This window comes from Trifolium pratense, linkage group LG2 (genome assembly GCF_020283565.1).
Source record: "Trifolium pratense cultivar HEN17-A07 linkage group LG2, ARS_RC_1.1, whole genome shotgun sequence".
NCBI lineage: Eukaryota > Viridiplantae > Streptophyta > Magnoliopsida > Fabales > Fabaceae > Trifolium > Trifolium pratense.
Window position 1 is genome coordinate 26,994,010 of NC_060060.1, and position 72,089 is coordinate 27,066,098.

Sequence of the window (72,089 nt, forward strand, 5' to 3'; positions counted from 1 at the left end):
TTTATTTAAATATGTTCATATGAAATAGGCTTTTAAACAGGCTAACAGGCCACATCAGACTTTCAAAAGGCCAGGCTCAGGCCTAGAATTTAAGCCTATGATAGGCCACAGGCCAGACTCAGACCTTCGATTTTTTGACAGGCCAGGCTCAGGCTTGGCAAAGCCTAGCTCGGCCTAGCCTATTCCCACCTCTACCCCCAGCGCTGGGCCAAGGCCCTTGATGGCATTAATGGCCATCAAGTGGCTGCCGGAAAACGGCTAAGGAGCCATGATGTGCAGTTAATGCTCATCATTCCAGTGTCTAGACGTTACAGAAGCCATGGAGAAGTAGCCGTTGGTATCCCGAGCATTTATGGTGTGCCCGGTGGGTAAGGGTCAGCTCGACTACACAAGCTCGTTGGCTTGTGTACCGAGCTTCTAAGCTCGGCCCAGAACAATAGGTTCTCTTAAATCCTCTTAAATCCTAATTCTCTATCCATATAAACCTATCTTATGAATCAAGTTATGTGTGTTATATTTCTAAATATACTTTTAGGCTATGTTTGGATTGATGGAATAGAATGGAACGGAGCGGAGTGGAACATAATGGAATGGAGTGGAATGGAGCGGAGTGGAATTAATATTCCATCCCATTGTTTGGATATTTTTATTCCATTATTTCGAAAGTGGACGGAACGGAACAAGATAAGAAATATTTTATTATATTTATACCCTTACTTAAAAAAACACAATTACATTGAAATAAAATACACTATCTTATATTGACCAAAAAACAAAATAAAAAATTCACTATCTTATTGGTAAAAAAAACATATTATCTTATAAAAAAAATTATTTAATATTATATCTTATATTAAAATAATACTATTATATAATGTCAGACCAAATAAAAAATATAATGCATTTAAAGAATTTACTTTATCTAATCAGTAATACACTATAATAAATAGTATATAATAGTATACTAGCTAGTAGTTGAATATATATATTTGTTTACCTCAGTCATCCCTTTATTTCATTGTGACGAACACACGGCAGAAAATAATGGAAAAAAGAATAACTAGCTGAACACAATGGAAAAAAGAATTTTATTGTTATCTGACAATTTCGGAGAATAAAATTGAAATTACATTTTATTTAGGAGACCGGTTGCAGAAGAAGAATAAGAGTCAATAGAAGAAGAGGAGAGGAAAGAAATAAAGTTTAACGAGAAGAAAATAAAAAGGGACAAAATTGTATTTTTGTTATTAGTTTATTCCATTTCATTGCGTACACCCCAAATTGGGAGGAATGAAAAATTGGATGAATGAGTGGTAATAGGTTCCATCATACTCCATTCCATTCCATCCATTATTTACAAAACCAAACAATGGAATAAGATTATATCTCACTCCATTCCATTCCATTCCATTCCATTCCACCACTTTCCATCAATCCAAACATAGGCCCAGTGATTAATGATTTTAAACAAAAACGACCTATAGATTACAGCTTAGCATCTATCTATTATATAAATATAAATAAAAAATGCAAGTAGTCTTATTGGATTTTGTCGGTATAGTTCCGTCGACATGGCACATAGTTAATGATGCCACATGGGAACTAAACTATTTGCAGGGGTACAAATTTAATTCAATTATTGTGTTGTCATTTACTACTAGCAACTAGTAATAGTATTACTCATCCTCCTTTGACTGTCCGTTTTTCACTTTCTGTGAACTTTTGGAATAGTATTTACAAATTTAATTTAATTACTATGTCATCACTTATATTATCCATCCACCCAACTTTGACCGTGGATTTTTTTTTTTTTTTTTTTTTTATAAAGAAAATATAGAGTGAGGGATAGGTGATCTGATCGTGCCCCAATCTTAACCGTGCATTTTGTTTATCACTTCATGTAAACTTTGATAATTTAGCTGTTTAACTTTCATCAAACTTTTTTCTATTGTTTTTAATACATTGGATTATAAGAGCCACACTAATACAAAGACCGAAAAGAACTACTGTACTAAATTAATTTTAGTTATTATTTTTAATGAATGCTACATTTCATTCTTTCTTTATATTTAATTTTTAATTTTATTAATTGAAACAAATATAATTTAATTAGAGTTTTTTGGCTTTTATAATAATTTAAAATAAAAATGACACTATAAATGTAGGGACTAAAAATATATTTAATTTTTTTTATTATATAGTCCAGGTTAGCATCTTGCATGCTCATCACATAAGATGAGTTCCTTTGTCGTTTTTACAAAATGGATTACATATTATACTTAGCCACCTATATGAAAGAGATGCTTTATAGTAGCATATAGTTAGAAACTGTCAGATTCTCGTACCATGAATGAATTTGGAACCTATACATTAATTAGTACCACGTTTCAGTTCACATTGAGACTCCAAAAGAGTATATTATACTTACGTACGTAATTCTTAATACGTGATTTGGTTAACTTTGTTCTAATTAATACTACTATACTATAAGACAAAAAACAAGTGAACTTGTGTATATAGTAAACTATTCCTTGAGTTTCTGGCCATATTGTCCGTTGGGAAATTCCAAGTAAGCTTAAGAAGTGGCCAAACTAATTAATAAACTATTAAACCAATTTAAGATTCAGAACAAGTCAATAGGACAAGCTTGTTTAGATATAACCTGACAAATCTAAATAATTTATACTACATCTGAAAAGGTTTTGCAATTTATGGTTGTACTTATTTGTGTTAACATTCATTAATGCGTGCGCATGCTAGTTTATTTAAAGGAAAATATAATTAAGTTGAACTGAATAATACGTACTACGTAAGTAGGTTGGAAATTGTAGGAAAGAAAATTAGTAATTATTTGTTATAATGTGTTTCACTGCCATAATCTATCACGTTAGTTATAAGTAATTTGTTGGATTAATTGTTAGTCATAAGATTCAATGTTTCCTCATTAATTAATGTTAATGGGTGCAGTGTAGCTTCATAATAATGAAGTAGGTTGAGTATATCTTTGAATTGACAAAATATAAGATTGATTGAATCACGGTGTACCAGTGTGATTTTAGTAAAAACTTTATTTTTGAGGTTCAACAAAATTATAGTGTTATCATGAATTTTATAAATCCAGTCTTTTCAAACATGTAATTAAGTATGTAACAAAGCTTATCATAGACAATTGTGTTGCAGCAGGACCAAATGGAGAATTAAGCATAGACTAATCCCTTTTGTTAGACTCAAATGAACATGTTGTAGATGGTATATTATACTAAGTTCCAACTTCAATCACTCACCCTTCCTCAACGTAGTTCTTATCTCTCCCAACAAATTGCATATTAGTATAGTGTATTTTCTATTTTCTAATTAATTCATTGCATCATAAACCTTGGGAGTGCTCTAGATGTAAATAAATAATAGCATGATAGATATCAATTCTTAATGAGAAATTCTTCATATTTATTACCTTTTGATATTTCCTTGACCAGTTAATTTAGTATGACCTGGTTTGGCCTTAATTTTTGTTCAATTTCCACTACGCCATAGCCACTATATTACAACACTGTTTAAAAATTTGATTATTAAATATAAGTATTTTCTTATTGTGTATTGTTTACTAATGATTTTTTTTTTTTTCCGATTTGGTTTGGTTTTACATTCGCGTCTGACCCACACACCCCCCCCCCCCCCCCCGCTTCATGATCATGTGTTCCTTGAGACGGTGGTTGTCCGTATCTATGACAACCTCTTTTTATAGCCTCTCGTCGAGCAGAAGAATGTGTCTGACTCGGTTTACTGAGCCTAGTTCTTCCAACAAAAAAAAACAAAATTACCATCATAAAAAATAATTCAACAATGGTTATTTCCAACTCAAGCATATACATTATGCATTCCATTCCAATTCAGTCGTTTTCATGAATTATATTGCACACAATTTCAAGCATATGCATTATCAAACTTCATTGAGACATTTTTTCAAACACATAGAGTACAAATTTAGAAATGCAAATCTACAACATATGCTAGGTAATATGCTACAACCCAAAAAATCAATGATCAACAATTTAAACACTTAATAACAATGAATTTTCGGATGAACAATGGATAACAATGAATTTTCGGATGCAAATGAAAATTGGATAAAGGACAATTAATAACAATGAATAATAACAATAAATTACTCATTGAATCAAAGGTTGATGATATTTGTTGATGTAGATGCAAGTCTAGCGTTTCCTTATCATTTTTCTCCCTTTGCAACCCTAATCCTTTGTGTTCTTCGCATCAAATTGAAACTAGCATGAAGAGTTACGTTCTGGTATAAGTCGCAGTAATTCGGAAAGTTCGGTTCGTAGTTTCCGAAGTCAACATAGCAGGGGCAAATTAGGAAGTTTGGGGGGTAGGCGAGAATATGGGTGGGTGGGATGAGAAAATTTCCTATTCTCATGTATAGCCTGGGAAGCCTAACCGGAAGATAACATAATAGTTTTTAGAAAAGGAAATCCACAACTCCGAATTAATACTCAATCTTACAACGCACACCAAAACCTATTGATGTGTATGCATTTTCTTGATCGTGGTGTTTTTCTATCCAAGGGCTAACTCCCCCTAGATATGAGAACCTACTCACCTTTCTCTAATCACTAGTCCCAAGTGATCGAAATTTTTCTGTCGCTATTAACAAGAAAGTTGAACTCTCATTCAACGATCAACCTAGCTTCTAAACCTTAGCACCTAAGCTTCAGAGGCTTGGTATGACCTTGCACAATGGACATAAGATCTTTGACAATCTTCAGTTATTGCTCGTACTTTGAAATGTATGCTTGAGTCTCTTTATATAGGCATGTAACTCCTCTTGATTTGAGAGTATTTGAGATGCATAATGATAGGATTCAGTTTTAAAACAAACTTTGTTTTAAAAATAACTCCATAAGATAAAAGATTTAATTTAAACCTTTATCCAAGTTAGTTATGATTCCCAATCATATTTAACACATAGGTTTGATAACAAACTTTGTTATCTTACTTTTAAACAGTTGACAATTGTAAATTCGTGCATTGTAACAAACTTGGAGAGATTTGCGCGCCTTGGTTAAGATTAAATTTTCAGCTTGCTGTTCTGGGGCAAGATGTCCTACACAATGTTTGGGACATCTTGTTTTAACATGTTGCCTTCACATGTTCTTTTCTAAGTATCAAGATATTTGACACATCTTATTCAACATGTTGCACATGCACATCTTATTCTTTGCACGAGTTGTTTTAGTTTTATATTGCAGTCATACTCATAGGAACTATAAGTATGACAGGAGTGGTCTGTGTTGTGCCTATAGCCATATTCAAAGTTATCTTATCTTAACCTCATCTTGTTGTAATTAGTGACCAACAATGGGTACACTGAAACATTTTTTAAGTTAGAGAGGGTGCACCAACAGAGACAGAGCAACTCATGTGCCTTGGATATGTGAACAATAATCATTTAATGCAAATATATTTGAAGCCAAACAATCCAATACCTCTTACTAGTCTAATGTGGAAAAAATATTGTCTTGAAAATGCATTTAGTTAACTGAATAAATATATTCGTAGAATGACTTTGTATAATGTATTCAATCTTGCTTATAGTTGAAAATTCTGTCACACTTCAACAAGAGAAGAAAGTTATAGACCTTGAGAAAAATGACACACAATATTATGGCTGGCACAATAGATCTAATACATGATTAATTAAATTGGTAGGGAGGACCACAGTTCGATCCCCCGCAATTGCATTTGGGAAGGGACTGAAACCACTTGATGCCAGAATTCGTCCCGAACTCTGGACTACTAGGACCTCGTTCCCCTAAGAATCAGAGGCTGAAAACAAAAAAAAAAATTGTATATATCATTAGACTAACCAATTTGCACATACACATTGTAGAATGCAGACACAATTTGCACGTTACAATGGAAATCATATTTTTCCAAATTTTGTATTTTTTTTAGAGAAAATAGTATATACACATACTACCCGTATAAACTAATTTTATACCGTCATTCAATATCAATCATCAAATTACTCCACATCAATTGTATGACATGAACAAACTCTTTTTTTTTTTACCGTTGCTGTCTAGGGGGCGCACAAAAAAAGATAGGAGGCCCAAAAAGAAGTTGGCTCCCAATGTTTCTCCGTCCATGTCAAAACCCACTTCTTCCATGAAATTGAAAACTCACTTCTCTTCCTTCAATTGTGACGTTCCCAATTCCAATTTCTTCTTCTTCTCAAAAATTATCAGTGATCGATCAATCTCTCCGTATCTTCTTCTCGATTTCAACTCTTATCATCCATGGTGAATGCAACAAAGGGCGTGTTTATTTCCTGGTTCGTAACACTTTCTCTTTTATTCATTCTTATTCTCTCGTTTCAAGCTTCACAATTTCTTCGTCAAAACCCTAGTGTCTCTTTTGTCAGTAATTTTATGAAAACCCTAAATTGACCTATGAAAACTGCATTTTAAGATCAAATTGACTAATAAATTAGACACTTGTGAATGTGTTTACACATTCATGAACGAATGTGAAAGAAAATTACACTTTCAGGTTTTTTATAATTGTTGTTTGAGTTTTGTATTCGTTTTGTTGTGCAGTGACATACCTATGGCTCAATATATCATTAATATGAATGCTTCAATGCCTGCATGTGACAAGTTCATAATTCATATCTTGGATAGTACTCACATGTTTGTTCAACCCCATGTCGAGCTTATGATTCGAAGTCAAATTTCAAAGTTTAGAGAGGACAACACATATGTCAAGCCTTCTTGATTCAATCTGCCGACATTATATTTCTCGTATTTCAGTTTCATCTTAGGAATATATGTCATTTTAGCTATTAATTATTTGTGAGAATTTTCCATTTGATAAGTTGCTTAGACATATAATCCAGCTATCTTGATTATATTGATGAAGAACTGGTGTATAACAAACATGGCCAAGTTGCTAAATAAGCATTATATTTTGTGAATTTTTCCGGCTGTTAAATTTGGTTGACTCTGTTAAATTTTGTGAATTTTTCCAGCTATCTTATTTATTTGCATAAGTTATTTTTCATAAGCTAAAAAATAAGTCAATCCAAACGGGCCCTTGCCCCTTGCTATTATTAGACTGTGTGGTCATAAAATGTTTAGAATAGTTTAGTAAACTGTATGTACACACATTGTATGTACAGTTGAAGTGGAAGAAAAGGATACAGGTTAATTTTGGTGGAACTTAACACTTATTTAGAGCAGTTAAATTTGTTTACTCTCTTTCCCGATAGCACCAATGTGTTTACAGATTGTTAAAAATAAGGCCTTTCCTCTATTTGATTTTAGAGAAGTAGGCAACTGACAACTTCATAACATCTATGTTCAGCATGAGTGGATACAAGATGCTGTGTCCATTTTATATTACTTCCTTTTTGTGCTAAATTTGCCATTGTGAAGTTGTGTTCCTTGTCAAGACTGTCTCAACTCTCAGGCATTTCTTTGCAGAGAGAGCTGAAATAGTAAAGGAATGTAAATAGAGAAGTATTGGTAGTTAAAACTATTGGAAACTACTGTAAACTACTGTTTAACATGGTTTTATGTTCATGAAGATACTTTACAAAAAGAATCATGTCCCAACAATTGATCGCACCCTTAACAGCTTTTCAGTAAGACTAAGTCCCTATCTTATTTTTTAATTTATTTTTATATTTTTTCTGTACAACTTACTTTATTTCTTGGACTATGCATCTGTACAAGTGCTACAATAATTAGAGTTTGCTGGTGTATCCTTGTACCTAGAAGCTTGTTGAGCTAAGACATTAGCCTCTCCATTTTCTCCGCAGCTAACATGTAAAATTATAGCATCAGCAAACACTAGTAGTTTGTTAGCCAATTAGGAATCACTCATAACTTGCACATGGTCATATTCGACTTGATTTTTGGAAAACTTTGGATCTAGTTTGCCTTTGACTTTCCAAACCCTCTATTCTGGGTTGATGATATAATGCCAGCTCCAGTTCTCTTTTGGGTTCTAGATCTGTCGATCATCAAAACCCAATGTTTGACAGTGATAGCTAGATTTGTCTCAAGTAATGGATCTTGAACTTCAACACAATGATGTTGTGCTAAGAAATCTTCTAGAGTCTGACCCTTGACTGCCCATTTCATTAGCCAATCTTGTAACACATGCCTATTGAGTAAGTATCTAACAACATCAATTTTACACAAGACCGAAATCTCTATGGGTGATAAATAATATTCAAGTTTGGTACACTGCCCTTTCAGTTCCATCATTAGCATCTTCGGCTAGTAGGTAGTCGATTGAACGTCTTCAGCAACAATGTAGAGCTTGATAGATTTACATGTTATTGGTGGCATTGATGCTGAAGATTTGCCAAGACTTTTTTTCAAAAATCAATAAGAAATAAGCAGGGTACAAAATCATTCTTTCAAGCAAAAAAACTGTTGGTAAATCTGTAATGCCTCCTATACCTGAGCTGCAACAAGTGTAAACGAGTTTGGGAAGAGCTTCGTAATAAAGCAGTACTAAATCCATGTTTTGAGAGTCCAATGGGAGTTACTTTTGTCGTCCTATCAGTTACTCAAATACTATCCGCTACTTAAGTAGCGGTCAACATTTTTTCCTAAAATTTCTGATTTTATAACTTGCACATGGTCATACTCTTTGACCACTCTACTAGCGGATATGTAAAAATAAGACGTGTAAGTAATCAGTAGGATGACAAAAGTAACTTCCGAGTCCAATAGCAGCTCTCAGCCTTGTGTTACTGGCATCTACGACAATTGCATCATTACAAGTATGATCCAGCATGGTGTAAAAGGAGTGCACCCCGCTCTACGACTACACAACAATTAAAAGGAGCATCAGCAAAACACTCAACCCTATAAGAAACAAGTAAAATTTAATTCTAACAAATAAAATATGATGTGCTTGAATCAGATTCATAATCTGAAGTAGAATCTGACTCAGACTCTAATGAATAACCATCACTATCACTACAGGATGTTGAGTATCACTTCCTTCTCTACCTTGTTTTACTCTTTCACATATGCACCGTCACTATTACAAAGAATTACATTTAGCAGCACTTTTAACTGACAAGATTTATGATATATTCATATCTAATCCCTATCACAAGTATCTTCCTCCTCCTCTACAGTTACAGTATGCTTATTTGTTGCTTATGACTGGATAGGTATTAGGGGAACTGGGTTGTTTCTGACCGTCTGATCAATCATCGATGGTTCAGATTAAATTTTATATTAAATTAATCAAATCAATTCAATAAATCATAGCCACTCGCTCTGTTTTATATGGCTATGATCGTCTACTGCATGTAAACTGCGTGAAGCAGTTATAGCAGGCAATCCAAATCCAGTATTAGGTGGTATAGGGTGGAATGAAATGGAATAGAATCACTAGTTAGATTTTAAAAAATAAATGTTATCAACCCAAACATACCTATTTTGCAGTACCCCTTATATTATCAACCCAAACATACCCCTGATTTCACCACAATAAGTGACTTTAACTTCCATGGTAAGTTTTCCGTCAGATGAACTCCTCGCCTACTCAATTTTTCGCCTCACTTTTTATGTTTCTATTTCCCGTTTTGCTTCTTTCTTTTTTTTTTTTTTTTTTGGCTTTCGCACTGGTTCCGACCCACCAAAGGTGGACGACCGTTTTGCTTCTTTCTTTTTGTTAATAGTTTTTTATATTTTTCATCTAATTTTAATAATCAATAAATATTATATTATATGTTTTGTATGATTCTAATTTTATTAGTCAATGAATATTTTTTAGAACTTAGTATTATAAAAATTCTAATTTGGTTTGAATTAGAAGTTTTTATTTTATATTGACGTTATGACATTTTATTTTTTTAATGTGTGAAACTGGGGAATATTGAGTAATTATTTATATATTTTTATTTATGTAATAATTAAAATATATATTTAAATAAAAACGGTCCGACCCGGTTGAACTCCGGTCCGACCAAATTACAATATGTTTAAAAAGTTTCAAATTGGTCCTTTTCGTCAAATTTTTGTTTAAATCGTCAAATTTCTAATGAATTTGCGTATGTGGACCACTTAGGAAAGTACAATGTGAAAGTTTTAGAAGAAATTAACTCAAAATTTAACGAAAAGAACCAACTTATGTTGAGATCAATAACATAAGGGACCAACTTGAAATTTTTTAAACATAAAGGACCAAATTGAAACCTAAAATAAACATAAGGGACTAAATATGCATTTAAGCTTCTTTTTTATCAAAAAAAACTTAAATATAACTAGCTGAAGCTCATGGGTTATATAGCCATGTCTAGCTGAAGCTCATGGTCTTAGATGGGTTAAGAGCCAAAGGTACGATAATGTAGTTATAGAAACCGATGCTGAATGTGACTTGTGAAGTGTGTCCATGGAATTTTAATCATAGCTGTTATTAGGGACTGTCTAGACTTTCTTTCAGTATTGAATAATGTTAGAATAGTGCATGTCCTTCGTTGTAAAAATTCTGCTGCACATGAATTGGCTAGGTTAGAAAAAACTACTGTAGGTTTTGTGAAACACAAAAAAATTAACAAAATAATATCACATTTCCTCTCTTATTATTGTTTAGGCAAGAGAGAACACCAAATTATTCTCTTTACATAATCCAAAACCATGATAGATGAAGAAATATTCAATCAATACATTAATTGGGGATATTAACCTCATGCTTTGGGAAGCTATTTAAGTTTGACCTATTAATCCTCAAAATTCATCAAGTCTATTTCTAAAATCAGAAATCTATTCAGCCAATATAACAAATCACCTTGTCTTGTTGGGCAACACACGAACCTTCCAATTTTATATTTCGTTTGCAATTGGCAATTAACTACGTAGCACCGACACTTCAGATTGAAGGCGTGCATATATTAGCATCAGGTTGTTGAATTCAATTTCTCCAAGAGAATCTTGTTAAGTAGACCTGGATTTGCCTTGCCTTTAGATGCCTTCATAACCTGCATTTTAGACAGACGTATATGAAACCGTGATAATAAAAAATTAAAAAATTAAAAGGGAAAATAAAGCATATACAAGTTCATACCTGTCCAGCAAAATAACCTTGTAGTTTAGTTTTTCCTCCTCGATATTGCTCTAACTGTTTTGGATTCTCTTCAATCACTTTGACCACCATTTTTTCAATTTCAACGGGATCTGTTATCTGTCATTTCCAAATAATAATCCAATAAAGTTATTAACACTGAAGTTTGCCATAATATGGTGCTGTAGTTTTATGGATTTCAAAGTGGTGCAAGATTTTTGTTTGATTTAGGACGGGTAAGTCCTTTTGCAATCCCTTTGCTTTTGGTTAAGAAAAAAAAAGGCAGTTAGCGCTTTTGTATAGATTATAGGGCCTTGAATAATAGTTTATCCTACCTAAAAAGTTTCCAATTCGCATAATAGACGAGTTAGATGAATTTTGGGGAGCACAATTTTTTTCTAAACTGGATCTAAAGTCTGGTTACCATCGGATACGAATGAGTACTTGATGATGCCTTTTGGATTGACCTACATCACAGCTACTTTCAGGCTTTGATGAATGATATATTTAGGTCTTACCTCAGGAAATTTGTGTTGGTAATATTCAAGACATCAAGGCTTTGCGCAGATTCGTAGGCCTTACAGGGTATTATTGCAGATTTGTGAGGAACTGTGGGATTATAGCAAGACCTCTAGCACAGCTCTTGAAGAAAAATAATTTGAAATGGGGACAGGAAGCAGCGAAGCCTTTCAGAAATTTGAAAATGGCTATGCACTGCCATCATTGAGTATGCCTATTTGAGATCGAAACTGATGGTCAGGTTTTGGGCTTTATGCAGCACGGCAGACCCTTGGCATTCATTAGCTAAGCTTTTACAGACAAGGCAAAATCAAAACCTGCGTATCTATGAGAGGGAGGTCATGGCCATCATGCATTGGCAGAGCCAAGGTTCTATGGTCCTTATGAAGTGCTAGGTCAGGCTGCACATAAGTTGGCCTTACCAAATCATGCATTTTTCATGTTTCCAGCTCAAGATTGTTCTAGCAGCCATAGTACCAAGTAAGGACCTTGCCTGTTTTCAAACTGATGATCGGAAGTTATCGGAAGTTGAAGGTGTTGGCGGCGAGAAGACTAGTGGGTGGATGAGAGCAAGATTTGATTAAATAGAAAAGAGAAGACTTGTGCTGTGATTAAACAAGTTTTTCCTGAATTTCATCTTGTTGAGAGACTAGTGTATGGATGGTGGGCTGCAGGTTCAAGGTTGGGCCGATGGTTGGTAGCTAACAAGAATCGAACAATTAGGAACAGGAACAGAATTGATAGGTGGCAGTAAAGGAGAGGAGGGGAATGTGTGAGAGAAAATGAGGAATGATTTCGGAGTGGTATCAGAATGAGGTAACCACAATCAAAATAGTAAAATATTTAAGTTTGCATGTGAACTAGAAAATTCATGCGGAATGCCGACTTAATTATATATAAATAAACTAGTAAAAAATTTCAATAATTGTTGATACTACTACTAACCTGAACCAAGTCTTTCTTTTCTATGATTTCCTTGACACTTCCACCCTTGGCTAACAGCTCAAATAGTATCTACAGAAACACATAAACAAATTGTATAAGTACATAATGCAAATTAAGCCCAGAATAACAAATGTCTGATTGTTTTTCTTTCTTTTCCAATTCATGGAGACAAAATGAAGCAGACACAACATAATACATGAGCCTAACCGCCATATAGCCTAACCATGAACGACATTAGTAAAGTCTAACATCAAACAAGGAATATGAGATGAAACAGAAACAGGATACAAAGAAACAATTTTTCTGAATACAATGTTTACATGATACATTGAACCTAAAATAATGAGAAAAGCTAGAAGATGTGATATGAATATGATTATACCTCCTTCCCAATCTTGCCACTGATGATTCCACCTTTAATGGAAGCTATCAACTCAGACAACTCTTCAGGTGTTAGCTTTATGTCATTTATGGTCAACTTTTCATTTTTCATGAACGCTGCAATATCACTCATTATCCAATTGGCAGCCGACTTTGCATCGGCACCCTTCGCAAGAGTAGCATCAAAAAATTCTGCAATCTAACACAAGCATTGAGAAAATACAAATCACATAAGACCATGTGTAGTAATAAACATCATTGGTAAACCCAAACCATAAAATAATTCATTATCTAAAGCAACCGAAACTTGTAAACCCATCCCAAGTTTCCTATCATCCTACAACAAGAGTTACATGAAGCAGAGCAAGAACAAGCAGGCAGCAGACGCAAGAAAACACAGGCAGAATACCCAGAGGCAGAAGAGACGAAGAAAGAGAACGGAAAGACAGTGAATGAACAAATACAAATGCGGGATTAAAATATTAGGACATTTAAAGAGGTCCAAAAGTACGAATAGACCTTCAAAAATGCAAAAAGTAAAGTGTTTCAAAAATAAGGGCATTTGAGGATTTGCAGCTGTGACCGCCACGACTCTGGAGGTGCCTCACAGGCATATGGCGCCGCAGTGGGAGACTGCTCTGCCACACTATCCTGCTATAGCACACTATCGACAACAAATGAACATTGAAATCATCATAGTAAAACAGTAGAATTCAACCTCACAAGCATCTGTTGTTTTGCACTTCCATAGCAACAGCGGCCATAGAGTTGGAAATTAAGAACAAAGCTAACACTCTCATTCTAATAGCATAAATAAGTATCAATTATATAGAAACAAGAACCACGTGTCACAACAACGGGCCAGAAAGTGAGATAAATATTATAAAGCTATCCAAGAACAATAAAGTCTGAAGCTTATGAAATTATCCAGATAAATATGGCTTGTGAAAACTAGTCTTTTACATTTCTATCAAACAGTCCAAAGCTGAAATTGTGAACCAAAATACACATCATAGATATAGTTAGTAGTACTAAAAATGAAATCCCAATATCTACTTCTAATATACAACAAATTTATCTCACAGAAGAGAGACACAAACATCAGATAAACACTCAAACTATGCACAACAGACGAACTCTTCATCAAGGAAATCAAACTATGCCTGCAAGAGAATAATTCCAAGAATAATAATAACACGGTTTCACAATTGAAAACACAAGCAGTGTAGTTGGACAGACATAGACCAAATTTCTAAAAACAATGGAAATAAGACTACAAGAAAACCAGCATCATCATCTAAAAAGAGTGGCACTAGTTCTCGTATTGATAGTCTAGAGAGCACAAGTTCACCAATTAAGCCGCATACTTAGGTGTCTAATTTTGTGAAGTGGCAAACAATCAGCAACATGGCTTCTAAGGGATTTAATTCTAATGCTTAGCTTAGCCTCTTCTCCAAATTGAAACCAACATTTTAGGGGGGGGGAATCTAGTTCCTGGGGTCTTTCTCAAGTTAATTCAGCACATAAGAGACGAATACTGGAAATGCAAATACAAACAACTAACTAAATGCAGAAAGACAAACATGAGTTTATCAAGTTTGTAATTTAGTTCCTTTTGGTGACAGGCGCAGTTGCCTCTGAACTCATTGAATATTTAATTCTAAATAATACCTCAGTTTTTTTAACTAAATTCTGGTCCTATCAGGGACAGATATTTTCAGTCATTTGCATTATCACACTGGTACAGAATCTAGTAACGTTAGAAAAAAAGCATGTAACTTACATTTTTATCATTAGCTAGGAAAATAACATCTTGCATGCCTAATCCCATCTTTTCATATCTTCTACGTTTTTCTTCAGGAAGCTCCGGTAGAGAAGTTTGAATACCATCCACATATTCTTGGGAAAGTATTACTGATGGAAGGTCTGGTTCTGGAAAATATCGATAATCAGCGAGCCCTTCCTTTTTTCTCATTGTAATTGTTCTCTAAACAGAATAACAAAAGTTATTATTATGCAAGAAAATAAATACGAGGGCGGAGAAAGCTATCTTGTACCTGCTAAAATACCTAGAATTGAAGGAAAACAACAAAATCACAATATAGTACTAGCCTGAGAGCCTTCTTCCCAGAGTCGAGTTTCCTGTACAATCTGATCTTCTTGACCTTGACTATGAAGTAGGACCTGCCTTGAAATTTCAAAATCAATAGCTCGGCTCATTGATGAAAATGAGTTCAAATTTTTTACTTCAACCTGCCAGAACAACAATTGATTATATTAGCGCTTAAATAGGTAATATGCTGTATTTGTTAATATTAAATTGTAACATAAAGCTCGAGTAATATCATTTTGAGGTACTTTATTTCTGCAGAAAGCAAGGTCAGGCCATTTTTAGAGTATGGATAGGCAACAAAACTTTCTTATCCACAAGATCAATTTGTAACAAATGCTCTTCATTTTATTCTTTCATGCTGATAAAGTTTAAGTAAAATAAAATAACGTTAACAGGTATCGATTTATAGAGAAAATGCATGATATCGAGGTAATTAAGGCCCAAAATTTCCCATGCTTCACCTAATTGCTTACAAATACTTCAATTGCACCCAAAATGCCAATATAATCCAATGCATGGCTTTAAATGGTAATAATTATTGTCATGCTCGTGCGACCCAGGCCTTAGAAACAAGAGAATCATGAAATAACCTCCAACAACTTATTCCAAGTTTCTTTATAATTAGAGTAGGGAAAGCATTAGCAAGAATCAACAAAGTTTTCAACCAATTTCAACAGAAAAAGCAATGAGATACCTAATAACATAATAGAGTGTCGCGTAAAGAAATTCTAATAATTTCTATACAAGACATAACTAATACCTTTGTCCCAAACTTTGACTGCCCAATGGGTCGTACGGATACATTTACATCGCAGCGCAGAGAACCTTCTTGCATATTGCCATTGCTCACTCCCAAATACCTAACCAACCTCTGTATTTCTGCTGCATATTCTGCTGCTTCAATACCATTTCTCATGTCAGGCTCAGAAACTATCTCTAGCAAAGGTACCCCTGCCCTATTTAGATCAACCTGTGAAAAAATACCATCAAATTTAACATAATTGTATCATACACCAAAGTTATCAATTAAGCCTTTGGTAATACTAATCATTATTCGGAACAATAAGCGAAACAAGCATTTTATGTTACAAAAAATGAACTATACACAGAAATATGTGAAACTAATACAACATAGTTTTTTATTCCTTCTGATTGAAGTCCGATGCAGACAACATCATTTATCCAAAACCTAAACATAAATAACTTATACGAAAAAATAAATGCAAAACAGATAAGAAAAATGAATAACAAGAAATAGAGCCCATTTGGATTGGCTTGTTTTTGAGCTTATGTGAAACAACTTATGCAAATAAATAAGCTTTTATGTATTATTGTAAGTTTTTCAACGTAGTTTATGAGAGAAGATACAATTTTTATTAGTGAAAACTTTTGAATTTACATAAAAGTTAATTTATTTGCATAAGCTATTTTCATAAGCTAAAAAATAAGCCAAATTCATACGGGCTGATAACCAAAGTTAACTAAAAAGAAAAACCTAGAAGCAAAAAGAATGGACAAAGAAACACTACCTGAGAATAATTTCCTTTTTCAGTATGCATTAGCTTCCCTGCATCCTCTTCCATATGAACCCTTGTAATGCCAAACCTCTTATGCCCCCCACCGAACTCCAAAGGAATATCAACATCAAGAAAACCAGAAGCAGCAATTGGCACATCAAACTGAGAAATCTGATACCCTTTTGGAAGATCAGGATAAAAATACTGTTTCCTATCAAACTTGGAATTAAAAGCCAAGTTACAATTAAGAGCAAGTCCCAATTTAACCGCGAATTCAATAACCTTATTGTTCAAAACAGGCAAAGCACCAGGTAAACCCATACAAACAGGACAAATGCTACTATTAGGAAATGAGCCATAACTGTAAGGACAATTACAAAAGGCTTTTGTGAGTGTAGAAAGCTGAACATGAGTTTCAATACCAATGACAGCTTCATAATCTTTTGGGATTTTATAAAGGTTTTTTGATTGACTACTTGTTGAAACTTTGGTTTCTGTTTGGGATGATTGTGTGGCTTTGGGAATTGTTGTTGAATACAAAAACCCATTTCTTCGTTTGAGTATTGAGGTTGGATAGAGTAGAAAAGGGTGAACTTGGAAGGTTCTGAACATTGTGCAAGACATTTCAACAGAAGAAACACCTAACAAAACAACCTTAAAAAAAAAAAAAAGTTTTGCAGATACAAATGTTGTCTTTTTTGTTGTTTTCAATCAATAATCTGCATTGTGGGTTGTGAGAGTGAGATGAGAGGGTAACGCAGTGTTATTGGCTAAGGAAGAAGATGAAGTTTGAATGATAATCCTAAGAATAGGTAATGTATAAGATCGAAAAATGTGGTCTTTGGTGGACCATCATAAGTTATTTGCATTTCAGTCCTTAGTAATATTAGAAATTGTAAAAAAAGAAAAACCAAAATTGAAAAACGATACCAGATTTTGGAAGCTTCTAGAGACCTGGGATGGCTCCACTAGTGTACCCCACCAATTACAACTTCAACTTTTCAGTTTTGACGAAGTAGATCAAAATCGGAAATTGCGTAGTGATGAGAAAAAAGAAGATAAAGTGAAAAGAAGATAATTGTTGAAGGGATAGAGGTTATGGAAGAGTGCCGTTGTCGGACGGCGAGATGAGACGGGAGAGGCGGTGAGTGATCATGAAACGCGCAGTAGAAAGAAGAAAGACAGAACTTGTTCCTTTTTTTTTACTATTTATTAAATAAATTAAATAAATAGTTAATTTTAACTTTCTTCTAATTACAACCCAAAAGTGGTGAAAAGTAGAGCAAAGAAAAATTTATTTTAAATGTAGGGTTTTTTTTTTCACAAAATTTTAAATGTAAGGGTTAAAACATACTCCTTCTACATAAATATTTTGTGGTCGTTTAACTGTCACATGTTATCGTTTTGTCGTCTGCGTTATGTTAGATCATCTTCCTTTCTCCTTCTCCAACGACAAAACATATTTCTCCGATTAATCTTTAGGTCTTGAACTATTTGTATAATGTAATATGTCATGTTAGCATTGACTAACAACAATTTAATGGAAGGACTTAATTGAAAATTTAATACACACTAGATATTTACAACACTAAACACAATCAACACATCAATCACTTATACTAAGGAGGGTGTATTGGATTGAGATTTTATGAGACAATTTTGGCAAAAAAAAGTCTTGATGATTTTATGAGATTTTGTTGGACTATATTTATTTTGTGAGATTTTAAAGACTTTTTTACAATCAAGATTTTTAACACATGATTTGAATGGATTTTGAGAGATTTTTTCAAAAGACTTTTTTACAATCAAGATTTCATAACAATTTATATATTAGGAAAGTTTTGTATATTAGGAAAATTTTAAAAGAATCAATAAATTTTAATTAAAGAAATTATATTTTTTTGGGAATCCAAAGATTTTAAAAAAAACCTTACTTTTTTTTTTACGTATATGTTTCTTTTTTTTTTGGTACATTTTTACGTATATGTTTCTAATCACCAATCAAAAGGTTATCACCACCACCACCATTGATGAAAAATAGAAGCAGATGAATGTGTGACGAAAAAATTTGTTTGCTGTTGTAATTAATCAAAATTTTGTAAAAAAGATGTAGAATTTGTTAAAATATTTTTGTTGCAAAAAAACATATTTGATAGGTAAAGAAGAAGAAAACCGGTATAATGATGATGAAAGTAAAAAGTCTTGAAGAGTTTGAAAAATTCTCAAGGTTTTTGGGGAGATTGTTGAAAAAGTGAACAAAGAAAAGAAGAAAAAACCGGGTGCAGTGATGATGAACTGTGAAGAAGAAGAAGAAATTTGATACAGATGAGAGTAAAAAAGTCTTGGAGAGTTCAAAAAAGTTTCAAGGCTTTTGGTGAGATTGTTGAAAAATTCTGTCAAGTGTATTTTCAACTAAAAAGTCTCTCAAAATCCATTCCAAACAAGAATCCATCAAAATCGGTAAACTTTTGAATACCAATAGACATTTTAAAAGTAGGAACAAATCTCAATTGAATACCAACGGATTTTGTTGCCCTGAAAAAAAAAATCTTATTTGTCTTGATTGAATACCACAAGATTTATTTAACTTTTTTAAAAGTCTTGATTGAATACCTCAAGATTTTTTTATCATAAAAAAGTCTTTTAAAATCTCATGAAATCTCAATCCAATACACCCCCCTAAACCCAATTTTTATATTAGGTTTGATAGAGATCAAAATATTTCCTAAAATTAATGTAAGAAATGGCAATTTGATTCACGATTAAAATTCTTAACTCGGTCCTTATGTTTTATGGAGGGCTAAGATGATTATATTATTTTTTTATTTCGTGATTTTTTAGAGGACTAAGATGACTATATTATTTTTTAGGGTCTTGTTAACATGTGCCCTAAGGGCACATGTTAAGATATACCAAAATAGAAATTCATCATTTAATGATACAAGAAATTTAATGCTTTAAAAGTCAAAATGCACAAATTAGCATTTAATAATTTCTATTTTTGGTTCCTTAACATGTGCCTTGAGGGCACAAGTTAACATTCTCCTATTTTTTATTCCTTAACTAGTCTAGGCACCGGTTAGCATTTTTCTTACCGTTTTCATTTCAATCGGTTTCGGTTTAAACGTGAACACTATACTAATACCACAGAATTTGGCACAATTGAAGCTTGAATTTAATAACATTTATGCAGGCATTAGGAATTAGGAATAAAATTCAAACTTCAATAGAACATCGTAGCACACAAGAATAATATAGAAGACTTTCAAATAAATGGGCTGAGCTGGGAGACAAAACACAATCTTCCACTGATTTGAAGATTTTTCAATCCACCCATTATAGGAGTAATATACTTAATCCAATTCATCGGAGGTAATGTCATTTTAGTGGTAAACCATTGAAAACTCATAGCGTCCGACCTAATAATTTCGACATTTCTGCCGATTGAGCTAGAATTTATGGACATTCTAAACTGAAATTTAGGTGAGCAAATGAACTACTTAAAATACCATCTTTATAGTTCATCAATCAATTACCCTTTTCCACAAAGAGGAACAGAGTACAAATGAACCACTTGTTGACAAAAAAGGTTACACATGACACATACACTGAGTTGAAATTATTTTGTACTTTTAACTCTGTTCTTAAAACATTCCCATAAATGTATCATTCATAAAGACCTATAAAAGAGATCTAAAACCAATTTTTCCATACTAAAATTTTAACCATACACACAGTTTCTCATTGCATAAGATAAGCCAAACCAGTACAAATTAAAAGAAACAACAGTATTTAATAAGAGATTAAGGATTAAAAACTACACCAAAGTCAAATTTACACCAAACTTAATAATACTAAGTACTACTTAGCAAGGCACTTGACTACAAAATTTGAATTGCATTGCAATGCAACCATACCATCATCATCATCAACTAACTGAGATATCAAATTTCAAAATTATGACATTTGATTTGCATCATTGAAAAAAGACTAAGAACTTGATAAGCAGATTAAAAAATCAGCTAATTATGGCCTTCTATTCTATCACCACAAAAGAACTTCATATTCTTATAAACAAAAAGAATGAACTAAAACTATATTATATCTATCAAAAAACTAATATTAGCACCATCTCAAAAGCCACATAAGCAAAAAACCATACATCACTGTCAACAAAATAGTCTCAAAGAGACTCATCTTCTTCTTCTTCATCATCATCATCATCATCATCAAAGCACTTCCCTTTTCCTTTCTTCTTCAAAGTTTTCCCATTCTCATTTGCATCAAGAACCTTGTACATGTCAGCATTAACTTCTCTTAACCACAATCCAGGAAAAACACTCTGCAAAAAAGGGGGAAAAAACACAAATCAGAAATTTATAAAATTTACTGTCAAAAAAGGGAAAAAAATCAGAAATTTATAAAATTTATAATCAATCATAATCATGCAATTACAAATCAATGAAGAAAATTGTAAAATTGAAACAAAAGGGAAAAAATATTGAACTTACGTTTATCTGTTTCTGAACAAGTTTGGGCCTTTTAGTGGGCCTATGACGCGATTGTCGGCCCAAAATCGCCATGAAATCTTCATCGATTTCCTTCTTCGAAAGTTGAACAGAAAATTTGGGTCTTTCCGTTTTTTTATTACTATTAATATTTCTTCTCAACCTGGAAGCCACATTAACACGGTTGTCGGCGCCGCCGTCAATTTTCGCCGGAGAACAGAAATCACGTTTCACAATCGCGGCGGTGGTTACCGGAGCAGCTTTAATCTCTTTCTGTCTTAATCTCAAATTCCATGACTTAAGAGTCTCTGTTTCTTCACATTCTTCTCTCAAAATCGCATCTTTCATTCTATCAGTAGCGGTTTTTAGATCATGCATCAGTTTCTCTCTAACAACCGCGATCCCTTCTTCATCATCATGATCACGATCATGATGATCACGATGATGATGATCTCCGCCTCCGCCGCCGCCGCCATTAACAAAAACGAGTCGTTTTCGTTTTCGTGAAACAATCGGTTGATTAGGTATTTCCGTTGATTCGTTTGAGATAGACTTTGAAGAACGTTGATCGGCGCTTGTTGAAGATTTGAAGGTGTCTCTAATGGCGTCGTTGGAGCATCTAAGGTATTGTTGGTTACCCCACTTCAAGAACGGTAAGTTGAAATTGTGAAGGGGTTTGCGTCTCTTTGGACTCATCGTTTCCATAGGTTCGGTTACTTTGTGTTCTTCTTCTTCAAAACCATGAAACACCATAAGAGAGAATGTGAGAGAGAAGAGAGAGAGAAAACGGTGGTGGGAGTGAAATGTGTTGTTGGTGGAGATTTGCAAAGTGGCCGGGAAAAGAAAGTATATATATGTGTGTGTGTGGAGAGGAATCCGTTTTAACGTTCGGGTTAGTGGAAACGGGTGGGTGGGTTAAGGGTTTTTTTCTCCTTCTAATTTTCACATTATACACTTTTTGCCTCTTTGATTTATTGATTTTGAAATTCCACTTTAAAAAGTACAAAATTGGATTTCTATAATTTAATTATATTTTTTAACTTCCTCCTCAAGCAAAGGAATTGGAGTCCGTCTAACCTAATAATTTAGGTATTATTTGCGATATAATAATTTGTGGAGAATTTCTTCTCAATTTTAATACGGTTAATTCTTTTGGGTTACACATGTTTTTAGTCCTTGTATTTGCTCGCTTTTTAACAATAGTTCATATATTTCAAAAAATATGTTTTTAAAATACTATAGTTTGCTCGTTACAAAATTTAGTTTCCGGACTTGTTTTTTAAACAGAAAGTTGATGTGACACCTGGTGGACCTGGTTAAATATTTTTGGCTTAATTAGTAAAATGGTCCCTTAAAGACATTTTTGGTTTCAGATTGGTCCCTTAAAGAAAAAAAGGTCCAAATAGGTCCCTTAAAGAAAAAAAAAGTCCGAATAGGTCCCTTAAAGACATCTCCGTTAATCAATTTGGTCCCTAAAAAGAGGTCTAAATATGACCAAACTGATTAATGGAGATGTCTTTAAGGGACCTATTCAGACTTTTTTTTTCCTTTAAGGGACCTATTTGGACCTTTTTTTCTTTAAGGGACCAATATGAAACCAAAAATGTCTTTAAGGGACCATTTTACTAATTGAGTTAATATTTTTTTGATTTCTATATTGTGCTTGTTTTTTTAACAATAATCCTTACATTTCAAAAATATTTTTAAAAACACTATAGTTTATTCATGTTACTAAATTTAGTCACTTTGTTTGTTTTCTAAACGAAAAGTTGACGTGTCAAAAAAATGTCATTAAAATAATTAATCACCTAATTAATTCAAAATAGTATGGTTAGTAATTAAATCACTTAATTAAAAAATTGCATAATTGCATATTTGGTTTCGTACGTTTATTTTATGTTTTATGGTCCATATGTTTAAAAAAATTTAAGTTGGTCCATTTCGTCAAATTTTTATATAAATCGTCGACTTGTCTAATGAATTAGCGTACGTGGACCACTTAAGAGAGTACTATGTGAAAGTTTTAGAAGAAATTAACTCAAAATTTAACAAAAAGTTAGAAAAAGTCAACTCAAAATTTAACGAAAATGACAAACTTATGTTGAGATCAATAACATAAGGGACCAACTTTAAACTTTTTAAGCATAAGAGACCAAATTGAAACCTAAAATTAGGGTTGGGAACATGCCAGACTAGGCCAGACCTTGATAGGCCTGAGTCTGGCCTACAATTTTTCTTCAGGCCTGAGCCTGACCTACGACCTATCAAATGTTATTTATTTTGGCCTGGCCTGAGCCGTTTTAAAGCCTGGTCTGACATTGTAGCCTATTTAAAAGTCTGTGTTACATAAAGGTCTCTATATAGTCTTTTTAAATAGGCTAAACAGACCTTAAAAGCCTATTTCACATTTAAATTTTTTTAATTTCTTCAACATTAAGAAAAAACTAATAAAATGATTAGCACAATAATTAAAAGTTAATAAAATACCAAATATGATTAAATAATAATATATTTTTTCTTTGGCAAAAAAATATAAATAATAATAATAATAACTAAATATAAACAGGTCGGTCTATCAGGCTTTGTAGGTTTTTTTAGAAGCATAAGTCTGACCTATTTATGTAAACAGACTTTTTTCAAAACCTAAGCCTGACATTTTTAATAAACAGGCCAGGTCAGGCCAGACTTACACAGGTCAGGCCGAAGGCGCCTGTAGGTCGCCTGACCTATTCTCAACCCTACCTAAAATATACATAAGGGACTAAATATGCAATTAAGCCTTAAAAAATAATCAGATGCTAATTAAACTATCACTTACTTATCATCAAGTCACTAAGTTTGGTCTCGTGGTAAGAGATTTCGGCAGTATGCTAGAGATATTGGATTCGATTCTCGGCTCCATTGTAAAAAAAAAAAAAAACCTATCATTATTTAGTCATAAAAAAAGAAAGCAAACTATAATTATAAGCTTTAATAAAAAAAGGGTAAATGATCATTTACCCCCTTCAAAATAAGGAAATTTTCGTTTAGCCCCCCTGCACAGATTTTTTTTTCTGTTTAACCCCCTGCAAAACATAGATTCTCTCATTTCGCCCCCTGGGTGTACAAGAGGACAAGTGACTGTGCAAATTTGCTGACGTGGCTTGTACACATGGAAAAAAATCATTTATATTTATTTTTAAATTCCACGTCAGATAATATTTTTTTCCTACAAAATTAAAAAAATGAATTTTCTTTTTTTTTTCAAAATTTTTTTAAAAAAATCCTACAAATAACTTTTTTTTTGGTACAAAATTATTGAGTATTTTTTTCCTAAAATAAAAAAAAATGAATTTTCTTATTTTACTCCCAAAATAAAAATTTATTTTCAAATCTTTTTGAATTAAAAAAAAAAATAGAATCTTCACCGTAATCGTTTGCTTCCACCGTCGTGATCGTATTCGTCGTCGTCTTCTTCAATCGTCGAAATCGTCTTCTACTTCATTATTGTCTTTTGCTTCTTTCTATTTTTCTAGTTCTAGGGCAAATGGTTTTGATAAAATAGGAAAACACGAATAAAGCTTCTTTTTCTATTTTATATTTTTTTGAATTTTTTTTCTATTTTTCTTTAATTCAAAGAGAATAACAAAAAATAAAGTTTTGTTTTTAAAAAATAAAGATTATGTTTTTTTTAATTCAAAAAGATTTGAAAATAAATCTTTAAAATTTTTATTTCGGAGTAAATCTTTATTTTGGGAGCAAAATAAGAAAATTCATTTTTTTTATTTTGGGAGGAAAATTTTTTTTGTTGGAAATTTTTTTAAAATCATTTGTATGAAAAAAAAATTAATTGTTTTTTGTAGGAAATTTTTTTAAAAAAATTTGGGGAAAAAAAACAGAAAATTAAATTTTTTATTTTGTAGGAAAAAAATTATTTTTTATTTTTTTAAAAAAATATTATCTGACGTGGAATTTAATAAATATAAATGATTTTTTCCACATGTACAAGCCACGTCACTTGTCCTGTTGTACACTCAGGGGGCGAAATGAGGGAATCTATTTTTTGCAGGGGGTAAACAGAAAAAAAATCTGTACAGGAGGGTAAACGAAAATTTACTTATTTTGCAGGGGGTAAATGATCTTTTACCCATAAAAAAAAATAGGAAAAGTAAGCGTCCCGCCACCACCTCGATTCGAAATATCTTCTTGCTCCACCCCATGTACTATGAGACCCTCCTATGATGTCCAGTAAAGCGTCCACATTTTCTTTGTCGTGGAAGTTAGTAATCACAATTAACAAAGACATGATCAAAGAAGGGATACGAATCACATAACCTCCACCATGGAACTTCTTGCTACTCTATGGCAAAGTGGACTACTTACCCTTCGTCATGGTGAGCAAACACAAACATTAACTAATCTAAGATAAACTAAGAAAGGAGGAAAGTTTACAATACAATACTTGATGATTTTTACAAAGAAAGGAAGTCTTTAATGAGTTACAAAACCATAAGTGGCAATAAGGAGAGAAATAGAAGGTCAAAAGTTGAGGTTTGCTGACAGAAGCCAGCAGGGCCTGACACGATCGTGACAGGAAAGACACGATCATGATAGGTAGAGGTGGGAACAGGTCAGGCCAGCCTATCGGGCCCTAAGGCCTAACCTACATAGGGTCAGGTCAGACCAACCTATTTATTTAAATAGAACAGTCCAAAGTTTTTTTATAAGTCTATTTAGCTAAAAATATCAGGTCGTAGACCATTAAAAAAGCCTTTGAGGCCTATTAGGCCGGCCTATTTAACTTAATATGAATAATATTTTTACTATGATTTATAATTTATGGGAAGAGATCAAATTACACCGGTGTAATTTTAAAATAGTTACACTCATTAATATCCTTTGATTTTATTTTGATCTTATGGCTATTAATGATTCACATATACACTCATATGATTCCATTAATAAATTAAAAAATCTTTTTTTTTTTTTATTTTATTTTAATTTTTACAAATAAAGAATCTCTTTTTCTTTTTTCTTTTGTTACCTGCTTTTTTTATCCTTCCTATATCCGCAAAAAGACACTGTTAGAAACCATTGCAGATAAATAATAACAAGACATGAATCCACCACCTATAATTATATAAGCATTCTACATTCTACAATACAATGGACTCTATACATAGCCAATCTCTACAAGGCTAACACTATAAACAAATTTGACAGCACTCATGTTTTGTGAATCACCGGGAAAGATGCCGACATCGGATATGAAACGGACATTGTTATATCGACACTAATAATGATTTAAAAAAAGATGATAGAATTCAAGGTAATACTAATTATAAACATCGGTGTCAGACACCGATGCTTATTCGTCACCAAAACACGTCTAATCCGAGAAGCTTGATAGTTATGTTCAATTTGCTAACCAAACAATCCATGACAGCGTCTAGATACGACCTAAAAAAACAATGAGGCATAGAAATTGCAACGAATTGAGATAAAGATAAATTAGGGATTAGTATTGTTGGATTAGGTCTTAACGAAAAAAAATCTCTGGAATCAATATCTTTTCCACAATCAAGTATGCACTGCAGTGCTTGATTTGTTTCCATAATCAGTATCGAAAAAAAAAATCTCTGGTATGCAAACCAGAAAACAATGGAACAACAAGTTTGATTTGTCGAAGATAGTCAAAGGAATATTTTGTAAAAAAAAAAAAAAGGAAACAAGATATTCTTTAATTTAATAATGGTATGTATAAGTGGATCATTAATAGCCACAAGATCAAAATAAAATTAAAGGATATTGTTAAGAATAACAATCACTGCATTTCAACTGCAGCTTCATCTGTTCTTGGATCAGCTACGGTAGACGGAAATTTCAATATCACTTTTGGTAATTTTCATTCTGAAATTATTCCGATCAAACCTCTTAAATCAGTTAAACCAAGGATCGAATGATGCATAATCAAGATCGGGGAGATATCTTGTTTCTGGAACAAATTCACAATGGAAGAACATCATGATTACGCATCATCGTTTTCGTTTCCAACTTCAGAGCTCAAAGACGAATTAACGAATTTTCCAAATGTGAGTAACTCATCTGTAACTATTAATCTTGAATCTGAATTCGTAGCTTTTGAATCAGTCAATAAATCGAATGATTTCATCATAAATTTGGACTTTGTTTCGATACAAATGTGTTACTTCATTCACTGCATCAACAACGCTGTTCTCGCCGTCCAAACTGTTTTTGATCCCGACGGAAGAGGTAATTCGATTTCGCCGTTCGCTGCTTTCAAAATTTGTGGTGACGTTCGATTGTGGTGGATGCCTTGGGACAGAGGGAAGAAACCGTTCGATATCGGCAGAAATCTTCTGTCAATAATCACATAGAAACAGAATAAATAAAAAAAAAAAAAAATTGCTTAAAATCCAGCAATTTAAGCTTCACATTCAATGTGCACGCGTACGAAGACGGATTAAGCTCTACTTCTCTCATGGTGAGAATCAACCGTTTTCACGATGAATCAATTTCTGGAAGCTTATTTCAATTTCTGGAAGCTTTTTTTCATTGGATTTGGGATCTTACTTTTGGAAAAGCTGGTTTTGCAAAAGTGCGTTTTGAATAAGCTCTTTTGGTTCAGAAGCACGTTTGCATATTTTGAAGAAAAGAATCGCGTTTGAAGGAAGATCTTGAAACGATATCACAGAGTTGCGTTTTGTGGATGGGTGAAGAAGAAGCTCAGAATGTGAAAGAGCTTGAAACGACACAAGGAAGTTGCGTTGAAGTTCTGAATGTGAAGTGCATTGTTTTACCTCATTGGGCCTGGGCCTATCTCATCTTTCCTTATCTTTCCTTATCAGCTTTTATGTTTTTGGTTGCTACTTTACCCCATTTTCTCCATTAGTTACTATAGTATATAGTTAATCATTTGTATTTTCATTGTAATTCAAACTCAAATTGGAAAATTTTCCAATGTTGAGTTTGAGGGAGGATGTTAAGAATAATGGTGATTAGCTAGTATCTTCCATTAGTTAGTTAGAGTTTATATTGGTTTGTTAGAGTTTGTTATTAGGTGGTTAGTTAGTTAACACCTAAATTACTCTATATAAGAGCCACCATTGTACTATTTTCATCATCTTTTATCAAATATGAATCCTTATGATTTTTACTATCTTGAAGACTTTCTAAAGTTTTCTCCATTTTCTCCAAACCATGGAAATCTTAACAGATATTAATGAGTGTAACTATTTTAAAATTACACCGGTATAATTTGTACTTTGGTTTTAAGAGGCTTAATTAATAAAATGGTCCCTTAAAGATATTTTTGGTTTCATATTGGTCCCTTAAAGAAAAAAAGGTTTAAATAGGTCCCTTAAAGAAAAAAAGGTCTGAATAGGTCCCTTAAAGACATATCCGTTAATCAGTTTGGTCCTATTTAGACCTCTTTTTAGGGACCAAACTGATTAACGGAGATGTCTTTAAGGGACCTATTCGGACTTTTTTTTCTTTAAGGGACCTATTTGGACCTTTTTTTCTTTAAGGGACCAATCTGAAACCAAAAATGTCTTTAAGGGACCATTTTATTAATTAAGCCAATTATAAATCTATTAACCTTTTAAGTAGTTTAAATTTATTAATCTACATTCGTTTTTAACATATATAAATGTATTATTATACACTAGAATTGAAATATGATGACATATATAGTCAAATCATCTAAAATATCGTGTTATTCCCACATCTAGTGATAGGCTTCAGAGCGCATCTTCTTGACTTTTGCATGGCATGACACGTTCGTGACCAGAGGCGGAGGTACATGGGGGACAAGGGGTGGTTGTAGTCCCCCCTAGCCTTTTCATAATTTTTTTACTAGTACTAATAGTATTATACATATCTAGCTATTGGACCTTACTTCTTATGGTAAAAAAGTCTTTTATTAACATTGTAAAGTACACAAGAAATAATAATAGAATAAAATAAAATAAGTTGAGAAGTAAAACTTAATTGTTCTCCTCCCAATCTCCAAATTGCAAAACCCTAAAGAAGCTTTGGACCACTTATTTTGTCTTCTTCTCCAACTTCATTCATCTCCAATTTCTTTCCAAGTAGTAGATTTAAATTTAATATATATACTTTTTATTGTATTGTTTTCTTGGTAAGTTGTTACTTTATTTTTCTATCTCACTTTGAGCTACATCTTTAATTTATTTTAAGAATTAGCACCTGATTAACTTTATTTTTTCATAAATTATGTTAGTATTTGTTAATTGTTAGGTTGAGACTTGTTTCTTAAGTGCTTGCATTTGTCTTATCTAAATTTATTTGAAAAATTGTGTTTTTCGCTAGTAGTCTAGTGATTAGAAATTTCACTTTTAAGGTAAATAAATGGAGTGTTCGAGGTTTGAAACCTGACTCCTGCATAATATATACGATGTCCCTACCAACTGAGCTAAGCTCACGAAAAAAAAATTGTGTTTTTGTTAGGTTGAAAATTGGTTAGAGAAAAAATCATTCCCTCATATTTTAAGAGGAAAAGAGAGAGATAATGAAGAAGTAGTGCATTTAAAAATTTACTTTTTTTATATACTAAATTATACTTTTTAACTAACCAAAAAAAAAAATTCATCCTTTTAAACTCGGTCCCCCCTATGATTAAATCCTGGCTCCGCCCCTGTTCGTGACAGACACCCAGGATGCTGAAAACTTGACTTTTCACGTTTCCTTGTCGTTACTGACGGATTTATGGCCTTAAACCCACAAAAATAACCATTGTCTCTTGATTTTTCACTTGTTCATCATTAAGGAATGTCTATCAATTGCCTCATAAAAAATCCTTGGTAAATAAGTCATCAAAGTTTGCATTATTTGTGTATTTTTCCTCTTATCCATGCATGTGGACCTACAAAACATAAACCATAGAAAATGTAGTAAGAAATCTCAAGTAACTTGACTAATAAGCAAGTTTTATTTAGATGAACGGTTACTAAAAAATATGCATATTTTAGAGTTATCATCTACCATCTGCCACATCAGCTTTCTGTCTAGAAAACAAACAAAAGGACTAACTTTAATAGCAAGAATAAATTGTAGCATACTTAAAAAAAAAAAATTTGAAAGGTAGGGACTATTATTAAAATTGAATGTCATTTTATACTCTTTATGACTGTACTACTCCGTCCCAAAATATAAGCAAAAGGAGGTCAACAAAAGTGAATGTATTTGGACTAAATTTTAAACCAAATACATCAACTTTCATTGACCAATTTTTACTTATATTTTGGGACGGAGAAAGTACTAAATAAGTGTTGTTTAAACCTCCGTGCTTTAAATGTTTATCAATAAATTATAATGAGTAATTATATTGTTTCGCTTCATTAATGTAGTACAAGTGTTTAATTAAGTTTAAGGATTTAAAGGAGATGTATGGACAAGGTAAAGTGTGTTTACCCATCATCCTATAATATCTCACTATTTTACCATGTCATAATTTTGAATTAAAATATTAAAAAATTACTAACCAATCTCCATTTACCAACACCCATGTTTTGTTCCATATCACCTATGGAACTCTCTTTTTCTCTCTTCCAAACCCTTCAATTCTTTCTTTTTACAGAACAATCATTCACTTACCCCAACCTGCATTTTAGTTGTCTCTGTATCAATAAACTTTTTAAGAATTTCCAATCAATTGCTTATTAATTTAGACTTCAATTTCAATTCACACAATGAATTTTCAAATGGTTACAACTATGAGTGAATCAATGTTCTGTTATTTCTAAAAAATTATAGTTTCATCGATTTAATTATTGTCATTGAACTATTGAAGTTATGCTTTAACTTAATACCTTTATAAATATCCATTTAAAAAATTTGTTGATCAAAGTAATTAAGGTTTATTAAATAAATATTCTTAACATCAAGACATTCTAAATATTCACCGTCAATAATTTTTGCAAAACAATTCAATATTCACGACTAACTAAAATATAATGAACATTTTCTATCCGATATCGACGATCGTAGATTGGACCATCAACCAACAACCTACTAAAATTAGTATTTGCAAATTCACACACAAACATCGATGGGCAAGTAGTCGAAAATAATGAAAGGTAAATTATAAGGAAGAATAACATCACAAGTACACACATAGTTTCTATGATGATATATGTGTACATTTATTATGATACTTTCTCTGGCCCTAATTATAAAAACTTTTTTTTGTTAAAAAAAATTTTATAAAAACTCTTTGAAATTTTTGTTTTCCCCTAAATATAAGACTATTTTTGCAAATTATAAAACACATTTAATACTCTTTTCCAAACATATATCTTTTATTTGTTATACAAATTCTTCTTGAAAGATGAAAAGATAAATTGAATATTTGAGTAATTAGTTACACACAAAACATACAAATTGAAACCCTAATTCTTTATCTATAAAAGTCTAATTCATGCTCTAGGCCAAGTATGCAATATCTAAACCCTAATATCTTTCACATTCAAGGATTATTGACTTGATCATCAAAGTGTGTGCAGATGCTACCCCCTCTTCAACGGGGTTCTCTGATCAACGATTCGATATAAACAACACGATGCAGTCTCACTCATCTAGATCTCAAGTCTTAAACTATCATTTACTTATCATTAAGTTATTAGGTTTGGTCTAGTGGTAGGAATTTCGGTAGTATGCTAGAGGTCTTGGATTTGATCCTGAACTCCATTGTAAACCCAAAAAAAAAAATCATTATTTAGTCATAAAAAAGTAAACTATCATTATAAAATTTAATAAAAAAGGGAAAAGTAAGCGTCCCGTCCACCTCTTGACCCACCACCACTTGGATTCAAAACATATTCTTGCTCCTCTCTTGTACTTCGAGTTCCTCCTCCGATGTCCAGTAAAGCGTCCCCGTCCGCTTTGTGGTGAAAGTTACAGTGACAGTTACAAACGGCGTAATTTAACGATTCAAAACTTCGTTCGTTTTTCGTATAAACTCGCCACAGCTATTAAGACCATGGCCACCGACACATTTTATCCTTTCTTTTAATCTTAGAAAATACTAAAATTATTTATTTATCACACTTAATTAATTTTTTTGCCTTTTATAATAAAAAATGCCACCTATATTGATATGTGTCATCACATTATTTGTCAACTCAATTAAAAATTGGGTCCACCTGCCACATCAATTTTCTATCTTGGAAATGACCAGAAGGACAAAATTTGATAACAAAGGTAAACTATATGATTTTTAAAAACATTTTTTGAAATGTAGGGACTATCGTTAGAATTGAATGTCATATTATACTATTCACTATTGTACTAACTTACTACGTGTTGCTTAAACCTCTATGCTACCATAGAAGCATATTTTTTTTTGAAAGCATCTTGGTTCCCAAAGTTAGCATAAAAATCACAAAATACTAATAAAATCATTGTTTTTCTTTGATACCATATGTTAACACATGCATGATACATAAAAAAGAAGACTACAAGAGAAGGGAAGGGAAAACAAAGAGAAGAGGAAGACCATTCTTAGGATTTCAAATTTTTAATAGAATAACAAAGTCTTACGAATCCATTGAAAATGAAAGATATAAAAACGAACAATAAAAAAAGAGTTAAATACTCTTAATATAACATTCTTAGGAATCCATTGTCAAAAAAAAAACAAATTCTTATCTAACATTATCATAATTAGTTCACTAAATTATATATATGGAAAAGAGAGTGTTAATAATAACATTCATGTTACATTGAAACAAGAAGCTGCGTGTCAAATACACGATTCAAAGTTGCGGCCAAACGAACTCCTCCTTGAGCTAATCGCAAGTTGACGATAGGAAAACGTGACAGGAAATAATCATCTACAAAACACATTTTTAAGATATTATAAAAAAAAAAGAGTGAATAAAAATAGTATAGAGTATCATTATTGTAAACTTCAAATAACTTACCACCAAGTACTGAACCTTCGGATGCATCTTCATATGCCCATTTACAAGCATCTTCACTACTTTCAGTAGCGTATCTGAAACAGATAGACCCAATTTAAGCATGTGTATTCCAAATGAGTAATAACATAGATAAACTCATGCTAATATAACGAATTAAAATTTTTGTCCAAAAAATAAAAAGAAGATTTTTCTTCCTTCTAAAATTTTCCTTTTCACTTTTGGTTTATAATGACCAATTTATGTTCATGTTAATTTTAAGGTTATGAACCTTATATTATTCAATATGTGTCCATGTTATCCATCTAGGGGTGGACAACGGATCGGGTTGGGTCGGTGCGGACCCAAACTGCCGATCCGGCTCAAACCACGGGTGGTATATACTGGCCCACTTTGACTCATGTCCTCATGCGGGTTTTGCGGGTTTCGGGTCACTCGGTTTTCGGGTTACACGGATGGTTTCATGCGGTTAACAACAACTCAAGCAACCAACATCTTTTTTTAACAAAATAAAAATAAAAATAAAAACCAGACCGAAACATAATGAAAAGCTTAGAAAAATGAGTGGCATCAACCTCAAGCATCAGATATGTATCATAAACAAGTAGGGTTGGGAATAGGCCAGGCGGCCTACAGGGGCCTTCGGCCTGGCTTGTATAAGCCTGGCCTGACCTGGTCTGGTTATTAAAAATGTCAGGCTTAGGCTTTGAAAACGGCCTGTTTACATAAATAGGTCAGGCCTAGGCTTCTAAAAAGGCCTACGAAGCCTGATAGGCCGGCCTGTTTATAATAATTATTATTTATATAATATTATTATTTATATCTTATAAAAAAAATATTATTTATAATAATTATTATTTTTCGTAATCGTATTTGTTATTTTATTAGTGTTTAATTATTGTGTTAATCATATTATTAGCTTTTTCTTAATGTTGTAGAAATTATAAAAATTTAAATGTGAACTTTTTAAGGTCTGTTTAGCCTATTTAAAAAAACTATATAGAGAAGCTTTAATGTAACACATGCTTTTAAACAGGCTACAAGATCAGGCCAGACTTTTAAAAGGCTCAGGCCAGACCAAAAAAATTAACATTTGATAGGCCGTAGGCCAAGCTCAGGCCTGAAAAAAAATTGTAGGCCAGACTTAGGCCTGTCATGGCCTGGCCTGTTCCCAACCCTATAAACAAGCAAAGAACTAAATTTTGAAGAAAAAAAAACAAATGACTAAAACATGAAAAAGTTGAGATTTGAGAGAGAAAGAAAAAGAAAAGGAGGATGAGAAAGTGTATGGGACGGTTATGCCTCTGTTAGTTTCCATGGGTGGTGATGAGAGTCAAGCCAACAACATTTTTATTGAAGAAGCAAACAGAGAGAACCCACACATGATTTTACAGGAGATAAGTAAATCTATTAAAGGAAGTAAAATATTTGTTTCTTATTACGTATTAATATAATAATATATAATAATAAAGTACTAAAGATAAACTTCATCTATCATGTGGGGGTTAACTTTTTTATTGACCTGTCATATTCAGTCTGGCATAAAAGATTATCACTAGCATCAATACATAATTGCCTACCAATGGATCTGGACGGACACCGCTGGGTTTTGGATTTTGATCCGCACCCGACCGTAATAACCTGTTTGTACCCGATTTTTATCACATGTTAACCCGCATACCGACCCAGCCCACCCGTTTGTTGTTCGGTTTTGCCGGGTTTCTCGGTTTTCGGTCGGGTCGGTCAAACCTGTCCACCCCTATATCCATCTATTATATCCGGTGGCGGAATCAAGGGGTGGCTGAGGTGGGCCACGACCACCCCCAAAACAATGAGAAATTACTATAATAATCTTGATGCTTTTGTAAAAATAAAACTTTGTATTATATATATATATATGTTTGCACACAAGAATTGGCATAGAGCGCGCGCAGCCTAGTGGTTATTATGAGAAGATAACGCGTCTTTGTATCCTAAGGTCGCGAGATCTACTCTTCTCAAAGCAACTAAACCAATAATATTTTTATATAGTTATATATATATCAATACAAATAATGGACAATTTCAACATAACTTTCTTGACATGACATGGCAAAATAATGGTTATTTATTGGACGATCGTGTAAAACTATTTTACACCGTCGGTGCATATCAATTAAACTCTTAAGTATAAGTGTAATATGATAAAATATACAATTTTGATGATCAACTTTGTACAAATATTAGTTTAAAGTAAATGATTGATAATATCAACTCACTTGACACAGTTACTTGACACACAATATTATTCATGGTATACAATTTAATTTTTCTACGATCAAATTTGTGTTTTTTATTACTTAAATTTTTACATTATAATTTTTTTAGCGGCCCCCCTAAATTTTTTTCCTGATTCCACCACTGATAGTATATCATAGCAATCATATCATATTTCGTATGTCCATACCGTGTTCAAAAAATGTCGATTAATATATATATATATATATATATATATATATATATATATATATATATAAAAAAAAGAAATGTTGATAACATGTCAAAATTATGTCCATTAGTGACTAAAAAATAAACAATTTTTTTAAAGCAAAATAGAGAGTATTTTAACTGCAACAAAAAAAAAATCCACTAGAAATATTCAGTGAACTAAGAGGTTTTTTTTTTTTTTGGAACTAAGAGGTATTAATATGACATACGTAATTGGGCACGGGGCATCCTTAGAACCGCAATTCTCCCAATCTTCTACTTGATCAGCCCATTCTCTCTGTTTATTGAGAAAACAAGAAAAAAAATATGTAAATAACATAAAACTTGTAAACAGGATTTTGCGTTGGATTCTTGTAAAATAAAATAAAATAAAAATAAAAAATATATTTTTTTTGAAAACAAAATAAAATATATTTTTGGTTCTTATAAAAATATCAAATTTTTTTACTTAGCATTTTGATTCTTCGAGAATTTTCTTCTAAATTTCTGTCCTTCAAAATTGTTTTTTTTTTTATTTTAATCCCCACTTTCCTACTTTCTTACAAAAAAAAAATCACCTAACAACATGTTTTAAATGAATTTATTTATGATAGCATTGTTAAGCGATTAAAATATCATCATTTTAATAAATTAACTATTTAATCTTTATCAATTTATCTATAATTTTAAATTAAAGATTAAATTATTAAACTAAAAATTAAATAGTTAAATTTTGAAACTAATGAAATTTTAAAGTCTTAATAACGATGTCATAAAAAAAAATCATTTGTAACATGTCACATGAACTTTTGTAAAATATTAGAGATTAAAATTTAAAACAAAAAATATAGAGGAACAAAAGTTTTAAAGAAATTTTTGATAGAATTAAAAATGAAAGTTGCTACATTTAAAAGGACTAAAAATATATTTTTTTGTTGACTAAACAAACACAAATTTCTCAATAATAACAAAAAATAATGCATTAGTCAAAAAAAATAAACAAAAAATAATGCATAGTCATTGAGTACCGTAATGTTCTGTTGAATTGCATCAATGAACTCGCCTAATTCTGAGTCATAGAACCTTTCAAGTTGTGTCTCAATTATGCTAACATCCCAAACCTTGATATGGAATCCAATTAGATATTGAATATACTACTAAAATATATCATATGAATTAGCAATGAATTTGACATACATGGTGAAGATTTTGTTTTCTTTTGTACCAATGAACATCAATTGTATTGCCTCCTTTGTCTGAGACAAAGCCACAGTGTAGAGGCTGTGTATATATTAAACAAGTTGTGAATTTAATTAGTTGGAAGCATGTTATTATGTTTAATGGGTTATAATCAAAATTGATTGTGCTTGTGTAAATGCAAACCTGATGAATGTCTCCCATAAAATGTGAAAGGAATAGAAGAGCTTGAGTGAGGTTAACTGATATAGTGATGTTACAATTCAAAATGAGACTTTGTTAGTTACAAAATAAGACATATAGTTGGGCTTAAACTCTCTTTGTAATAAAGACAAAATAAGAGAGTACAAAATTGAGAAAAGGGAGAGTTTTACATTGAGATTCAGTGTCAGTGCCAAAGTCCAGAAGCTGGTTAGTGTAATTGGAAATCGCCGCCACGACGCATCGCCCCTTGGTTCCAGTTTTGTGATCTATACAATCCCCTGATTCAATCAATGTTCCAACAACAACAGGTCAATACTATATCAAAATTTCAAGGTCCAATTTTTTGCAGCAGTAGTAATAATATAGATCAGATACATCAATTATTCAATAAAATTAAGAAGTGATTTTCACTTATAATATGTTTGTTACTTACTGTTGTTCTTGTAGCTGCAAATATTGTCAGGAGTATCTGCAAAGTGCAATGGAGACGACCACTGATAGATAAACCTCACATGATCTGCCCATGAACATTGACTTGCCAAATCATTGTTTGCTGATTTTGGCAAAAGTTTTTTCACAGCCTTAGCAGCTGTATTGCTGAGTCGACTCTATTTAATTAAAAGGGAAAACAAGACACAGAACTCAGAACACAATAAAATAGATGGAAAAAAAAATTGATATGGAGGGAAAAATGTCACGCCTAGCTCAACCGACAAATGTTGATCTAGGCCTAATAAATGTTGATCTTGTTAAGCTGAATACTTTCATCTGGATTCAAAAATCAAAATTCGAACCTAGAATCTCACAATTGTGTGTGAGTTTTAGATGGTGATCATTGTTATTTCATCTACGGACAACCAAAAAAGCGGAGAGAAATATTGAAAGATGAAAAGCTAGGCTAACCTGAGCAATCTTACAAACAATGGCATGTCCATCTTCTCCCCACCCTTGTGTATTTGGAAGCAAAAGAATGAATGAGACTATGGTCACAAGCAAAATTCTATAGCAACCCATTGTAGCACTCTATAATAAGTCACACAAGTAATGATTGTACTGATCTTTTTTCAATAAAACTTAACTAACTATAACTTGTTTATGAAATGGTTGTGTTATTTATTTGTTTTCCGGGAAGTGCAAGAGAGATATGAAGTATGTTAAGTGCATTTTAAGTCAACATTGACAGGTAAGATTAGATGATTCATAATTAAAGCGTGGTTGATATTTTATACTTGCTAAGTTTTATCTTCACAAGTAAGTACAAATAATATTCGAGATGAAGGAAGTATATTCCCAAAATGAGTTGACAATTGACATATCATTAGGATTTAGATCATAAGTTCATAATAACAATCTGAAACATATAAATAAATAAAAATTAATTTGATATAATGTTCTTCCGTGGGTTATGGGAGGAAAGTTCCCTACAACCACATTTCTATTTTTTTTAAGTATATATCCGCTTGATGACTAGAATTTTATTTTTAAGATGAATAAGTGAGAGTATCAATATTCAAATTCCGATTTTGCATATTACATGCAATGTCCCTATCAATTAAACTATACTTACGGGATAACTACATTTCTAAATTCTAATTAGACCAACATATTTTGTGAAAGTGTATATTTTAGATGACATCTTTTTTTCTTTTTCGAAAATCTATATTTTAGATGAATTTTTTTTCTATAAGTGGAGTGACAAATACCACCGAAACTAACACACTGCAATATTTTGAATTCCAATCTGGATGAAAAAATCTAACTTGAACCACTAGTTGTCTAGATCTACCTTTTCCCTTATGGGCAAATGTTCTTCTTCCCCTATAAGCTTATCTTGTAACGAAACCTTTTAATGTTCATGTCCCCTTCTCGATCAAGAGATTTGGAGGGGAGTCATATCTTGCTTGATTACACATGTCTACCATAATTCTTTGAAAAATATGTATATTTAAATTGAAAAATAGAGTATTGCAGCATTAGTTTTTTTTTTTTTTTTTTTTTTCAGAAATGGAAATTATTAGGTAAAATTACATCTTTATTGCAAGTAACAATTTAATTTTTCATATTTGTTTTACCTCATTTTTATCTTTTTGTCTTTTATTCATGTATATGATTTTTTCATGCTTTAAATATAGGCTTAAATATGCAAAAGGTCCCTGCACTTATGGGCCATTTGAGTTTTAGTCTCTGCATTTTAAAATCCTTTCATTTTGCCACTGCACTTTCATTTTACTTTAAAAATGGTCCCTGAACCCATTTTTTGTTGAAGTGGCAGTTTTTTTTATGATGTGTCAATTTTATTTTACTTTTAAAAAGTTACTTATTTAAGGGTATTTTGATCGATTCACTGCAAAATTAAATGAGTCATCAACTCTAAAGTCCAGTCAGCAGTGACAGATTAGCAAAAATGTGTCATTTCAACAAAAAAAAAGCTATGGTGACCATTTTTAAAGTAAAATGAAAATGCAGTGGCAAAATGAAATGTTTTTAAAATGCAGGGACTAAAACTAAAATGACTCGTAAGTGCAGGGACCTTTTGCATATTTAACCCTTAAATATATGACATTTTTTTACGGCATAAGATATATTTATGATTGAAAGAAAAAAAAATTGAAGTTGCAATTCATATTCAAACATAAAAAATGATTAAAATGCTATAAAAAAAAAAACTAAATCGTTATCTGAAATAAAGTTAAAGTAATTTTGCAAAATTACTATTATTATTATTATTAAATTAAATGATCTAATCACCATTTTAGACTTTCCTAGACGAGATTTGAATCAATCCCTCAAAATTATTAGATTAAACTAGTACCACACATCTAATTAATTATTGCAACATAAATTTTTTAATAAAGAGGAGAAGATAAATAATACAAATGTTTTTTCTTTTGTCTTACAATCAACCTCCCGTTTCCCTCTCCTTTATTATTTATTTATTATTATTATTTCATTTTTTTTACTCAAATTGTTCATAATATAATCACGGGTACATGAAAATTATTATTTCATTAAATTACATCGACATTGACAATTGTGTCGTTGTCAAAAATACGATTTAGAATTGCAGCCAGCCGAACTCCTCCTTGAGCTAATCGCAAATTGACTATAGGAAAACGTGACAGAAAGTAATCATCTGCAAAACAAATTTTCATGAAATTTTAGGAATAAAAGAAGAAGGAATAGTCTCAACTATAAAATTCTTATAGCTTACCTTTGAGTGTGGAGCCTTCGGGTGCATCTTTATATGCCCATTTACATGCATCTTCGATGCTTTCAGAAGCATATCTAAAAAATAGACCAAAGTCAATCTTGTGTATTCCAAATATCATAGACAAATAAACTCTATCTATGGTAATGAGATACTCCATCCGTTCCAAATTATAAGAGAATAAATAAAAATCACACTTATTAAAAAAAAAAAAAAACATGACAATTTGAAATATGTTTTTGTGAGTTTTTCTTAAAATAAGTTGCATGGGAAGATGTAAACAATGCTTATAATTTTTTGTGTCCAAATTACCAAATGAGTGGAGGGGGGCTAAACCTGAATGAAAAAATTGTAAGGACTAAATTGAAATTAAATTGATAGAAAGTACATTCTATGGTTATTATTATAGACAAAAAAAAAAACTTTTTAGGTTCATTAAAAAACTAATACAATATATCAGTGTATTTTATAAAAACTCAACGATAAACTTGTGTAAAATGAAAGCTGGTTTTATCTAAAACAAAGGATTTTACTAATTTTTTTTAAGGGAAACGGAGTATTTTACTTAAGAATAATGCATAATAAATGTTATGAAAAGATTTCAAAAATTATAAGCATTGTTAATATTGGAACACAAAAAATTATAATAAATTTGGAACAAATCAATAATAAATTATTCACAGCTATTGGAACAAATCAATAATAAATTATCCTACTAATAATGGAACATACATGGATGGACATGCGATGTCATTAGAAATGCAGCTCTCCCATTCTTCTACTTCTTTAGACCATACTTTCTGGTTACACGAGGAAAAAAAAGGAAGAAAAATATGATTTTTTTTTTTAGATAGTAGAAAAATATGAAACATTCAATGTACAATTTCTTGTAATGATGATAAGAGAAATTAATAGTCACCGTCCTAAAATGAGTGATCCAGTTTTACGATTTACACTATTCACATATTTTATTTTGACCATATTTTTCTACTAATAAATAAAAATAAATATTAGTATATAAAATATTATTAGATTTGTTTCGATAAATAAAAATAAACTTTTTATAATTTTAATTATTATATAATTAAAAATATTAATGATTAAAATTATGTATTAACATACGTGAAATAGTCGACTAAATCACTCATCATAAGACTACGATGCATTGTAATGAATTACCGTAATATTCTGTTGAAGTGCATCAATAAACTCGTCCATGTCTGAGTCATGGAATCTTTGAACTTCTGTGTCAAGTATGCTAGCATCCCAAATCTTCATATGGGTATACAATTAGATAATGATTAGTATAAGAGATATATAATAGAGAATTTTAATTAATGATATAACAATTACGATATAATTATTTTTATGATTATCGTGTATCTATGTTTTATTTACTTGATGTAGCAAAGAAATGAATTTGACATACATGGTGAAGATTTTGCTTTCTTGTGAACCAATGAACTGTAATTGAATTGCCTCCTTTGTCTGCGAGAAAGCCACAATGTAGAGGCTGCATATATATCATGATGATTAGCCACTTAATTTCAAAAGTTCGATGAAAATATGTTACATTTAGTGCTTGTATAGATGCAAACCTGATGAATGTCTCCCAGAAAATGTGAAAGGAAATAAAGGGCTTGTGTAAGGTTATCTGATAAAGTGATGTTACAAGCAAAAGTTTGTTAATCATAACTCAATACAGGAAAGACATTTCACATCGAGTGCTTAACGGACCTGAATCCCATGCAGTCAAAACATATTGCAGTCACTGCATGTAAACCCTTAGATTGAATCTTGATCAAATAAATAATATGCTTTAATAAATTTGGAAGACTGAAATTAACCTACAGTCAAATAGCGACTGCAAGGAATCCATTTCCGTGCTTAACTGATATATAATGGTGGTACAACTTAAGTTATTTATTTGAAAAGCAGCATTTACATTTAGATTTTGTGTTACTGCCAAAATGGAGTAGCTGGTTGGTGTAATTTGTAATTGCCGCCACAATACATCGCTCCTTAATTCCTGTTTTCTGATCTTTACAGTCCCCTGAATGTTTAAACAACAGCAGGCCCATCACAAAAATAATCATTAATTTAGAAGTTAATTTACAAAATACATATTGAAAATTGTTTAATTGATCAATGTACTTCTATTATAGAAGTTGCCAAAAGATTTATTTTTTCCAGTCTTAAATATAAATAAAAAAGATTTTGATCATTTGTGGAAAAATTAAGCAATATAATTTTAACAAACTCATTTAATCAATGACTAAGATTAATCAATTTATACTCTAAACTTTATAACACATTTAATGTCATATCATATTTTTATATTAATTTATATCTAAATTATTTTTACCAGTACTCAATAATATAAATTGGATTTTGTAAAAACATAAAATATAAATTGGATATGTATTTCGTCAATGCGGAAAATATTTAACGGTAGATAAACCTGGTCCCATTTGATATTTCGAAAGGAGAGTGAGCTAATTGGCGACCCTACCCAAATTTCAATGATAGAAGAGTTAGAAAGAATTGTTACTTAAGCCACTGTGCATACCGCCGCAGTGAGTCAACTTGACTGAGCTTTAGGTTTGGTATAGTGGTGAGAGGTTTAGGTAATATGTAATAGGTCTTGTATTCGATTTCCAGCTCATTGTAAACAAAAAAAAATAAAAAGAATTGTTACTTACTAGTGGTCTTGTAACTGCAAACGTCGGGTGTATTAGCAAAGTGCAAAGCAGACGACCATGGATATATAAACCTCACAGAGTAATCAGTCAATTTAGTCCCTAAACTATCACTCTTTCACCAATTCAGTCCCTAAACTATTAAAACCAACTAAAAGGTCCCTAAACTATTTTTCATCCATCAATTAGGTCCCTAAACTATTTTCCATCCATCAATTTAGTCCTCCGTTATCTTTTCCGTTAACTGTTCTTTAAAACCCTAAAATCCAAAAGCTACTTTTACGCTTATATCTCTCTTCTCGATCAACTCTCTCAACTCCATTAATTTAGTCCTCCATCACCAACTCTTTTTTCTTCAACCCCCTTCAATTGCATCTTCTTATCTCTCTCTTCTCGATCAACTCTCTCAAATCATCTCAATCTAAAAACCCTAGCGCCACCTATACGCTTCAATTCCGGTTGTCGTCGTTGTTTTAAGGTACGTTTTTCACTGTTTATGGTTTATGGTTTATGGTTTATGTAATGAAGATTATGGTTTATGGTTTAAATTATGGTTAAGTTTGTTTTTGGGTTTTTGTTGATTTAGCAGTAATGTTTCATTTGGTTTAGCAGTAATGAATTTGTGTTGTTACTAGGTAGTGAACGAATTTGTGTTGTTACTAGGTAGTGAACGAGAGAAAGGATGATTTAGCAATAATGAATTATGTTAAAAATGAATTTGATTTAAATGGTTTAGAGACTATTTGTTTTAGCAGTAATTTGATTTAGCAGTATGATTTAGCAGTAATGATTTAGCAGTGTTGTTACTATTTTGTTGTTTTTTAAGATAGTTTAGGGACTAAATTGAAGTATTTTTTATAGTTTAGGGACTACTAACAGTCACTTAACGGAAAAGTTAACCGAGGGACTAAATTGAAGGATGTGAATATAGTTTAGGGACCTTTTAGTTGATTTTAATAGTTTAGGGACTAAAATGAAGGATGTGAATATAATTTAGGGACCTTTTAGTTGGTTTTAATAGTTTAGGGACTAAATTGAAGGATGTGAATATAGTTTAGGGACCTTTTAGTTGGTTTTAATAGTTTAGGGACTAAGTTGGTGAGAGAGTGATAGTTTAGGGACTAAATTGACTGATTACTCAAACCTCACATGATCTGCCCATGAACACTTGCTCGATAAATCATTGTTTGCAGATTCTGGCAACAATTTTTTTACAGCCTTAGCAGCTGCATCACTTAGCCGAGCCTATAAAAAAGCGAAAGCAAAATTAGTACATAGATCAGGTGGTCATTCAATCAAGATCAGACAGTCTAAATTTTAAATTTAAATTTGGTATTTGGAATTATACAATTAGAACTAAAATCTTCATTTTTTAGACTTCTAATTAAGATCAGATGACCGCTGATGCTGAATGCATGAACGCGAGAGCCCTGAATTAATGAATTGAAATTCAAATTTTTGAAAGACAACAAGCTAAAGGCAGGTTACTGACCTGAGCAATCTTACAAACAATGACATGTCCATCATCTCCCCACCCTTTGGTATTTTGAACCAAAAAAAGGAATGAAACTATGGTCACTAGCAAAATTTTGTAGCAACCCATTGTACTTTATTATAGTGCACACAAAGTACTTGTTACATTATTATGCTTTCAATAAAACATATATATAACCAAAAACTTCTCGTTCAATTGAGATATGAAGTAGATACGTAGATGCGAGGATAATGTTTTTGTGATTTTAAGTCAACTTGGACAAGTTATTGACGATAATGTAATAAACTATTACTCATTAGAAAAACGTGGTGGATATTTTATTCTCTCTGGGTATATCTTCACACACAAGAACCAATAATTTATTCCATGATGAAGGAAAGCATATTGTGATATGAAAATGACATGTGAAATGGTTAATTTAAATGTCATTTTAAATACATGATTATATTAGTTTCATATATTATATATGAATTTTAAGATGGTATATCGAGAATTGAGTTTTCAACACAGCCGGCTCTAATTTTTTTAAGAGAGTTTTCTTCTTCTTGTTTCAAAAAGGGGTGGTTTTGGGTCGTTTTTTGACCCGGAATCACCCCCGTGCATATGTTTTTCTCTACTTTAATCTAAATAAGTGGTTTTCACACGGATTAGAGTTTTCTTATTTTATTTTGTGATTTTTTTGTCTCAGTGCGTCCCGTCTTCATGTGGTGTTTGTTTGATCCCGTCTTTGTGCGGTGTTTGTTTGCTTTCTTATTTTTTACGATGTTCGTTTGGTTTAGATTGACAGATCTACTTTGATCAACTACATATTCAATCAATGACAAGGTCACTAGTAGAAAAAAGCTTTTTTACATCTGGCGAAAAACACTTTTTACATCTGAAAAATGTCAGATGTAGGCATGAATATTTCGGTAACTTTTATTTTGTCACATTATTTGTAGGCGTGCGTATGCCGTTTTATGCTATTAACTTGGATGTTGTGAGTTTGTTCGCAGATTCATCCTTTTCGTTTTTAGCGCTATTGAATTTGTGCTTGTATCTGATGTATCTATCTATTTGAATGAATGAATGTTATGTTTTAGTCAAAAAAAGAAGAAGATGGTATCGAGAATTCGAGATGATATCTTTGAGTTATTGATGATTTTTTTTTATTAATTCTCTAGTTTATAAGGGAAAGGGGTACTGGTAATTCAAAGTTCGGTCGTGAGGTAAGTAAGACCCGATCAAGAACTGTTTTCACCCGGAATCGAACTCGGGTTGTCCTGAACGAACTGTCCTGGGGAAGCTCATTAATCACTTAAACACAATGACTTGGTTAGTTATCGATGATCTTTGAACCATATGTTATTGCAATGTGAATTCTTTGTTGTGCGTTTGATTGACAAAACAGTAAGCATTGTACATAACAGTATCAGACATAATAAGATAGTACATTATAAGACAAAACTGTACCGGAGATATATGGATAATGTTTTTTTATATTTGAAAATAAAATGAATATTTTAACAGGTTTTTATAGTCGTCCTATAGACAAAAGTTGTATTGTGAGTTCAGTAAGACACAAAAGAATTTGTTTTTGTTCTGTCTCTTTCTACCTATTTTGTCCAGTCCTATACCAATTTCTAAATCAAACAGGATACAACAAAAGTTATTATGTCCAATCCCTTATTTTTAACCATTTCGGTCCAACTCTATATTTTATAGAGATATTTTTTTTAATCATTCCTTTATAATCTAAATTTTTTGTTATTTATACCTAATTCTTTTATAATTCTACTACCTCTATCTAGACTCTCTTGAATTTTTTTCCCCTTTTTATAAGTCATATTTCAAAATTTCAAGGAAATTAATTAGAGTCACACTATATAATATTAGTGTTCCTGAGTCACTTGTTAAACATACTTAAAAATGAAATTAAAGATAAAGTTAATATTAGAAAGATAATTTTTTATATTTTTAAGGTATTGAATGAACAAGAGGCATTTTTTTAATATTTTTAACTTTTTATTAGTATGTTTAACTAGTGCCAACGAGCACTGTTTAATATTTTTCAATTAATTATTTTTTTACCGACATAATCCTAATTAAATTTCATTTTTTATAATATGTAATAAATACTTCCTCCGTCCCAAATTATAATTTGGGACAAAAAAAAAAGTTTTTTTCATTATAATTTAGAAGAGAGGGAGTACTTTAAAGAAAATATTAATTCATTATCTATCTTAAATGCTAAAATTATAAAAACAATATTAATTTTCAACATATTTAATACCACTATCGACTTTCTTTTTTTTTTTTTTTACTTAAAATTTAATACAACTATCAACTTTTTTAATCTCGATAATTTTGTCAAATAGTATTAATAATCTCTTGAACATTTTTAAGGGACTTTCTTCTTTTATTTGGTTTTTGTACCACATGCGAACCACTACGACTACGTGGTGCGTAGTAGAGCACATGAATAGAGTGGTGAGAAATTGAGTTTATAACAAGAGAAACGTAAATGGAATGGAATGAGAACACTTCATTAGTTGGTTAGGTTAGCTAGCTACTATGACATTTGCTTCCACCACCATAACCTCTCTCACTCTCTCCCACCGTCGAACACCATTCTCTTACCCTAAATCCCGTTTTCCCCAACAAAACAGCGTCGTCGCATTTTCTACCTTCAGTAATAATCAAATTGTTTCCGAATTAACCATCCAAAATGAACAAGTTCAAACACGGTAATTCTTTTTTAATAATCTCTTTAACTCTTCTCAATCATATAATGTTCTTATTATCCTGTTCTATTTGTATTTGTAGAATGTGGAATTGGAAGGGTTACTTTATTCGCTATCAATATTCTGGTAACAATGGTCCTGCACTAGTTTTGGTGCACGGTTTTGGAGCTAACAGGTATTAAATCTTTGATTCACTTTTCAAAGACTTCAATTGTAGTATGCTACGTACTACTATGATTTAGTACTCTCTTCAGACACATATCATACAAGGATTAAAGATGTGTGTGTCTAACAACAATGCTAATCAATGACGGATTAAAGACTTAATATTTTGATTACAATATTTTTAGCTTTTTCAATAGTAGATGGATAAATAAAGATCAAATCCCATCCTATCTTGTTTTCAAACTTTTTTTAAATGAAAGAATCTGCTCAACTTAGATGCACATGTATATATTTTGATTCTCAATTTAGATATCTTATAAATTTGTAGTGGTGTCGGTTAAGGATGTTTCCTCTACCACTGTGTCTTTTGAGGAAAAAATGACTCCATTTCTAGCTTCCAAAATTTTCCACAAAGTGCAAGTTAGTATTAAATCCTTTATTCAAATGCACCTTTATTTTGCAAAGTACAATCTATGGTCATTAGTAATTTAGTATTAACCTGAAAGTGGAAGACAGTCTATGTGCCTTGCAAAGGGCCTTGGCCAAACAACATGAAAATCAAAAATAAAATACACCTTTAATTGAATTTTGAATATTATAAAGTTTGAGTACATGATTTTGCACATTAGCACTCAGATGACCAAGTCTAAGGTGTCAAATTGAAAAACCATCAGTACTGGTGGTGGTGGTATTACACTTAAAATATTTTTTCTTAAATTGGGGGCATGCAAGAGATTGGTAAGTATAAGATTGAATTAAGGGTTTAATGGGGAAGTAAATGTGGAAGTACCAACAGAGTTAACACACAGACCTTGGCCATTGCCTATAGCAATCTGGTCAGAGCCTTCAAATGATGAGAACAGTTGAATTTTGAGTGCACTGGAGGTGACCTGGTAAGATGCCCCTGAGTCGGGGACCAATTCGCTGAGGAGGCAGCATTTGTGTTGGCAAAGAGAGCCTGTGACTGAATTTGGACTGGAGGATGATGTGCCATGAAGGACTTGGAATTTGTGGCTTAGCTGGCATTTGCGGCAGGGTAAACATCTATTATTGTAATGTAGTCTTGGGTGAGCTATACTACTGCCTGGTTGAGTGAGGCCAGGGCATGGGACTGAATGTGGATGACTAGAAAGGGTTGAATGGTGGGGCAAATTGTTGTTGTGTAGAATGAGAAAGAGACGGGCAATTGCTTGACTTGGATGAGTCATCCAATCCAATGGCACAGATGAAACATAATTTCTCTTGACATGATGATAGCAAGCATAGGCATCATGGCCTTATTTGTGGGAGACTTGACACTGACTGGCTCTCCGACCACCAGGGCCACGACCGGTTCGAAAAGCATGAGTACAAGAAGACTGTGAATTCTTCAAATCAGAGCGCGAATCATCATTCAGTGCCAGATCAGCTTGAACAACAGATATCGTGATTCTTAATTTGATGTCGATTTGGATGCAGAAGAAGACAAGGTAAGATTCACCGGGGCAATTTCCTGAGTCCTTCATCGTGACCTAGAAGAAGTGTTTCAACCTCATCTATTGAAATAGGACCAATTTTCCATTGATTAATGTAATTGTGTATTCATATTCATGAGGTGAGCCTTCAAGCACTACGTCTAAGCGCTCCAATGGCATTGAGTGAATAGATTAGACCTTGGATCCGGAGTAGGAATTCAGAAACGGATCAAATCTCCAGAATAATGCCACAAAACTAAAATCGAAGTTGACTGTTTTCACATTCGTGTGTGCGTGAAAATATACACGAATCTTGTCCCGCAGTTGCCTAGAATCCTTGAAACCAATGACTTTGCTTACCATTTAGTGTTAGATTGTGGATGGTAAGCACGATAGCAACAATTGATCTTGTTACTCCCATATTAAATATACGTTTGAGATACAATTGTTCTCACAATCATCAATGGTACCAATTCTAAGGTACTGTACACTGAAACTTAAAATTCTTGATTCTTCTATTGAATCTACTTCTTACTGATAAAATAGTGCAATCCCTTGTTTTAGGGATGCTAGGCAGTTACAGCCTGCCAGCTTAGTTACAACAAACTGGCTGCATGGCAAAGTTAGTTACAAAGATAGAGTTGTGTAAAATATAGTCTATGATACAACAATGGTCATTAGTGCTAAACACATCAACACTAAATTTCGAATTAGTTACATTTACTAATTGTTTATGTTTCGGTTGCAATGGAAGAAAATTACTGCACATGTTTGTGTGATTCTAAAACTACTTAAGTAGTTATTCCTCCTCAATGAAAAGCATTTAAACACTAACATAAAATTTCATTTCTGTTTTAGTAGTTCTGTCACAAGTCACAACTGCATTTAAGAGAATTAGAGTTAATAGACAGTTGACATTGGATGAGTCATTGAACAGGTTAAAACATTTTTTTATGGTTCAAGTTCAACACTATGTAATATTTCTATTTAATATTAAACTATTCAATTAACCATCCTATTTATATTTAAGTTATCAATTTAGAGATTTTGGCATTGTACATCCAATATTAAATTAGTCAAAGTTTACCAACATGTGGTTGGTCTGAGTTGAAAGGGACTTGGGCATCTTAAGCAAGTGGTTAGAGGTTCGATCCCTGACCCTTGGGTGTGGAGGATATACTTATACTTCATACCTATAATAATATGGTTAGCAAAGACAATGTTTAGGTAAAAGAACACTTCTGTATCTGTGTCCATGAATTATACAGATCTTTATTTGGGGAACTTGTTCTCTTACATACAAGTATTAACGAATAACGAGGAGATCTTCCCTCTATTCTAGAATTTTTGCCTGAGTAAAGGTTGCCTGAGTAAAGGTATCAGAAATTTTTCTTAGAAACATGTGTGCATGATCTTTCTTTGCAATAAGAACATGCACAGCACATGCTATATCAAATGATTATTGTATGAGTCTTATAGCTAGGTCTTTTTGATTCTGCAGTTATTTTGAGTGATTGAGAATACACTTCATTGCAGTGACCACTGGAGGAAAAATATCCCAGCTCTAGCAAAATCCCACCGGGTATACTCCATTGATCTTATTGGATATGGATATTCAGATAAACCAAATCCTCGTCAAATTGGAGACGACCCCTTTTACACTTTTGACACTTGGGCCGCACAATTAAATGAGTTTTGTCTTGATGTCATTAAGGATAAAGCATTCTTTATATGCAATTCTATTGGAGGTAAATTCTTTTCCAGTTCCTTGATAATTAATCACTGCTTTTTTTATTTTTTTTTTAAATTACTTGATTCTCTTTATTGTTATAAGCCTAGAGATCCATGCTATTGCTAAGAATTTGTTCTTTATTTGTGTGCAGGAGTTGTAGGCCTTCAGGCAGCTATAGCAGAACCACAAATCTGCCAGGGAATTCTCCTTCTCAATATATCACTGCGTATGCTTCATATAAAGAAGCAGCCTTGGTATGGAAGACCTTTCATCAGATCATTCCAAAGATTGCTTAGGTACAAATGAAACAGAAGTTTCTTTTTATGTGAACAGATTTCAAGTTCAAACCTTAAGCAGGGGATTTACCATTATCAAGCTTTATGTTATAGGGATACTTCTGTAGGAAAATTCTTCTTTAAAGCTATTGCGACAAAAGAATCTGTGAAGAACATTCTTTGCCAGGTACTCTTCTAGCTTAACAATCAGCTATACATGCATTTTTTTTTAAAGCTTAGGCACCACTTACTTTGCAAAAACATTTTATGTTTTTATTTTAACTTGTTAACAAGATGCGAGACTTTTAAAATGAACAATACGATGGAGGGAAGATGAAATACTAGTTAGGAATGATGCGATTTTTGGAAATAACGAAAATAATTTTTGGCCATTATCATAGTTTCCAAAAAATGCACACAATTGTTCACTCGAAGAGTGCAGTATCTACTAGTTAGCAAGTAAAATCAACTCAAGTTTTAAGAAATAAAAATAGAAAATGTTTTCGCATAATAGATAGGGCCTTATGTTTAAAGAATGTTTGATAGACAAACAGAAGGAAATGCTGTAGGATGAGACTATTAATGCATTATAATAAAATTGAATGACCTTGTTCATAGGAACCAAGAAATGGGAATATTTTCCTACAGAAATAGATTCACATAATAGACGGCCCCATCACATTCATAACTGAAACAGCAAAAAACATAGAAACACTGCTAACACTTTGAGGGGCTAGTTTCTGGCTTACAATCAACAGCCTCTAATCACCTACATACTCTCCTAGCTCTCGCAATGTCAAGCACTTGAGAAACCTCCCTTAAAAGCTAGCTATCAAAGGGAAGAACTAAGCCACTTAAATACTTCACCGAGCATCCCATACTACTCAATGTGGGAAAGTCTCTATCATAGCACCGACCCGAAGAGTCAATGCTCCAGTGGCTACACTACTCTACAACACTTTGCTTGTCTTTTCCGGTCAGCCCCTGCGTAGGTAGCCCTTTCTAAGTCATCAGCAACCAGCTCTGATCCAGTGATGGAAACTGGTCTGAATGTATATATTTACTGAATAACTTCTGAATTATTTATTAATTTTCGGGGAATGAACATGAGGAGTTACATATGAATTCTGAAGGTCTCAAGTTCGATTCCCCCTGATGCCAATTTCGGTGGGCTAGTCCATACAGATTAAAAAGAAACTCTGGCTTTAAACGGGGCTCCCGCAAGTGGGATTGGTCCCCTTTGATTAGTCGGTCCCTGGGCCGGATACCGAGTTTTAAAAAAAATAAATCTGAAATACTACAATAGAGAGAGAAATTGTAATAACCACCAAGGAGTTAGAGAGTCTAGTCCCTCCCAACCGACCAAGACACAAATAGCTGAATGCCTAACCTACCATTCTCTATTATTTATAAACATGATTAAACAAATGTTACCTATGCCCAATTAAGTCTGAGGCCTTTTCTCCTACACATTCTTCCTAGAATAACAGCCTATTACTAATTACTAACAATATCTAATACTGATGTTATAAGCAACCATGTCCAAGGTGTATCATGCTTTATATCGACTAACAAGGATGATTTTACCTGAAACTGTAACGATTGTAAGTGAATTGCTTTTCACAGTGCTATCACGACACTTCCAAGGTCACTGATGAGCTAGTGCAGATCATCCTTAGTCCAGGACTGGAACCTGGCGCCGCAGAGGTCTTTCTTGAGTTTATTTGTTACTCGGACGGCCCTCTTCCGGAGGAACTGCTACCCCAAGTAAAGGTAAGCTTCCTCCCACCCTAGCAGAAAAGGTGGAAAGTTTTAATAAAATGAAATACAACAAACATAATTAATATAGATGATTTCTCTTATTTCAGTGTCCGGTTTTGATAGCTTGGGGTGACAAGGATCCTTGGGAACCAGTTGAGATGGGAAGAAATTACGGAAATTTTGATTCAGTAGAAGACTTCATTGTCCTTCCAAATGTTGGGCATTGCCCCCAGGTTCTCTCTCTCTCTCTCTCTCTCTCTCTCTCTCTCATGTCATGTCATTCGCTTGCTTGCTCTCTGTAACACACACAATTATATACGTAAAAAAGTTCGAGTTAGCATTTTTCGAGTGATGAATATTAACAACTGTCATACACAACACAGTGATACTAGACTAGTTATCAGTGGTTAAGACATGAGTTCTACAATTTTGTAGGAGAGTGACAACAGTACATTCATATGGACCCCTTACAAAGATACTAGCCGTAACTATTAACTACTCTATACAAAACAAAAGGGTTGTTCAAAATGGAAAAGATAATGCTTGAGAAATGGAACAAAAATGCTAAAATGCCAGGATATAGTCCTGGTTAACTTTTCAAAAAACTACCACCTCTTATTATCACTGCTATACATCTTTTCCTTGGTTGGTATTGGGGAAAAAGTCGTAACCATATGTACAAATTGGTGAGAAAAAACTTGCTGCAGCATGACCATATAAGTCACTGAAACAAACTGTTCCCCTATATGAACTTATTCTGTCAAAAACCCGATCAACAATCTCACCGTACCCAATATTAATTTGATAAGACGGAAAGATCTGAAGCCATTTCATAGGGAGTAAGTGCTATTGGCAGAAACTAAAGTATCCTCTATCTATATGCCTATTTATGCGAGATGTTTTGATCACATCAGTATGTTTTGGTATTGATCATCCGTACGTTTGGTAGTGATCAATTTATCTGTAGTCAACATTAACTTCAGCACTCATCATCAATCATCCGATTCATCCTTATGTTCAACAATGAACATTGAGTTTTGAATGTCGACAAGAATTTAAGTGATAGGATTTAGAACTTTCGAAACTGATTTATTTATCAAACTTGAAATAACGAAGTACAAGCAAGGAAAAGAAAGAGCACACTACCTTCCCAAGCCAGACCACTTATCTGAACTCTCAATGACAACCGTAACTTCCCAATAACAATTCCCTGTTTTCCATCATTTCAAATATAACATAGACAGCACTCATTCTCTCTCCATAACTGATTCCTCGACTAACTTCCCACCCCTTAGAGAGTAAAATAACTGCATATAACATCTAGCTAGTGATCTTGGGACTACGGGTATAGCCTTGGATTTCCTATCATTAAGTCTACTAGAAGATATTGGATGGTATTATGAACTTCTGAGCTTAGGAAGGTTCCTTTACTATCTGTCATCTGATTAATTAGTTGTGTTGTATGTGCTCATTATCGCCTGGAAGGCCTTGCCAAATGCACCTACATTTGTATAGGAATTTTAATTGTCGAATTTATGTTATTGGGTTTCTCAGCATCAACTTAACCTTTTTGCTCGGGATCAGTCATGCCATCCTGAGCCATTAGCTAAATTTGTAATTGGTTCGCCCTCACCTTGAAATAAGTTCCAGTGTTGCTAGAAAGAGTCGAGCGTCATTCTAAAACAAATTTATTAGGTCGTTGACTTTGCAATCACTGTCGTTGATTAATATAAGAAATGGTCAATAATCATTAATGTTACAGCCACCTAGTGGTTGTTACGGACCAATCAGACACAAGTCATAATTATTGATAGTGAATATTACCCTGTTAACCAAGTACTTAATGATCTCTACTGGTCATTCTAAGAAGAGCAATGAAAACTGCTCTAGCTTGCCCAACAGGCTGGCCTATCCTGCAACAACCTCAAGATGGTCGATGCTGAGATCTATCTTTAGGCCAGGTTTGGTTAGTTGCAAACTTGCAGTACACAAACATACCTTGCACCATTTTGAAACATTCCCCGAAAATGTTGTGTGATTAACTTTCAAAATCCCGTGGGACAAATGTCACCTGTTCACACTCAGAAGTCATTCTTTTCAAGCACATTGCCAGATTCTAGATACACCTGGCATCCCTACCATGTCTTACAGATAGTGGAGTTCGACCAAAAATGACCGTGATGCACTAAGTTGCATCTGACATCTATATAACGAGTTGTATGCTTTCATATGTGCATACATTGTTCTATACTGAAGTTTTAAGACCCAAAATGACTTGATCGTCGAAGTGCTGTACAAGTAGTCAGCCTATCTATCTACCGATTTTTGTTGTGTTTAATAACCATTCACCTACTTGTAGAAAAACTCTGAACTCATCTTATTTTGACAATGACAATAATCACATAATCGCTACTGATGGCTCTTATTGACCAATCAGATATAAGTGATAGCCATTCACAACAAAAGTGGTTTTCACTTAGATAAAACTATACATTCATTTCACTAATTATAATTGAAATGGCCATTCTTAATAAAGTAAGCTTCAACATTTGTTCAATGCTTGTTTTTGGTATGTCCATTTTCTCTCATTTCTACCTTTATATTAGAACCTGTTACAACATTAAATGGTCATTTATAGTCTACCATAATCTTCTCACTCTTTTTTTTTTTGGTTTGTAACCCTCTGGTTCCTAGGGGAAAGGGGCCCTAGTAGTTCAGAGTTCGGCCGCGAGGTAAGTAAAGTCTGGCCAAGAAATTGTTCCACCCAGGAATCGAACCCGGGTTCTCCTGAAATCCGTTCTTTTTGGTGAAGCTCATTAACCACTTGAGCCCAATGACTTGGTTTCACTCTATTTTTCTTTCTTTCTGAGTAAACCACCAAATTAATCTTTGACTCTGTAAAACATTCTTAAATAGGTGTCTGACTTTACAAATATTTTAAAAAGGTATCTGACTTTATTAAACTGTTAAATTGATCTCTATGTTTAACCACTTACTATCAATTATGTCCTTATATTTTACCACTTACTATGAATTTGGTCCATAGGTTTATCCCACTTATTTTTAATTTAGTCCATAAACATATTTTTTGAAGAACTAATATCAGTAAACTTTAACTTAGACTTTTTTGAGATATTCATAAAGTCAAAGACCTATTTAAGAGCGCATTACAAGAGTCGGAGACCGATTTGATTGTTTACTCTATTTTAAACTAATAGCTCGTAATTTGTATTGTTAATTAATCTCCTCACTCTGTTAATTGTTCACTTAATGAAGGATGAAGCACCTGAGCTTGTGAACCCACTTGTTGAGTCATTTGTGGCACGACATGCTAAATCTTCATCTGCTACCCAATCAGTTGGTTGATTCCCTGTCATTCATGCTGCTCGGCACATTGAAATCATGTACATTTCTTCATTTGCTTCCACTAAGAGTGGGTTTCATCTTTTGTATAGTAGATTTTATGAATTTTCTTTTCATTGGAAGATACTTTAGAAGGAAAAGTGAGGAAGTAGCTGATAATCGTATAAACATAGGTCCGAAACCATAAGAGTTGAACCAAAGTAATTCAAGAGAACCCAAAATTCTATTTTATTTTTCCTAAACCTTTATAGGGACTTCATTGCTTCAGTTTGATATAATTTTAAGAAAGTTAGCGACATTTTTTATTTTTTATTTTGATAAGCAAAATATGAATCATAAGGAGTACTATACAATGTATGGGAACATCTTTAGTTGCTCTGATTACATACAAGTAGATCATTACCCCAATTGGAAAAAGCAAAAGATATTGATTTCCTAATATGACCAATAAACCAAAATCAAGAAATGAATTTAATTTGATCCACTATGCGGAAACTCCGAAAGCCTCTCCTCTTAAAATGATATTATTTCTTGAATACCAAATGCTCCAAGTAATGGCAAGCCAAATTAACTTTCTTGCATTTGCAAATTTCTTTTTCTTCACCAAAGCTCCAAAGGATAAGAAATGATTGCAAACTTTTTCAAAGGAAATAAAGTCTACATTCAACCATTTAAAAACATGCATCCAAACCTGAGTTGCAATTCGACAAGTATTTCTTCATTCTCCCTAAAGTTAGTGACATTTGTTCTTGGGTTAAATAACTTTTCGATAATTATACATATTTCATATTTGTTTTTAGTTTTTTACACTACCTCTTGATAATTTAGGGATATTTACTCAATAAATAATCAGAATAAGTCACATAAATAAATTTGTATGTGGTAGTCAGTGGCGGAACTAGGGGAGGGCTGAGGCGGGCTGCGGCCCTCCCCTAAAAAATAGGGAATTACTAATATACCCTTGGTATTTTAATAAAATTACATATTTATAATACTATATATATTTGTGAAGGTAAAAAGGAATAGAAGCGCAGGGTTAGCCTAATTGGTAGAGGTTTCAATTCCTAATGCATTGGAGGTGAAGGTCATGGGTTCGAACCATGCATTTTTGGTTTTGTTTTTTTTTTTTTTTTCCTTTCAAAAATCAACTTTAACACACACCTTTGAGGATAAATGTTGCCTTAAACATGTAAAGACATAATTTTGAGATTAATATTTTTCTTATGATATATCAATTCACAATTTTTATTTTTACCAAAAAAATAAAACACAACTATTTTTAATTTATTTAATCCGTGTGTAATTATTATCTTATATTTATTAATGAATAAATTTCAATCTAAATTTTTTTTATTATCTAATTAAGCAAGCAATAGTTCAAAGTCAATTATTGATGATTTCAAGTCATTTGACATACGCAGTGTATTATTTTCTGGTATGTAATTTAATTTTTTAATTATCAAATTATTTCTTATTATGACTTAAATTTTTATACGCAATATAATTTTTTTTATTTAATTTATATATTATAAATTTTTTTAACGGCCCACCCAAGAAAAAATTCTTGGTTCCGCCACTGGTGGTAGTCACAACTAATTTTCAACCAATTTTTACTTCACATGCAAATGACCTAGGGCCTGTTTGATTGAGTTTTTGTTTTCAAAAACTCTATTATAAATCGATTTTAAAAAACAGTTTTCAAGAAAGAAAAAGAAAAAAAGTTATTTGATAATTCTATTTTTAAAAACTATTTTGAAACAGATAAAATGAAAAAACTTGTTTGGTAAAATTATTTTTAAAATATGTTTCAGAAACTTAAAAATATAACTTGTTTATATATAATTATTTTTAAATATCTTAATAATAAAAATTAATTTTTTTACATAAAGGTACAACCTTTTATTATTTTTGTAAATAAATAAATTGTTCTTTGGATTATTTTAAAACCTTCTCTATTATTTAAAAAATGAGTAATTTTTTATTTTTTTTTAAAAAAAGGTATTGATTTTTATTATAAAAAAAATGGCAGATTTTGTTTTTAAAAAAAAAAAACAGATTTTTGAAAATTATAAAACAGTTTTTTTAAATTTTAAAATAAAAGAATAATTTAAATATTATTATATATTTCTAGAAGATAGTGGTCGGCTGCAGGAGCTCCGCCACACTCCGCCGTTGACAGCTGGAAAATCTGACTCCGCCGCCGTTGGCCGGCACCACACCACTTGCATTTATTATTTAAAAATTCTATTATAAAAAATAAAAAATAAAAAACCAAAATATATTTTACAAGTTTCAGTTTTTTAGTCATCAAAACTGAAAAATTGAGAACAATATTTAAAACTTGTAATTTAAAATAGTTTGTCAAATAAATTTTTAGTTTTTTATTTTTTAAAACTATAAAACTATACAATTTTGATTTTTTAATTATTTTTTTCTCTCTTCAACACATCAATAATCATAAATTGTTATAAACTATTTCTAAGCATGAACAATATCATGGAAGAATAGAGAAGAAGAAGAGAAAAGGATAAGAGAAAGTAATAGACTTATTCACAAGTGTGTGTTTACATGGAAATAAGAGTGTCATTTATAGGACACACTAGGGGACAAGAAAACCTACCACATAATGGGCATTCATTACATATTATTCATAACACTCCCCCTTGAATGTCCATGAAGGATATTCTTTCTCTAAAAAAAAATTCAAGTGAAGGAAAAGAGTACATCATCATTTATGTGTGAACTGCCTCATTAAAAACCTTATCAGGAAAACCCAGTGGGATAAAACCATGGTGAAGGGAAAAAGAGTGCAGTAAATATTTGTGTCTCCCCCTCATAAAGACAATTATACAGGAGATGAAAACCAAATAATCTCCAGTACTAGTTGATCAAAAGCTTTACTTGAAGTTGACTTTGTAGATAGATCTGTCATATCTTATTTATTATGTTCTTCTCCAAATTAGCAGTGAGTCCGATATTATCTTCATATTGAATTGTTGCATGAACCATCCTTTTGTAATAAAAACATCAAGTTTCTTGTATGTGTTGAATTACAGACCTCGACAAAAACGTCTTCTCAACTCGCTTGATGTAGTGCTGAAATCTTCACACGATTGGATGATATTGGTGTTTCTTTAAGGTATATATTATGCTTGACTTTGTTCCAATATCTGTGTTAGCTGAATAAAATATCACGACAAGTATAACTATAACTATATATAGTAAAATATATCAGTGTCCTTAATTGAATTAAAATATGGTACTTCAAGACCAATTCAAATTGTTCATCATTTTTTAGATGCATTACACGATCTTTGCTCAGATCAAATGACATCGCAACCATTTTAGTACACAACAGATTTGTCCATGTCAAACTGTCATAATACTTTTGCTATATAGTTTTATTATAAATTTGCGATTCCAAATAAACTTTGTGCATCCAACATATTTCTTTAATCTACGAATTTCAGAAGCTCTTCAGGAGTTCTGATAATATTTATAGTAAATGATATTTCTCAACAAATATATTAGCATTTGATATATGGTACTTCAGGACCAATTAGTAATTCACTATTGATGAACTTACAACAATTTCATATAGAATCATGTTTTATATAAGGTTCATGATTCACGAAGCATTCTTCAAATACTTATTTTGTAAGAAATGACAATATCTCAAGCTCTTCAGGAGTCTCTTGATCATATTTTTATCATCGACATAAATCTTAAATATATCAAATTTATTGCCAAATATTTTCTTAAAATGAACAAATTGTCATTTTCATATTTCTCACTTGGAAATATTCAACAAGAATATTATACAACATGCATATAGATGTTGCTTGAGTATATAAGGAGAGTTATTCATGTTTATTAAGTCATCTCTCCAATATATATGTGTCTTACGAAAATTAAATCCTTTTAGGATTTTCATATAATCATCATTATCAAGTGAGCCAATCAAATACGTTAAAACACATATTTCACATAAATTGAGTATTTCAGATGCTACTCAACTTAATTAATTTTTGAATTCACTTCAGGTGAATATGCTTCTTGAAAATCAATGATTGACATTTATCAATATACTTGAATAACAATTCAAACTCTAAACATTTTGTTTTTATTATTTTTCTCTTGAAAACTTATTCATATCGATTTATCTCCATCTGCAGATGAAATGGACTACTGGTCCAAAAACATTTCGCTTTGCAAAGCTAGTTTAATTTTGTATCAATTGCGTCTATCTATTTAGTCAATCATTTCATTGTCTATAATCCTTAATAGACTTTAATTCATGATCCTCATTATTTCTTGTAATATATAGCGCTATATTATATAAATAATCATCGTCAACGTTGATTTTCTTTCGGTTCCATCGTATTCCATTCATGACATAATTCGTCGAGATCTCTTTATTTTCATATTTTTCAGGTACCTGATAAGTTCTTCTGGAACTCGGAAAATCAATTATTCATATCCTCACTTGGTCATCTTTCTTTTTAGCTCCTTTTCTTATTTGAGGATTTTCATCTTTGGAACCGATTTGCTTACCACGCTTCAGGGTGGTTAAATTTCATTTGCTTGCCCATCAAGGACATCCATTTTGATTGGAGCATTAGCAGCTGTTTATTAATTTCATAGATTATGCAAATGAATTATCTTTAGAACTTCTGGTTCATACTAATTTGTAAGAGGATCGAGACGAGATAAAAATAATAATAATTTATTTCAAGTGATTCAATGGAACTTCTGGTTCACAATTTCAGCTGCTTATTCTCTCCCCCTAATATTGGGAAAACTAATTCATCACTTGAAAATTAGCCTTCTGGGCTATAAACAAGTCCCTTATTGGCTCGATATAATTTATAAGGGATGAAAAGTTATATCAAATATATTTTTCCAATATTCTTTTACGACCCATTTAAAAGCATTATATTGGAGCAATTGGACGTACCCAACACATCCAAAAATGTTTATATATGGGAAATTATGTTTATAAACCAAAATTCAAATAAATTAGGGGAGAGCTTATGCATATAATAATTTGTTGGCATGATGCTATTTAATATCTCAACATACATGTTTGAGTGTTCCCAACTATAACTTAGAAGTTACGATCTCATAAGTATCAGTCGTGTAATTAACTTCAGACGTCTAAAGAATGGATCTTCAAGTCCATTATTTTTGTTTGTATATGAACATATTCTACAAAATGTTCGGTATAAATTTCAATTAACATATGATACTTATCAAATACTTTCTAGAATAATATATATAAAATGAGCTCTTAAAAATAATCTCACAAACTTCTGGTTGTGAGTTTATAACAAACATAGATGCGACCATTTAGTTGATGCATCAATTAAAATTTTAGAAATCTAATTGGTCCACTTGATCGGTGTATTGATTTACAAATATCACCTTATATATATATTCTAAAAAAAATAAGAGACACTCATTTACTTAATTTATCAATTTTCTTTGGGAGCTAGTAATACACAAAAAATATTAGATTGAATGAACTTCTGGCCATTCAATACATATCCATAGAAACTTTTCGCATCATAATAGATCAGAGATGACCCAACTGATCTTGCCAATTACAAACTTATTATGATTTGTAAACTTCTGGTTTACAAGAACATGTGCTTCAATTGCACAAATATATATATAAGTATACCCCAAACTAGAGGCAAAGATTGATAATATGTCTCGTAATGTATAGAGATACAAGATCTCATTCATTTCTTGTTTCAATAGGATATTCATTTATGCGAATATCCTTCAAACATAAAAAAAATTTCTTTAAGACTTAAAAATATACAATACATTGGCAAAGCGTAACTTTATTTCTCGATATAACAATGCATTGGCTCTTCTGGAACCTTCAATAATTTTTTTTGTTTTTTTTTTGTGCTACCAAATATAAAAATTTTATTCCTTCCAAAAAAAATATAATCTTTAATTTTTCATGAATAGCAATAATTTACTTGTATGAGAATTAGAAGAAATATTTCCGTTGATTTTAGCGGAATAAGAAAATAGTTGCATTTTATTTTATTTGAAACCATAGTAGCATTTAGAATTAAAATCAATAAATTGATTTAAATAAGTAACCGAATGATTAAAATCAATTTATATTTGCAAACTGTAACCGAATTATAATTATTGTTCACTTTCTCTTAAAAAAAAAAAAAAAAAAAAAAAACTTATTCAAAAGCTTAAGGAAAAATAATCAACATAAAATAAACTCAAGACTTAATGTATTCAGAGAAAAATAGGAAAATGTAACATGCCAACATAAATAAGGCTCAAATATATCTTGTAGCCTTTCACATCACAAATGTGAATAACGTTTCAAAGTATTCACAAAATTATTTTCTCAAATTTGCTACTTCAGGAGCATATTCACGAGACATAAATAATTTTTCTGTTAATTTCCTTTAATTTTAGTCCCACTTATACTAAAATCAAATGAATCATATGGACTTTAATCGTGTTGTAAAAATTTAGTTCTTCAGGAACTCAACAACAAATCTCTATTTAGGATGGCTAGAGAAAATCAGAATTTTACAATCTTTCATGAATGTTTAAATCAGTAGTTCTTCAAAAAGTATACCAATAATATACATAATATTGGTTAAGAAAATCCATATTCTTTGAGCAATCCATCAAAGATGCGCTAATATTAAAGCTTTAGCTTTTCAAGAATTATATCACAAGTGATCTTCATATAATGATCACAATAATCTTCATAATTTCTTCAAGAAAATTTTATTCTTTGAGCAATCATTCAAAGAGACTTCAATATTAAGATTTTCCCTTTTTCTTCTTAGTTCTTCGGGAACTATCACATATATTTTCATTAGGTTTGCTAATTTGACCACTTTTTCGGCCCTTTTTTTTTTCTTGTCATTTTTTTCACTTCTAGTGAGAAGCCGAACTTTTAAAATTATCACAACCATGACTATTACTGGTTTTCTTGTCATTTTTTTCACTTCTAGTGAGAAGCCGAACTTTTAAAATTATCACAACCATGACTATTACCATGACCACAATTTTGTCCATGGTAATTATGTGTTGCTACATTCACTTCTGGGAATGGAGTAACATCAGTGGGTCGGAGTTCATTCATTTCTGAAAATGATTTTTCATTCATTTTTTATTGATAATATCATCAAATAATAAAATCAAGCAAATTAGATAAGCATAGTTAACATAGTTAAATAGAATTTCTTATAATATCGTTTGGTGACAAAACTAATAAGGAAATTGTTTAAAGGAATTGCTACAACATAGAACTATATATTAATATATTATTATATTATTTCTTAAAGGAATTAAATTATTGGTCTTGAAGAAAAATAATTATAGGTAACGTACATGAAGTTTGAAAGTTAAAACCATAATAGCTTATGATGATGCTAAACCATAACAACATAGTCATTTGATAGGTAACGTACATGAAAAATAAATAGTCATATGATTATATGTTTGATTGTTTATACCTTTCAATATGATAAGCACTAAATTCAAATTATTTATTATCAACAACATCTCATGTATAGATCATGAGCAATACACATGAATTATAGAAATATAAAATTGGTACTAAAAATGATAAAGCTATCCTTCAGGGATAACATGTATATTGAATTCTTCTGGAATTCATAAAAAATAATTTAGAGGAATTTCTTCAAGAACTATATAGCATCGTTATAATGTAAAATTAATTATTTATGCAATCCTTCAGGGATGCATATAACATTGAATTCTTCATGAGTTTTTCAAGAACTCTATAATAGATTTTATCAAATATTTTCTACAGGGATGTGTCACAATTGAATTCATCAAGATTTCATGGAGTACAAAATTTGAATTTTTAAGTTCTTCAAGAATATATATAATAGATCTAATTGTATGATCCTTCAAAGATGTATCCATAATGAATTCTTCAGGAATTCGTGGGGAATACAAATTGATTTTTAAATTGTTCAAGAATTGTATAACAGATCAAATCAGTTATTTATCCAATCCTTCAGGGATTGATGTTTTTTAATTCTTCTAAAAGATTAACATGATATTGATTTTACTTATATCTATGAATCTTCGGGATTCATATTTTGAAAGATAATTTACGGTACTTTTATAAGCGTATGCTTATGAATCTTCAGGATTCATATTTTAAAATTTGATCATACTATGAATCTTCAGGATTCATATCAACACGATACTTCTGGATCGTAGGTTTGTGAATCAATATAAAAAAAAACGAGAAGAAAAAAAATCTGAAAAAATAGAATAAAAAAAATCATAGATAAAATAAAATTGTCACTTCCCTTTGTTGCTATACCTTTCTTGAAAGGGGAGAGACTATCGTGCTGATAACGTGTTATAAACTATTTCTAAGCATGAACAATATCATGGAAGAATAGAGAAGAAGAAGAGAAAAGGATAAGAGAAAGTAATAGACTTATTCACAAGTGTGTGTTTACATGGAAATAAGAGTGTCATTTATAGGACACACTAGGGGACAAGAAAACCTACCACATAATGGGCATTCATTACATATTATTCATAATATGTATTTATATAATACGATTGTCAATTTTTAGTTGTTTAAATAACACTATATAATGCCTGACAAAAAAATAAAATAAATAACACTATATAATGCATGAACGATTGAACGCTTTCGATCACACGCTCAACTCATTGGTTGTTTAAATAACACTACTGTTTGAACGAGAGCATTAATCTTCTACTTTTGGCCCTTTATTTTCTTCTTCGGTTTTTGTCACTATTTGTCATCTAATATTTTGTCGTATGCTTCTACCAAAGTACCCGACTAAAGTTTGTTTTCTCTCACATCCGATTTTATTCTTCCTCGTCTATATAATATAATTATGGCCTATAATTATAATAAGATCCATTTATAAAATAATAAAAAACTTGTCCACAAATATTAGGCATGGCAATAAAACCACATTATGAGAATCACCACTAGTTATTATAGATGCATGACCAACTATCTTTGCATCTAAGTTCAGAAACATACCTCACATCGTGTAAAGAAAATCACAATTGTCAAACTTCGTAAGACAAACTGAACCCATACCTTGAACTTCAAGCTTTCCGTCTTCAAGATGAACAACTCCACCTTCAACTAGCTCTAGAGCCTCAAAGTATTCATTCTTTGACCACACGTGATAGGAGCATTCAAAGTTCATGACCCAACACTCCACCGGTTCCCAACTTCCACTAGCATCTCCGCATCCTCATAATAAAGTTGTTGTTTCAGAAGTAACCCGAGTATTATTACCACCGCCTCTCCAGGCCGACCGTCTTCTTCACCATCTCCATTAACTTTTTATCTTCGAGGCACCGGATAACAACACTCCATGTTTTACCCATCATCCCGAACATTAAAATTGCTTCCATCTTCACTTTCCACAATTCCAAATTGCTTTCGGAAAGTCCCTCGATATCCGACATATAACCCATGGTGCTCACCTCAAATTGTTCCAATTGCCCCACGGTGGGTGCCAATTGTTGTGAATTCGTCGTAAAATCACACCAATGAATAACTTGATGTGTGGAGCAATAGAACGGCAACCAATAACAAGCGGAATAAGCAATAATAATAATAACCGATAAACAAGATAAAGGAGAAGAAAGAACACGATAATTTGTTTACCCAGTTCGGTCCAATAATGACCTAGTCTGGGGGAGAGAGCAGCCCCTCCGTTCCACTATATCAAACGAGTAACTTTACAAAGAGTTTCAATTGAGTTACAAGAATTAATCCTAATTCAACCCCAAAACCCGAATCTCTTCCCGTGGCCAAGAGACTCAATTTGATAAGTGTTTCCCAAGGTGTAATCAATCCCCTTTGCCCAACCCTAGAGTTATACCAAGAGACAACCCCTCTTGTTTCTCTCTAAAACCCTAGCCTTGTGTCGGCGGCAAATCCTAATTGAAAACCCTACATTGTTGCTCCCTTTCTCTCTCTCTCTCTCTCAAATTTTCTATGAATAAAGCACTCCCTATTTATAGAAAAATAATATGCCAAAAAATTAGTAACAAATCTGTTTTAAAATAAAACAAATCCAAGTCAAAGTATCTTCCAAGAAAATATATTTTAACTCCCTCAGGTTCTTTTTATAAGAAACAGTTTGGGAAAAAATTGTTTATTTTTATATGAAACTTTGACTAATTTTCATATGTGAAAAAAAAAAAAAACTATATACAATGTGCTACCTTTAGTCTATGTAATTTTTTCAAAAGTATAATCGGATTGGACTCTCGTAGTTGTTTCAAAAAATTGAATAAAAAATGATCAATTTGTCTGAAGCTATGAGATGGTGGCTATGCTTTGTGTTTTGTTAATTTGTTTCTTGCTTATCTTTTCATCTTCCTTTTTGTTGGTTAGGTTTGATTTGTTTTTATTTTCATTTTGGCTGTTTCCTTAATTTTACATTTTATGTATGTTGCTTTTCTCTTTTAGGTCTTCAAATTGTTTTGTATCGGATTAGAGTATTTCTTTTGTGGGGTGGAATGAGTAGCTCAACTGGTTAAATTAGTTGAGTTAAGAGTTAAAGAGTTGGAGGTTCAGGATTGGCAAGGAGAAAAAATTATCATAACAACATTATAATACTAACTAGTAACAATTTGCCTATATAAAAAAAAGAGTATTTCTTTTGTGGGTTTTACTCTCACTTCTAAAACATTGAAAAATAAGATTAGCAAACATTTTATTGGATAATTTCAAAATTTTGATGTGTAAAATAATTTTAAAAAAAAAAACTAAAAAATAATAAAAAATACATCACATTAAACTGATATATTTTTGAGAAAAACAAAAAATATAGTTCATTTACTAGTAAGAGCGTCATTTATCTTACACTAATTTCCAATGTCATGATCATATATATATATATATATATATATATATATATATCATCTTATATTGAAAATAATCTTATGAATGAAATGAGTTAATTTAATTTCTGTTAAAAATAGTTTAGGAGATTATTGATGTTGATTGCGTATATATCTACTTACACGGTTCATAATTTCGTGCATGTGAAGGAAGATCACAAGATGGGTGACACGTTAATCAGCTAGCAAGTGAGGTTGCAAATAATGGGTCACAACTTGTAGTTAATGTTTTGTTTTGCTTTTTTTAGAAAAAGCATGGGGTAGAAATTAACAAAGTAGTCTCATAAGTCCTAATTCAATTGACAAAAAATGCCGAAATTGTTAGGTCGGACGTTGTGACCCGGGTTCGATCTCGGGATCTCACAATTATGTGGGTTTAATTTCAGTGAATTTACCACTTCATCTAAGACAAAAAAAATAAAAAATTAACTAAGTATATTTATGTTTGAAAAGGAGAAATTAAATATAGGGGAGGGCCATGCTTAATCCTATGGAGCACTTGTTAAGAAATTAAAAGAGAAAATAAAAAATATTATGTAAAAAAAATAATTTAATTTTTTTTTATTAACCCTCTAGTTTTCAAGGAAAAGAGCCCCCAGTAATCGCGAGATAAGTAAAATTCGACCAAGAATTAATAACTTTAAAACATTTAATACACAAATTTTAAGAATTTTCTTGTTTCCTTAAAAAATACCCGAGGAGCCCTTCTTAGCATTTCCCTTGGGTAAATTTGGTGATAATGTAAAGAGTTTTTTTTTCTTCTAGGTATTGAAATCGACTTCATAAGGGTATGAAAAAAATCGACTTCATAATAATTTTTGTTTTTATTTAGGTGTCATTTTGATAATTTAAAGTTACAATTTGTTAATTATACCATTATTCTCTCAAAAATTCATATTTCACATTTTCCACAAAATTGATTCCTTATTTTCTCAATAACTACTTTGCATTTTCAAAATGAGGGTTGAATAAGAAAAAACTCTAACAATCTACTATCTTGTTTGGAAAATTTTATGCTAAAATGACACTTAATTAAAAAGGAACGAATGGAGTATAATATTGCAGTTTGTAGAATAACTTTTATTTTGAAAACGTCGTTTTACAAAAAATTAATATCGTCAATCTCTAAAATATTACATATATAAAATGGAAAACAAAATGAATAATATTTTTTGTGGGGCTAAACATAAAAACTCGTGATGTATAAGAATTAAATATATATATATATATATATATATATATATATATATATATATATATATATTTATTTTTTTTTTGGTTTGATAAAAATATATTTAATTAACACTTAAATAGTTGGTTTTTTTTTTACAAAGTTATATAATTGGTATTAAATACCAATATACTATGCACACTAAACTTTCAAATATTTTCGCCCGTTCCTTTTTAAATGTCACATATGCGTTTAATCATATTTTTCATTAATATATAAAAATAATGTTAGCATATAAGATGTTGTTCAATTTAATTATCTCAATAAATATTTTTAAAATATATATTTAATAATAAATCATTAAAAATATTAATGATCAAATTTATACATTGACATGTATCTTTTATCTTTTACTAGTAAAAGGAAGGTTGAATTGCTCATAGGCCTTTATTGTGATGATGTGGCACCTCTAAAAAAACTCCATATTTTTATTGAAAATTTACCAACTTCTCTTAATTATTATTAAAAATATCTAAAATAAAATTTATCCTCCACAAATTAAATTTCATGTCTAATGATTAATACATGAATAGAAAAAGAAACCCCCATAATTCCAAAAGACTATATTTTGACATATATAAAATGATAAATATGGATTAATAGAAAACGTAAATGACTAAATAATTAAGAGTAACCTAAATATCCATATACTTGCCCAAATAAAAAACTTATACATATAAATGGATCAATAAAACATTCATACGTAAAAACCAAAAAAATATATCCATATGTCACTAAAATATGTACATATAAATTATATGTATATATAATTTTTAGTATTGTTATTAAATATATATAATCTAATTTTCTAAAAAAACTAAGATAAATCATATTAATATATTATTACACATTGCAAGAGGTTAAATCAACAATCAAACGATTAGCTTATCAAAAAAAAAACAATCAAACGATTAATTACAGGGGATAAAAACAATTATGATTGACCCTTAGGTATTCATATGATGCAACTATAACTGCAAAATTATTATTATTATTATATTATACAATTAACCCTCATGATTGTTGGAGTTCCTTTCAATAATTATATATAAAAAAAAAACTGTATGTTTTACCACAATGGTCTTTATAAATATTGATACTCACACATCACTACTTGCCCATGATTTCATATTTTGTAATCTTATTTTTTTTCTTTTTTGTGTTTTCTAACCTTCTTTGTAGTAATTTCATCAAGTCATGTCTACTCTTGAGTAAATCAACTACACTATCTTATTGTTTCAAGGAAAAATGTAATTCTATTTTCAAATGTATTTTCCTCATTGTTTTTGGGATAGGTTCTTTTTTTTCTTTCAAATATAGCAATGAAATGTATATTCAAGAATAACATTGCGACAATGAAAAATATATATAACTGCAATTTCTTAACTTTTTTTTAGTGGTACTTGGTTTTAATAGAGAAGATTTGGAAATGTAATACAAGTTGGTCGTATGAAGCAAATTTGGAAGAATTTAATCTCTACTTGGTTAGAGGTGTTTTCATATGCTTAATCATCTTGGTTAGGATTCAAATAAGTGGATTGGGCTGGTACGAAGGTTTTCAAGTTTGCAATTGAGCTAAGTTGTATTTTAATTTCTTTATTACTTTTAGAATAAACTCATTTAAGTCACTAAGAAAAATTGTAAGATTCCATTTAGTTTCTAAGACAAATATTTTGTTTGATTGATGAAGGAAAAGTGGCGTAGCAATTTAGTCACTACTTTACAATTTATACTTTTTTATTACACCAACATTTTAACTACTAATTTTGATATTCCATTGCTTAAAAAGACACATAAAATAAAAGATGCAAACAAATTAAAGAGAGGATAGTGGCATAAACCTCAATAAGAAAAATAAAATTAAACCAAAATAGAAAAGAAAAAGAATTAAGCATATGGTGAAAATGATAAACGAAACCACTAGCTAAATAATTGTGACAAATAAAAGGCAAAAAAATCTTAATAAGTAATATAAAATGTTATATTATATTTATCTATTTTATTATTTAAATTACTCTCTAAGCATAATAGTATTTAGGAGATAAGATATTATAGTTATGAGTGAGTACATAGTGAGATAGTCTTAAGAATAAGATGACATGTTGAATGTTAAATTCTTATAATATCATGCAAACTAAAAAAAGAAGAATAGTATTTCTTAATCTTTGTACTTTCGAACAGGTGGAGGGTGTTGAAGCCCTAGAATTAGACCCCCAAAAATAATTTTTTTGGTAAAGGATTTAGGCCCCAAATTTTTTTTATCACCTTTATACTATAAGAAAAGTTTACAATCTCTATTAAAAAACCTTTTCATCATCTCTTTTAATTAAATTAAATCATTTTAATTTTAATTATCAATATATCAAATTATCACTATATAACTTCTTACACAAGGGACCAACTAACTAAAATGAAAAATTAAATTAAAAGGGACCAACTAATATATAAGATTTATATAACCACAAAATATTCATGACTATTGAAATTCTTTCAATATTAATAAAAAAAAACGCGTGTCTCTCTTCATTGCATAGTTAATTGGTTCCTAAATGAAAAATTTAATTAAAAGGGACCAATATAACCACAAAATATATTCTTTCAATACTAAGAAAGAAAGAAAAAAATGTCTAAGACTATTGAAATTCTCTTCATTTCATAGTTAATTGGTCCCTAAATGACAAATGAAAAATTTAATTAAAAAGGACCAACTACCGATATCGATTTATACATATCCATTAGAATTATCAAAAATTGGATGGATTTTCAAAAGAAATTGGATGTGGCACTCTATAAAAAAAGTTTACAATCTCTATTAAAACCTTTTCATATTTCATATAATAGAGTTACTCTAATAATAAATAATAAACAATAATAATATATTAAAAAAAAACTAACACAATTTATTGTTGTTGAATTGAGACAAAAATGAATTGCAAGCAATGAAAGGTGGAACGATGCATCATGTTATTGTTTTATTAATTGCATTGCAATATATTATTAAAATATATATTGTATGTTACAATTCCCTATTAATGCAATTGAAAACAAAGAATTCTTGGAGACACTAATATTGAATATGTAAATTTAGCTAATTATCAAACACAAGCTCTATATAAAGTTAACCCAAAAGCTAATTATCACCACCATATTGAATATGTAAATTTACATTGAAGTCTAGCTTCTATGTTTTAACAAAATTTTAATTTATCTATCTCATGGCAAAAACTCTATGGTTTCTTTGTCTGACATCTCCATGAGAAAAAGTTATGCATCTTCACCTTCCATATGTTAAAGTTACACATTATAGTCTCTTGAATTGATTTAAAAGCTATCGTGTGCATATATATAGTTACATCATAAGTATATTGGTTTTTGTCCTTGGTAGGTGATGGTGTCTAACCTCTTAGAATATCACGTATGTCTACATGTGATTGATTAAGAAATTGATATACATATATGTGATAGTTGCCTATTAATATGTTTGTAAATTGGAATTTTTCTACTACTCTGAGTTTAGAACATCTCTAATAATTTTTTATATTTCTTTTTTAGGTTGGATATTTTTTTAAATATCAACCGATGTTTTGTTCGATGATTAATTAAACTTTGAGTTGAATCGATTAATATGAATATGACTATTTTTTCATGTGAAGGAGGAGAACAGGATAAAACATACTTCTATTTTTGCTTACGTTGCATCCTTGCTCCTTATAAAGCCTATGAAATGACACCTCATGTAAGGATGTGTATTTAACTCTAATGGGAGTTTGTAAACCATCATTTTTTTTATTGATATAATGTTTGTAATTAGACAACTTTTCTTTTTCATTTATTATTTTATTAGTCTAATGTTTTAGCTTATTTGTTTCTTATTTTCTTTTTCATTTATTATTTTATATAAGGTAGAAGATTTGTATAAAAAATTGTTGATTAATAGGAATATAATTATTTTTTTTCATGTGAATAAGTTGAAGAGGATAAAAGAGACTTCTATTTATTGATTTTGAAGTGCCTTAAAATTTATATAGATCGAGGGTATATTGATGTTGGAGGCATTCAATTAAAAGAGGACAATCCAAATAATTTAGAAATATAAATATGTGTCTCATTTTTAAATATTATATTGTCTACAATGTGT

The 72,089-nt window shown here is 31.4% G+C and overlaps 6 protein-coding genes across 7 annotated transcripts; 2 read left to right on the forward strand and 4 right to left on the reverse strand.

The window, feature by feature from the left end:
* The first annotated feature begins 6,177 nt into the window (after nucleotides 1-6,177).
* On the forward strand, nucleotides 6,178-7,011 carry LOC123911685 (general transcription and DNA repair factor IIH subunit TFB5). Its single transcript, XM_045963156.1, has 2 exons — nucleotides 6,178-6,352; nucleotides 6,618-7,011. Exons 1-2 carry the CDS (start codon nucleotides 6,318-6,320, stop codon nucleotides 6,793-6,795), a joined length of 213 nt encoding a protein of 70 aa, XP_045819112.1. The 5' UTR covers nucleotides 6,178-6,317; the 3' UTR covers nucleotides 6,796-7,011.
* Nucleotides 7,012-10,599: 3,588 nt separating this feature from the next.
* On the reverse strand, nucleotides 10,600-17,922 carry LOC123911686 (glutamyl-tRNA(Gln) amidotransferase subunit B, chloroplastic/mitochondrial). Its single transcript, XM_045963157.1, has 8 exons — nucleotides 16,597-17,922; nucleotides 15,828-16,037; nucleotides 15,067-15,207; nucleotides 14,738-14,941; nucleotides 12,956-13,153; nucleotides 12,574-12,642; nucleotides 11,113-11,229; nucleotides 10,600-11,026 (listed from the first exon to the last, which is right to left on the reverse strand). Exons 1-8 carry the CDS (start codon nucleotides 17,206-17,208, stop codon nucleotides 10,946-10,948), a joined length of 1,632 nt encoding a protein of 543 aa, XP_045819113.1. The 5' UTR covers nucleotides 17,209-17,922; the 3' UTR covers nucleotides 10,600-10,945.
* Nucleotides 17,923-20,377: 2,455 nt separating this feature from the next.
* Nucleotides 20,378-22,272, reverse strand: LOC123911687. The gene is made up of 2 exons (XM_045963158.1): nucleotides 21,096-22,272; nucleotides 20,378-20,926 (listed from the first exon to the last, which is right to left on the reverse strand). Exons 1-2 carry the CDS (start codon nucleotides 21,843-21,845, stop codon nucleotides 20,768-20,770), a joined length of 909 nt encoding a protein of 302 aa, XP_045819114.1. The 5' UTR covers nucleotides 21,846-22,272; the 3' UTR covers nucleotides 20,378-20,767.
* Nucleotides 22,273-32,690: 10,418 nt separating this feature from the next.
* On the reverse strand, nucleotides 32,691-38,326 carry LOC123911689 (endonuclease 2-like). The gene is made up of 9 exons (XM_045963159.1): nucleotides 37,805-38,326; nucleotides 37,335-37,509; nucleotides 37,072-37,179; nucleotides 36,884-36,939; nucleotides 36,698-36,781; nucleotides 36,529-36,621; nucleotides 35,731-35,798; nucleotides 33,038-33,111; nucleotides 32,691-32,947 (listed from the first exon to the last, which is right to left on the reverse strand). The coding sequence occupies exons 1-9, from the start codon at nucleotides 37,913-37,915 to the stop codon at nucleotides 32,832-32,834; spliced, it is 885 nt and encodes a 294-aa protein (XP_045819115.1). The 5' UTR covers nucleotides 37,916-38,326; the 3' UTR covers nucleotides 32,691-32,831.
* Nucleotides 38,327-39,728: 1,402 nt separating this feature from the next.
* LOC123911690 (endonuclease 2-like) lies at nucleotides 39,729-44,534 on the reverse strand. Of its 2 annotated transcripts, XM_045963160.1 has the most exons (10): nucleotides 44,301-44,533; nucleotides 43,953-44,053; nucleotides 42,812-42,882; nucleotides 42,055-42,162; nucleotides 41,708-41,763; nucleotides 41,539-41,622; nucleotides 41,289-41,381; nucleotides 40,842-40,909; nucleotides 40,113-40,186; nucleotides 39,729-40,034 (listed from the first exon to the last, which is right to left on the reverse strand). In XM_045963160.1, the coding sequence occupies exons 1-10, from the start codon at nucleotides 44,409-44,411 to the stop codon at nucleotides 39,910-39,912; spliced, it is 891 nt and encodes a 296-aa protein (XP_045819116.1). In that variant the 5' UTR covers nucleotides 44,412-44,533; the 3' UTR covers nucleotides 39,729-39,909. The 2 variants fall into 2 exon arrangements, with proteins under 2 accessions (XP_045819116.1, XP_045819117.1); XM_045963161.1 differs by lacking the exon at nucleotides 40,113-40,186 and having other exon boundaries at nucleotides 39,946-40,034; nucleotides 44,301-44,534.
* A 2,228-nt stretch (nucleotides 44,535-46,762) lies between these two features.
* Nucleotides 46,763-56,005, forward strand: LOC123911691 (pheophytinase, chloroplastic). Its single transcript, XM_045963163.1, has 8 exons — nucleotides 46,763-47,029; nucleotides 47,109-47,201; nucleotides 50,182-50,393; nucleotides 50,529-50,673; nucleotides 50,767-50,839; nucleotides 52,279-52,425; nucleotides 52,521-52,646; nucleotides 55,690-56,005. Exons 1-8 carry the CDS (start codon nucleotides 46,857-46,859, stop codon nucleotides 55,777-55,779), a joined length of 1,059 nt encoding a protein of 352 aa, XP_045819119.1. The 5' UTR covers nucleotides 46,763-46,856; the 3' UTR covers nucleotides 55,780-56,005.
* The last annotated feature ends 16,084 nt before the right edge of the window (nucleotides 56,006-72,089 follow it).

Coding starts and splice junctions, on each gene's coding strand:
- LOC123911687 (XM_045963158.1), bottom strand. CDS start 21,845: ATGGTGTTTCATGGTTTTGAAGAAGAAGAACACAAAGTAACCGAACCT. Junction 20,927..21,095: donor TTGTTCAGAAACAGATAAAC/GTAAGTTCAATA, acceptor CCTTTTTTGCAG/AGTGTTTTTCCTGGATTGTG.
- LOC123911686 (XM_045963157.1), bottom strand. CDS start 17,208: ATGTCTTGCACAATGTTCAGAACCTTCCAAGTTCACCCTTTTCTACTC. Junction 16,038..16,596: donor AAAAAGGAAATTATTCTCAG/GTAGTGTTTCTT, acceptor ATTTTTTCACAG/GTTGATCTAAATAGGGCAGG. Junction 14,942..15,066: donor TCTGGGAAGAAGGCTCTCAG/GCTAGTACTATA, acceptor TATTCTGTTTAG/AGAACAATTACAATGAGAAA.
- LOC123911690 (XM_045963160.1), bottom strand. CDS start 44,411: ATGGGTTGCTACAAAATTTTGCTAGTGACCATAGTTTCATTCCTTTTT. Junction 42,883..43,952: donor TCATGGGCAGATCATGTGAG/GTTTGAGTAATC, acceptor TTACTCTGTGAG/GTTTATATATCCATGGTCGT. Junction 41,382..41,538: donor GAAAGCAAAATCTTCACCAT/GTATGTCAAATT, acceptor ACCCATATGAAG/ATTTGGGATGCTAGCATACT.
- LOC123911689 (XM_045963159.1), bottom strand. CDS start 37,915: ATGGGTTGCTATAGAATTTTGCTTGTGACCATAGTCTCATTCATTCTT. Junction 33,112..35,730: donor GATGCCCCGTGCCCAATTAC/GTATGTCATATT, acceptor TATCTGTTTCAG/ATACGCTACTGAAAGTAGTG. Junction 32,948..33,037: donor CGAAGGTTCAGTACTTGGTG/GTAAGTTATTTG, acceptor TGTGTTTTGTAG/ATGATTATTTCCTGTCACGT.
- LOC123911691 (XM_045963163.1), top strand. CDS start 46,857: ATGACATTTGCTTCCACCACCATAACCTCTCTCACTCTCTCCCACCGT. Junction 47,202..50,181: donor CACGGTTTTGGAGCTAACAG/GTATTAAATCTT, acceptor ACTTCATTGCAG/TGACCACTGGAGGAAAAATA. Junction 52,426..52,520: donor AACTGCTACCCCAAGTAAAG/GTAAGCTTCCTC, acceptor CTCTTATTTCAG/TGTCCGGTTTTGATAGCTTG.
- LOC123911685 (XM_045963156.1), top strand. CDS start 6,318: ATGGTGAATGCAACAAAGGGCGTGTTTATTTCCTG. Junction 6,353..6,617: donor AAGGGCGTGTTTATTTCCTG/GTTCGTAACACT, acceptor TTTGTTGTGCAG/TGACATACCTATGGCTCAAT.